Source organism: Salmo salar, chromosome ssa02 (genome assembly GCF_905237065.1).
Source record: "Salmo salar chromosome ssa02, Ssal_v3.1, whole genome shotgun sequence".
NCBI lineage: Eukaryota > Metazoa > Chordata > Actinopteri > Salmoniformes > Salmonidae > Salmo > Salmo salar.
In genome coordinates, this window is record NC_059443.1 from 38,002,760 (window position 1) to 38,061,408 (window position 58,649).

A 58,649-nucleotide genomic window follows, 5' to 3' on the forward strand; every position below is an offset into this window, starting at 1 on the left:
GCGATTTAAAACAATCCACAGCTTATTTATTTCAAAGACGCTAATGATCCTCTGTGGCCAAATCATGCTTTCTGGTGTAGTAGCCTATTTTGAATGATTTTATTTGTTTCTGTATAGACAGGAGTAGGCTAATTAGGCTATATAATTTTGGCAATTTTAATTCAATTTACTTTAGGGGAAGCTTAGCCTATGGGGGACAGTGATCCCTTGAAAACAACTGAATGTTATTGTGATAGATTTGGTATGAAGCATGTTTTTTTAATCTGTGAACAGACTTGAAATACAAGACAAAAAAAAAAAAACTATGCAACAGAGGAAAGATGTAGCAGCAGTAGAGTCATACAGCCTATTATAGCCACCAACTAACTGGCAGGAAATCCACAAACCACACCTAACCTATTGCACGTCACTGTCAACATACTTTGCCAAACTGTTCTGTACATAAAACTAGTATTCTGCTAAAGAGAGTGTGAGCTGTCATTCACCTGCTATCCATCATATCTATCATCAGTATTCATCTTATTCATAGTGATGTGAGGGTGCTTGCATACTATATCAGATGGAGGCAAGGTTTAGAAAACAAATTACTCAGAAGAACACAACATTTCATTTTTGGAGCAATCTCTCAATTCATTTGCATTTGTTGATAACACTTGTCCACAGAAACTTCATTACCCATGAATCACACAAATGTCGCTTGGGTCCTTACGTAGCACGTCACATGATAAGGAATTCAACATGGAGGACATTGGAGTAACTGTTGAAAAAATTCAGGTATGATTCATTTTGACGGTGTACATTTTCACGCCGTTTCACCGTTGTTTTTGATTATACAAAGCTTTAAAAAGTATAGACAACTTAAAACGTACTATCTTTAATCTAAAGTGTTCTTTGCATACATTTAAATCGTACGTCATCCAACTAAATGTGCCAATTCATTCACGGCACTGTAAATGCTCTGTCATGTAAGCTAACATGCTATCTCAACTGGCAAGCTAGGCAATTTTAGCTAGTTAGCTAAACGTTTGTATTTTGGTGTGGCTACGTAGCTATTTATGTTGTGGGGGTAGTATTGGTAAGCTTCAAGCTACAACGTAAACAAAATAACAAGTCAACGGCCGGCGGGTAAGGTTAGATAGCGAAGTTAGTTATTAACAAGTCAGAAAACAACTGAATGTAACGTTAGCGAGCTAGCTAAGTAGCTAGCGCGATAAATTAGATTGCATATGACTGAGCCTAATGTTGAATGTCTTATTAATTATTAGCCAAGACAGAAGAAGTCAGCTACCTACCGCAGTAACGTACTTATCCGTTACGGAATAGCACTGAAACAATCTCGTGGATTGAAATGTCTTCCAATTCGCGTCTCTCACATTTTTTGTCGGTCATCACTCACCCAGCATTAGGCAAGTAAATTAACAAGCTAGCTAGCAACACAACAAACAGTTAGCAAACGTTAGTAGTTAACATTAGCTACAGAGTTTTCACAGATTTGGGGGTATGCTCTCAACGTAGAATTTGTGTAAATGTTTGTATTGTCTTGTGTCTACACAGGACGAAGTGCCTGCCATGCTGAACTCACGACCCCATACGGGGCTTTCTTTCCTGGCCCCAGAACCAGAAGATCTTGAAGACCTTTACAGCAGATACAAGGTCTGTACTGGGAACAGCTTCTGTGTGTCTGTGCTTGACTGTTGAGAACTATTTCTGTCAGCACCACAAGAAAAGCAATTTAAATCATACTGGCCCATTCTGTGATTTCTTCAATCACAGTAAAGATGTTAATTAGTTGCGGTGCCTAGAGAAAGTATTCACACCCCTTGACTATTTCCACAGTTTGTTGTTACTCCCTGAATTTAAAATTGATTAAATCGAGATTTTTGGGGGTCTCTGGCCTACACCCAATACCTCATAATGTCAAAGTGGAATTATATTTTTCTATTTTTTTAAACAAATTAATTAAAAATGAAAAGCCGAAATGTATTGAGTCACGTATTCAACCCCTTTGTATGGCAAGCATAAATAAGCTCTGAAGTAAAAATGTGCATAACCAGTTACATAAGTTGCATGGACTCACTCTGTGCAATAAGTGTTTAACATGAATTCTGAATGACTACCTCATCTCTGTACGCCACACACAATTATCTGTAAGGTCCCTCAGTTGAGCAGTGAATTTCAAACACAGATTCAACCACAAAGACCAGGGAGGATTTACAATGCCTCGCACAGAAGGGCACATATTGGTAGATATATATTTTTTTAAACGAACATTGAATACCCCTTTGAGCATGGTGAAGTTATTAATTACACTTTTGATGGTGCATCAATACACAGAGCGACTACGAAGTTACAGGCTTCCTTCCTAACTCAGTTGTCGGGGAGGAAGGAAACAGCTCAGCGATTTCACCATGAGGCCAATGGTGACATTAAAACAGTTTCAGAGTTTAATGGCTGTGATAGGAGAACTGAGGATGAATCAACAATGGTCTTATTACTCCACAATACTAGCCTAATTGACAGAGCGAAAACGAGAGCCTGTACATAATAACAATATTCCAAAGCAGCATCCTGTTTACAACAAGGCACTGAAGTAATACTGCAAAAATGTGGCAAATCAATTAACTTTTTCCTGAATACAAAGTGTTGTGTTTGGGGCAAATACAACACAGTACCACTCTGTATTTTCAAGTATAGTAGTGGCTGCATCATTTTATGGGTATTTATGTAATCGTGAAGGACTGGGGATGTTTCAGGACAAAAAAAGAAACATAATGAAGCTAAGCACAGGCAAAATCCTAGAGGAAAACCTGGTTCAATCTATTTTCCACCAGACACTGGGAGATGAATTCACCTTTCAGCAGGACAATAACCTAAAACACAAGGCCAAATCTACACTGGAGTTGCTTACCGAGAAGAATGTTCCTGAGTGGCCGAGTTTTGACTTAAATATATGGCAAGACCTGAAACCTGTTGTCTAGCAATGATTTGACAGAGTTTAAAGAATAAAAAAAAATGGCCAAATCTGGAAGATGGGTAGGAGCAAGCCCATGTAATGCTTTGTAGGTTAGCAGTAAAACCTTGAAATAAGCCCTAGCCTTAACAGTAAGCCATTGTAGAGAGGCTAGCACTAGAGTAATATGATCACCATGATTCATCAATAAACATTCATTCTCCATGACACCATTCCCAATCTCCCTTTTACTATTGTAGAAGCTGCAGCAGGAGCTGGAGTTTCTAGAGGTGCAGGAGGAGTACATCAAAGATGAACAGAAGAACCTGAAGAAGGAGTTCCTCCACGCCCAGGAGGAGGTGAAGAGGATACAGAGTATCCCCCTGGTCATTGGCCAGTTCCTGGAAGCTGTGGACCAAAACACAGCCATCGTGGGCTCCACCACAGGTACAGTATTTTTATACTTTTGTCTGTCCTCACATAGATTGTGTAGGTAAGCCTCTGGTTGTTGGATCCAGAGACTGGAGACTTGACTCCGAGCCGATTTCGGTCCGATTATTGGCCCTTTTCTAGTATAGCGGCCCTTCTCTGCCTAGCAATACTGCTGCTATGCCAGCCGCCATTCACTGCCTGAGCCAGGAGCACTGCACAATGCCGATGAATGTCTAGCTGGGAAAATCAGCAGGAGCAGCGGGAAGCTAGCTTATTCTCCAACAGAAAGGTGCAGTATTGAGAAACTGATGAATTGACACAGTGACCAAAATTGCAGATGCGCTTCCCTTAGACGGTTAGTTGACAGTTTGTGCAGAAATTCTTTGGTTGTGTAAGCCCACAGTTTCATCAGCTATCCGGTTGGCTGGTCTCAGACATTCCCGCAGGTGAAGAAGCTGGATGTGGAGGTCCTAGGCTGGCGTGGTTACACGGGGTCTGTGGTTGTGACGCCGGTTGGACATACTGCCAAATTCTCCAAAAATGCCATTCAATGTGGCTTATGGTTGAGAAATTAACATTAAATTATCTGGAAACAGCTCTTGTGGACATTCCTGCAGTCAGCATGCCATTTGCCCGCTCCCTCAAAACTTGAGACATCTGTGACATTCTGTTGTGACAAAACTGCACATTTTAGTGGCTTTTTATTGTCCCCAGCACAAGGTGAACCTGTGTAATGATCATGCTGTTTAATCAGCTTCTTGTTATGCCACACCTGTCAGGTAGATGGATTTATCTTGGCAAAAGATAAATGCTCAACAGGGATATAAACAAATTTGTGCATACATTTGAGAACTTTTTGTGCATATGGAAAATTTCTGGGATCTTTTATTTCATCTCATGAAACATGGGACCAACACTTTACATGTTGCATTTTATATTTTTGTTCATTGTATTTATCGTAGTAGCAGTAAACAGCAGCAAGCGATATGAGCGATGGAGAGATGTGAAAGGGAGCGAAGTTGCAGCCTTGCTCTATCCAAATGTAGATGTAGGATCAAGTTATAACCCGCCCATTTCTTGACAGATGGCTGGAATAGCCAATTGAGTTGTTTCGAATTTTGTCCTTGCAGCTGAGTTGTTTAGAGAGAATATTTTCTCACGATCCCGGGAAATGACATAAAATACTAGTTTCGTAAACATCCGTGTTCACAAATCATAACATTATGTTGGACTCATTTGTGTTAAATAGATATTTTATATTCTCAAACTAACAGCAGTGCCTATATGATTTCATTCCATACAGGCGTGACATGCTGGAGTGATGCTTCTGTGCAAATGTTGTTGATCAGTTGGCTAATATACTGTTAGTCCAAAATGAAGGGCTAACAGATTGTAGTCTGTAGCGCCATAGACTCCATTGATCAGCCAAAACAAGCTCAATAACTCAATGCATGCACACACTTCTATTGAATATGGATTCACCTGTATTGTGAGTATGCCTATGACATCTTCATTTACCCAGTTTATCAAAATATTTACCATTCAAATAAAATGACCATTGTTATTTAGTTTGGTAATAACTAAGTCAAATGTATTGTTCGGTTTTAAAATTGAGTTATTGCATACATGGCTGTCTTTGGGAAATGTTATATTGTTCATCTGCCTAAAATATCGGACAACTTAGACCCCTAAAAAATCTATCGGTCATTCTCTAATAGCCACACACCCATAAGCACCCATATTTTGCACAGTAACACCAATGCCTCATTCTTACTGTGATGCTGAACATTTGGCTCTAATATTCACTAATGACATTTCCCTCTCTTTCCCTGTGCCACCCTCTTTCTCTGCTTCTCTCGCTGTCCACCCCCTTCTCTGTCCACCCCCTTCTCTGTCCACCCCCTTCTCTGTCCACCCCCTTCTCTGTCCACCCCCTTCTCTGTCCACCCCCTTCTCTGTCCACCCCCTTCTCTGTCCACCCCCTTCTCTGTCCACCCCCTTCTCTGTCCACCCTCTTTTCTCCGTGACTCAGGCTCAAACTACTATGTGCGTATCCTAAGCACCATCGACAGAGAGCTGCTGAAACCCAATGCGTCGGTGGCCCTGCACAAGCACAGCAATGCCCTGGTGGACGTGCTCCCCCCAGAGGCTGACAGCAGCATCATGATGCTCACATCAGGTACACATACACACTATTTTACCCCCTGGTATACATATCCCTTTTGTAATATGGGTCAAAGACGTAAAAGGTTTTCATCAAAGTAGCAAAAAAATAAAACATCAATTACAATTCCCTAAAAGGCTTTTGTATGTTGATTGGCATGTCACCTATGCCCTTATAAGCTTTATTTTTCAATATAACTTTATAATTCATTTTTATTGTGATTCATATGACTGTACCCAAGTAAAATGTCTTTCAGAATAACACTAAGTGTTTATGAAAAATTGGCATTTTTTTTATTTTTTTATATCACAACATTTCTGCTTAGACTGGCAGAAATATAACTACCCAGAAAAATGACATTTTATTTTGTGTACCACATTTGATTTGTCACGGGTACAACTGAAATTGTATTTTTGTTTTGTTTTTACAAAAACGTACTGCCTTACACTGGAAAAAATGCAAAAATCTATGAAAATATCTTTCACTTCATCCTTTGAGATTTGTTTTTCTTTCTGAGTCAACAAAACAAAGTTATTGTATTTTAATATAAAATACTGGTGTTAGACTGTATGACAATATTTTGTTACCCTGAACACATCGCTACGGCCCACAAATATTGATTAAATGTGATTCCTTCAGCAATTTTTTAAGTTATAAAACTGCGTAAAAAGACAGGATAAGATGTTTAAAATGTGCAGGCTAGCTGAACTTAGATCGCTTCCATACTAGAGAGAGAGAAATGACCCATACGCCACACACATAAAGAACATGGGTTTTACTATGCAACATAGTTTAATTGACACATGAGGTACAGTTTAATTCATGTAGGATTAAATCAGTATTGAATATTTCAAACAAAGCATTAATTTGAAAACATTCCATAAACATTGCAAAAAATTGTTTTGCTTAAAATTTAACCTAAATTTTTCCCCTCTTTTTTTGAGCATCAGATTGTGTCGTATGGATTGGTGGATGATTAGGATTGACATCCTTCTCTGATAGCTGAAAAACAAAAATGTAATAGTTATGACACTGACACAGAATAAGATTCGCATCCATTAAATGTTATTAGTAGTCTAATAGTAGGCTATACAATGATAACACTTGATCAAAGTTTAAAAGTTAAATCAACTCCCCCTCCCTTTCTCAAACATGTTTTGTTACTATTTCATTGATAATGTTAATAATAATCACTTTACTATAATTTCAGCCTGCGGCAACACTTTACATTGCGTTAGTTTGCATTATTACATGATAGTTAATGTTTTAATTATGCATTGTTACACTATAACTGGTAAATTTCTCTTCAATGCAGGTACATAAATGCAATTTCAAGATACCTACACACATGGCTACATAAAATGGGCCATCAAACTACTTCAATTCATACTTGTACAGTCCCGATTTTTCATAAAGTGACCCAAATGTGAAGCAGCTTATAACTAATAGTTCATAATACATTTTTTATCCATAATTTGTGTGTGTGTAATATTATATTAACCTGTTATGGATAGGGGGCAGTATTTTCACGGCCGGATAAAAAACGTACCCGATTTAATCTATTTATTACTCCTGCCCAGAAACTAGAATATGCATATAATTATTAGCTTTGGATAGAAAACACTCCAAAGTTTCTAAAACTGTTTGAATGGTGTCTGTGAGTATAACAGAACTAATTTGGCAGGCCAAAACCTGAGAAGATTCTGTACAGGAAGTACCCTGTCTGACCATTTCTTGGCCTTCTTGATCATCTCTAACCAAAACAGGGGATCTCTGCTGTAACGTGACACTTCCTATGGCTCTCAGAAGGCGGCAAAAAGCTGAAGGGTGGCTTTGCAGGCCCTGGCTGAAAAACACTAGCGCATTTAGATAGTGGTCGATCAGAGAACAGAGACTGGAGGCGCGTGCCAGAGGCGACCCCATGTTTTTATTCTTTCGTCTTTGAACGAAAACAACAACTCCCGGTCGGAATATTATCGTTTTTTTACGAGAAAAATAGCATAAAAATTGATTTTAAACAGCGGTTGACATGCTTCGAAGTACGGTAATGGAATATTTAGAATTTGTTTTGTCACGAACCCTTGGATAGTGTCTTGAACGCACGAACAAAACGCTGCTATTTGGATATAACTATGGATTATTTTGAACCAAACCAACATTTGTTATTGAAGTAGAAGTCCTGGGAGTGCATTCTGACGAAGAACAGCAAAGGTAATCCAATTTTTCTTATAGTAAATCTGAGTTTGGTGAGGGTCAAACTTGGTGGGTGTCAAAATAGCTAGCCTGTGATGGCGAGCTATCTACTCAGAATATTGCGAAATGTGCTTTCACCGAAAAGCTATTTTAAAATCGGACACCGCGATTGCATAAAGGAGTTCTGTATCAATAATTGTTATGTTTTTTGTGAACGTTTATCGTGAGTAATTTAGTAAATTCGCCGGAAGTGTTCAGTGGGAATGCTAGTTCTGAACGTCACATGCTAATGTAAAAAGCTGGTTTTTGATATAAATATGAACTTGATTGAACAAAACATGCATGTATTGTATAACATAATGTCCTAGGATTGTCGTCTGATGATCATCAAAGGTTAGTGCTGCATTTAGCTGTGGTTTTGTTTTTTGTGACATTATATGCTAGCTTGAAAAATGGGTGTGTGATTATTTCTGGCTGGGTACTCTGCTGACAAAATCTAATGTTTTGCTTTCGCTGTAAAGCCTTTTTGAAATCGGACAGTGTGGTTAGATAAAGGAGAGTCTTGTCTTTAAAATGGTGTAAAATAGTCATATGTTTGAAAAATTGAAGTTTTGGGATTTTTGAGGAATTTGTAATTCGCGCCACGCCTATCATTGGATATTGGAGCAGGTGTTCCGCTAGCGGAACGTCTAGATGTAAGAGGTTAACTAATTTAATCCATCAGTTATACCTTATTAACCTCTCTTGGGTATGTGGGACGTGACCGTCCCACCTGCGGGACACACTATTCAACAGCCAGTGAAATAGCAGGGCGGCAAATTCAAAACAACCAAAATCTCATAATTCAAATTTCTCACACATACAAGTATTATACACCATTTTATAGATAAGACTCTTGTTAATCCAACCACATTGTCCGATTTCAAAAAGGCTTTACGGCGAAAGCAACACATTAGATTATGTTAGGACACCACCTAAACAAGAAAAGCCACACAGCCATTTTCCAAGCAAGAAGAGGCGTCACAAAAAACTGAAATACAGCTAAAATTAAGCACTAACCTTTGATGATCTTCATCAGATGGCACTCATAGGACTTCATGTTACACAATACATGTATGTTTTGCTCGATAAAGTACATATTTATATCCAAAAACCCAATTTTTACATTGGCCCGTAATGTTCAGAAATGTTTTTCCTTAAAAAACTTCCGGTGAATGAGCACATCAATTTATAGAAATACTCATCATAAACGTTGACAAAATATTAAACTGTTATTCAAAGAATTATAGATAAACATCTCCTTAATGCAACCGCTGTGACATTTCAAAAAAGCTTCACGGGGAAAGCACACTTTGCAATAATCTGAGTACGGCGCTCAGAAAACAACAGCAGGCAATACAGATACCTGCCATTTTGGAGTCATCTAAAATCATAAATAGCATTATAAATATTCACTTACCTTTGATCTTCATCAGAATGGAATCCTAGGTCCACAATAAATGTTTTGTTCGATAAAGTCCATAATTTATGTCCAAATACCTCCTTGTTGTTTGCGCGTTCAGTAAGCTACTCCAAATGTAGGAAGCGCGCTGAAATTTCACAACGAAAAGTCAAAAAAAGTTATTTATGTTCATAGAAACATGTCAAACGATGTATAGCATCAATCTTTAGGGCCTTTTTAACATAAAACTTCAATAATATTCCAACCGGACGATTCCAATGTCTTGAAAAATGTAATGGAACACAGCTACCTCTCACGTGAACGTGCGCCATTGAACGTGCGCCTTTCCTGAGTCAGCAACTTCCAACTTCCTCTGTTGCTCTCTGTTCACCATAGAAGCCTCAAACAACTTTCTAAAGACTGTTGACATCTAGTGGAAGCCTTAGGAAGTGCAAAATGAACCCAAAGTCACTGTTAGATAGGCAATCACTTGAAAAAACTACAGCCTCAGATTTCCCACTTCCTGGTTGGATTTTTCTCAGGGTTTTGCCTGCCATATGAGTTCTGTTATACTCACAGACATCATTCAAACAGTTTTATAAACTTCAGAGTGTTTTCTATCCAAATCTACTAATAATATGCATATCCTACCATCTGAGTCTGAGTAGCAGGCAGTTTAATTTGGGCACGCCTTTCATCCGGACGCATTTCTAAGGTATTTGAAAATCGCGCCACGGGATTACACTGGCTGTTGTGTAGGTGGGACGATTTCGTCCCACCTAGCCCAGAGAGGTTAACTACAGTGTAATAGTGCAACTTAATGTTAAGTGTTATCCACCCAGCTTTATATCGTATTCTGTTGCTGACGATAGCATGAAAACAATACCTTGCTTTTCTTCTTGCTAGTCTTTCTGGATCTGCGTTAATCTTTTGTCTGTGCTGTGCAGCACTCTCCTTATTAGATAACGGCATCTACAGTATAAAGATAATGTGCCTTGAAATACCTTAAAATGCCATACAACTGTTTAAAATTATATTCAGTATTCATACAAGTAAATATGAATTGCATAATTAAATGTTGTAAACTAGTGAAAACATGGGATAACAAAGCTACTGTCATTCAGCATAACGAGTGATATAACATGATACTTCTGTTGTGCTGAAGGACCAAAAGCTTGATACTGAAGGACAGATTTCATACATAAACATATTTAACAGGCAGTTCTTTGGCAACCTATATAAAGTAATGATCTTGACCTCCAAAAGATTATCCTTACTTTTCATATTTAATATAGCATTTTATAATATAACATTAAAAGTAAGTTTTCTGTGTTGTACTGAAGGGCATGTGTTTTTGTTACAAAGGTTACTAGAGGGTGAAAAGGTGAAATCATAAAATAATTCAGATTTACTCACCTCATCACATTGATAGAGGGTCTTCTTTGTGATGTCACACGATTACCATCATGTTATACGCTTTAAAATGGCTTTTTGCCTTTGTTCTAATAAATGACATTGATGAAGTGCAAAAGTCCGGACAAAAGTTATTCTCGTTTTAAAATATTTTTTGAGATACAGTATTGTCGCCCATTATTCTATATATTGTTGCAAACACTAACACAATTATGCCATGGGTGTTCATTTCTATTTTTAGGATGAATTTCTACATTTTAAAAACACTTATCATTCAAATTTTAACCCGGACAGTTACACTGAAGGACATTTTAGAGCTCAATAACTACCTTAATTACATCTAGACGTTCCGCTAGCGGAACACCTGCTCCAATATCCAATGATGGGCGTGGCGCGAAATACAAACTCCTCTAAAATCCGAAAACTTCCATTTTTCAAACATATGATTATTTTACAGCATTTTAAAGACAAGACTCTCGTTAATCTAACCACACTGTCCGATTTCAAAAAGGTTTACAGCGAAAGCAAAACATTAGATTATGTCAGCAGAGTACCCAGCCAGAAATTATCAGACACCCATTTTTCAAGCTAGCATATAATGTCACAAAAAACAAAACCACAGCTAAATGCAGCACTAACCTTTGATGATCTTCATCAGATGACAACCCTAGGACATTATGTTATACAATGCATGCATGTTTTGTTCAATCAAGTTCATATTTATATCAAAAACCAGCTTTTTTACATTAGCATGTGACGTTCAGAACTAGCATTCCCCCCGCAAACATCCGGTGAATTTACTAAATTACTCACGATAAACGTTCACAAAAAACATAACAATTATTTTAAGAATTATAGATGCAGAACTCCTCATGCACTCGATATGTCCGATTTTAAAATGGCTTTTTGGTGAAAGCACATTTTGCAATATTCTAAGTACATAGCCCTGCCATCACGGCTAGCCATTTAGACACCGACCAAGTTTAGCCCTGACCAAACTCCGATTTACTATTACAAAAGTTTGATTACCTTTGTTGTCTTTGTCAGAATGCACTCCCAGGACTTCTACTTCAATAACAAATGTTGGTTTGGTCCAAAATAATCCATCGTTATATCCAAATAGTGGTGTTTTGTTCGTGCGTTCAAGACACTATCCGAAGTGTAAATAAGGGTCACGAGCATGGCGCAATTCGTGACAAAAGATTTCTAAATATTCCATTACCGTACTTCGAAGCCATTTTTCTCGTAAAAAGCGATAATATTCCGACCGGGAATCTGCGTTTAGGTAAACAGACGAAAGAAAACAAAGCATTCTGTCGACGCGGGCACGAGCCTGAGTCTCACAGTACTGTAACCAGCCACTACCCAAACGTGCTACTTTTTTTCAACCAGAGCCTGCAAAGCCACGATTCAGCTTTTTGCCGCCTTCTGAGAGCCCATGGGAGCCGTAGGAAGTGTCACGTAACAGCAGAGATCCTCTGTAATGGATAGAGATAATCAAGAAGGGCAAGAAATTGTCAGACAGGCCACTTCCTGCATGGAATCTTCTCAGGTTTTGGCCTGCCAAATGAGTTCTGTTATACTCACAGACACCATTCAAACAGTTTTAGAAACTTTAGGGTGTTTTCTATCCAAATCAAACAATTATATGCATATTCTAGTTTCTGGGCAGGAGTAATAATCAGATTAAATCGGGTACGTTTTTTTATCCGGCTGTGAAAATACTGCCCCCTAGCCATAACAGGTTAATGTAAAAGTTTGCAACACAAATATTTCTGGATCAAAAGAAGGGTAAGAGTGATTTAATATTATATTGATCCATATACACTGCTCAAAAAAATAAAGGGAACACTTAACACAATGTAACTCCAAGTCAATCACACTTCTGTGAAATCAAACTGTCCACTTAGGAAGCAACACTGATTGACAATAAATGTCACATGCTGTTGTGCAAATGGAATAGACAACAGGTGGAAATTATAGGCAATTAGCAAGACACCCCCAATAAAGGAGTGGTTCTGCAGGTGGGCACTTCTCAGTTCCTATGCTTCCTGGCTGATGTTTTGGTCACTTTTGAATGCTGGCGGTGCTTTCACTCTAGTGGTAGCATGAGACGGAGTCTACAACCCACACAAGTGGCTCAGGTAGTGCAGCTCATCCAGGATGGCACATCAATGCGAGCTGTGGCAAGAAGGTCTGCTGTGTCTGTCAGCGTAGTGTCCAGAGCATGGAGGCGCTACCAGGAGACAGGCCAGTACATCAGGAGACGTGGAGGAGGCCGTAGGAGGGCAACAACCCAGCAGCAGGACCGCTACCTCCGCCTTTGTGCAAGGAGGAGCAGGAGAAGCACTGCCAGAGCCCTGCAAAATGACCTCCAGCAGGCCACAAATGTGCATGTGTCTGCTCAAACGGTCAGAAACAGACTCCATGAGGGTGGTATGAGGGCCCGACGTCCACAGGTGGGGGTTGTGCTTACAGCCCAACACCATGCAGGACGTTTGGCATTTGCCAGAGAACCCCAAGATTGTCAAATTCGCCACTGGCGCCCTGTGCTCTTCACAGATGAAAGCAGGTTCACACTGAGCACATGACAGACATGACAGAGTCTGGAGACGCCGTGGAGAACGTTCTGCTGCCTGCAACATCCTCCAGCATGAACGGTTTGGCGGTGGGTCAGTCATGGTGTGGGGTGGCATTTCTTTGGGGGGCCGCACAGCCCTCCATGTGCTCGCCAGAGGTAGCCTGACTGCCATTAGGTACCGAGATGAGATCCTCAGACCCCTTGTGAGACCATATGCTGGTGCGGTTGGCCCTGGGTTCCTCCTAATGCAAGACAATGCTAGACCTCGTGTGTCAGCAGTTCCTGCAAGAGGAAGGCATTGATGCTATGGACTGGCCCGCCCGTTCCCCAGACCTGAATCCAATTGAGCACATCTGGGACATCATGTCTCGCTCCATCCACCAACGCCACGTTGCACCACAGACTGTCCAGGAGTTGGCGGATGCTTTAGTCCAGGTCTGGGAGGAGATCCCTCAGGAGACCATCCGCCACCTCATCAGGAGCATGCCCAGGCATTGTAGGGAGGTCATACAGGCACGTGGAGGCCACACACACACTACTGAGCCTTATTTTGACTTGTTTTAAGGACATTACATCAAAGTTGGATCAGCCTGTAGTGTGGTTTTCCACTTTAATTTTGAGTGTGACTCCAAATCCAGACGTCCATGGGTTATTAAATTGGATTTCCATTGATTATTTTTGAGTGATTTTGTTGTCAGCACATTCAACTATGTAAAGAAAAAAGTATTTAATAAGATTATTTCTTTCATTCAGATCTAGGATGTGTTTAAGTGTTCCCTTTATTTTTTTGAGCAGTATATTTTTATGTTAAATGAATGGCTTTTGGACACCAAATCTACACGTCTTTGACCCATACATATTGCACAGTTGTGAGTGGAACAAACATGCATTCATGCGTGCTTACATGCATATTCCACTCATTGATACCTTATCACTTGTAGTGCAGCTCCTCTACTCTGTTATGTTATATGCATTATTTTCCTGTATCTCTCCTTGCAGACCAAAAGCCAGATGTGATGTATGCTGACATCGGAGGGATGGATATCCAGAAGCAGGAAGTGAGGGAAGCAGTGGAGCTTCCACTCACACACTTTGAACTCTACAAACAGATTGGCATTGACCCGCCCAGGGGGGTTCTGATGTATGGGCCTCCTGGCTGTGGGAAGACCATGCTGGCCAAGGCTGTGGCTCACCACACTACAGGTAGGCCGTTCACCATTATCTATAGGATGCACTGGTGCTAACATGATTAGGCTATGTTGTCATTTTTTTTGTAGCAAATAATTGTCATGTTACCATATCAGTATTTGGTTATTGACCAATAAATTTCATTTGATATCTTGGTCTCTTTCTCTGTCGCTTTCTCTCTCTCAGCGGCCTTCATCCGTGTGGTAGGCTCAGAGTTTGTGCAGAAGTACCTAGGTGAGGGCCCCCGCATGGTGCGTGATGTCTTCCGGCTGGCCAAGGAAAACGCCCCCGCCATCATCTTCATTGATGAGATCGATGCCATTGCTACCAAGCGTTTTGACGCACAGACTGGAGGTATGAGCCATTGTGTACCTTTTTAGAATCAGCTGCACTTCAGAATAGGCTATGGAATGGACTGGTCATTGGCTAATCACTAGCATTGAACATAGCAACCAAATCCAATAAGACAAGCAAAATAGAGCAGATTTACAGATTGGGATTTACTGATATCAAATGTCTCTACCTGTGTTCTTCAGGGTTCTCAAGGTGCTTAAAGTACTTGAATTTGGCACTCTGAAATTCAAGTACTGGAATACCTTGACTCTGACGTTTTTGTCAAGTTGGTACTTGAATGAAAATGAGAGGAGAGGGCCTTCTGAGTAGCGCACAACCGCCCGTGATCGGGAGTCCCATAGGGCTGCGCACAATTGTTCCAGCATTGTCTGTGTTAGGGGAGGGTTTCGCGGGGGGCTTTACTTGTCTCATCGCGCTCTAGTGACTCCTTGTGGCGGGCTGGGCTCCTGCAGGCTGACTGCGGTCGTCAGTTGAACGGTGGATCCTCTGACACATTGGTGCAGCTGGGTTAAGCGCGCAGGTGTTAAGAAGCGCAGTTTGGCGGGTTATGTTTCGGAGGACGCATGACTCGACCTTCGTCTCCCGAGCCCGTTGGGGATCAACATTGGGGAGAAAAAGGTTAAAAAAACCCATATATTGATAGGAGAGGAGAACAAATAATGATCAAATGTGTTTAGGAAAATATTTTTATGTATTGGTCTTGACAATTTAATTTCCAGGCAGACTACAGAGTTTTATTTCCTCACGTGTTTCATGCTGTGGTTGCCAGGGGAGCTTGCTCATTCCATCCACACTGCCAATTATCCAGGCAGGTACTGAACTACAGCCGTCACGTCGATGGCTAAAATTCCAGGAAAATTGATTCAAATCCTGCCTTTTGTGCATATGGAACATTTCTGGGCTCTTTTATTTCAGCTCATGGAACATGGGACCAACACTTTATATTGCGTTTTTTATATTTTTGTTCACCTTTTTATACCACTATATCACTGGACCCAACCAACCGACACCATGTAAGGCGCAAAAAATGTGTCAGACTTTGACATTGCGAGCAAGGGGAAGTCGACTCTGAAGAGCCACATGAAGGGGGAAAGTCACAACGCTGCATCTTGCGCTGGTGCCAGTTCTACGTTGTGTGACTTTTTCTCTGCTACAACCTCTGGCAAAAAAAGCTCTAATCACCTCATTCACAGGGGGCACGCGATATTCCGCTTTATCAAGTGGCATTCGTGCTCCTGCCGTTTTAGTGGCCGTTTACGAGCCGTTTTTCTGACACAGCCCACCCGCCCTTCTCCTGACCAGCGACACTAAAGCTGCTAGTCAGAAGCAGGACGCTTTTTCATAGCTATTAACTAGTAGAATCCCAAAGGCTCAATTAAAAACATTCATTAAGGGCCTGCCGGGTGGCGCAGTGGTCTAAGTCACTGCATCGCAGTGCTAGCTGTGCCACCAGAGACTCTGGGTTCAAGCCGTGACCGGGAGGTCCATGGGGAGACGCACAATTGGCCCAGCGTCGTCCGAGTTAGGGAGGGATATCCTTGTCTCATCGCGCAATGCATGCTGACCAGGTCGCCAGGTGTACGGTGTTTCCTCCGACACATTGGTGCGGCTGGCTTCCGGGTTGGATGTGCGTTGTGTCAAGAAGCAGTGCGGCTAGGTTGGGTTGTGTTTCGGAGGACGCATGGCTCTCGACCTTCGCCTCTCCCGAGTCCGTACGGTGTTTCAGCGATGAGACAAGACTGTAATTACTACCAATTGGAAAACACGAAATTGGGGAGAAAAGAGGTAAACATTTTAAATAATTTTTCATTAAGCTGGAAGTTGGTAGTAATGCGAATAGGAAATGTGTGTTCACCAGTAGACATCTCCCAAAACTCTGCTCATCACTACTCATATTACAAAATCATCAGTACTGACTTATGTATGTCATAAATAAGTAGTGAAACAATGTTTTTGAGTAGAGCTTGTAAGGTAGTGATGGAAACGCCTCACCAATATCCAATGGTAGCGCCAGGCGCGAAATACGAAAAACCTCAAATGCTATAATTTCAATTTCTCAAACGTATGACTATTTTACACCATTTGAAAGATAAGACTCTCCTTTATCTAACCACATTGTCCGATTTCAAAAAGGCTTTACAGCGAAAGCAAAACATTAGATTGTCAGGAGAATACCCAGCCAGAAATAATCCCACACCCATTTTTCAAGCTAGCATATATGTCACAAAAACCAAAACCACAGCTAAATGCAGCACTAACCTTTGATGATCTTCATCAGATGACACTCCTAGGACATTGTGTTATACAATGCATGCATGTTTTGTTCAATCAAGTTCATATTTATATCAAAAACCAGCTTTTTACATTAGCATGTTTTGTTCAGAACTAGCATACCCACCTGAAAACTTCCGGTGAATTTACTAAATTACTCACGATAAACGTTGACAAAAAAACAATTATTTTAAGAATTATAGATACAGAACTCCTTTATGCAATCGCAGTGTCCGATTTTTAAAATAGCTTTTCGGTGAAAGCACATTTTGCAATATTCTGAGTACATAGCCTGGCCATCACGGCTAGCTATTTTGACACCCACCAAGTTTGGCACTCACCAAACTCAGATTTACTATAAGAAAAATTGGATTACCTTTGCTGTTCTTCGTCAGAATGCACTTCCAGGACTTCTACTTCAACAACCAATGTTGTTTTGGTTCGAAATAATCCATAGTTATATCCAAATAGCTCCGTTTTGTTGGTGCGTTCAAGTCACTATCCGAAGGGTGACGCGCATCGTGACAAAATGTCAAAATATTCCATTACCGTACTTCGAAGCATGTCAAACGCTGTTTAAAATCAATTTTTATGTGATTTTTCTCGTAAAATAGCGATAATATTCCAACCGGGAGACGTTGTATCCGTTCAAACACTGAAAGAAAAACATGGAGTCGTCACATGCACACGCGCTCCAGTGACATTGTTCTCAGAAACTTTAGACTGTGTTACTAATTATATGCATATTCTAGTTTCTGGGCAGGAGTAATAACCAGATTAAATCGGGTACGTTTTTTTATCCGGCCGTGAAAATACTGCCTCCTATCCCAAACAGGTTAACAATAAATATTAGTGCTTGGAAAAAGTACTTGAAAGTCCTTGAATTTGACTTGCTACTGTCTATGCGAACCCAGGATCTCACATTTTTAGCTGTTTACATTGCAATATTTCAATCAAATAATGTTCAAATCAGCCTCAACTAAGCAAGTGGAACATGTTTGTGTAAAGGCCCCCTAGTTGCAATGAGTGTTGGCTAGGCTATGGTTTATCCTTGGCCCAGATGGAGACAACAGACCCATGGTCCGTCTGCTTATCTAGAGCATTGGGGAAATAAATAACATTCACATTTTTGTGTGGCGAAGTGATTTGTTTTGACTGCCACCACCATAGTTGGATAAGTTTAAGGACAGGGTAGTTGCAGTTAACATCAGGTTAGAGTTGGGAATCGGAAGTTGCCTACAAAACAGAACTACCTGTAAAGATGTCAGTAAATGTCATTGTTTAAAGCATCCAGGTGAACAGATTCACACATCCACAATAGAGACAAACTTGGTTGTGGCCTTTATTATTTTGAATGGGATTGATTATTAGGACTGAAAATAAGACCAAGCATTTATTGGTGTGGTTGAACCCTGACATTGGTAATCCGTCATTGTATTCTCTCCTTCCCAAACAGCTGACAGGGAGGTGCAGAGGATTCTGCTGGAGCTTCTCAACCAAATGGACGGCTTTGACCAGACAGTCAACGTCAAGGTGAGCCTCTGTGACATACTGTCTCCAGGGTTTATTGTATGTTGTAGTCCCATTAATGCAGCTAACCTGTAACCTTGTGTGTCACATTGAGAATATATATTTTTTTTAAATGTCTGACCCACCTGTTTGTTCCCTTGTCAGGTGATCATGGCCACCAACAGGGCTGACACCCTGGACCCCGCCCTCCTGCGTCCGGGCCGTCTGGACAGAAAGATTGAGTTCCCCCTACCTGACCGCCGACAGAAACGCCTGGTCTTCTCCACCATCACCAGCAAGATGAACCTCTCTGAGGAGGTGGACCTGGAGGACTGTATCCTTATTAGGCCCTACTTACAGCAGTCTCTCATAACGTGTGTGTGTGTGTTAATGGGTGCAGGTGTGTATTGTACTAGCAGCATCATGCAATCTTTTCCTCCTCAGAACAAAGCACAGGAGCACAAATCCAATTCTGTGTCCAGTTCGAGTGTGCTTGTAAGTTTTCATTAAATATTTACCTCCTTGAATACCGCTCTGATCTGGAACAATAGTCTCATTAAAGGTCAAATGAACCATGACTTTAGTACTCTAACTGAATCCCGCCTTTGTAAAGTCTAATGCACTTTCCCATACCTTTCTTTGGTTGCAAGTAACCGAACGAACACTACATTGTTTAGTGTCGTATGAGTTTGTGTTTGCAGTTGTCCTTAACCAGTGTGTAGATGTGGCCAGACCAGACAAGATCTCCGGAGCAGACATCAACTCTATCTGCCAGGAGGTGAGTGGGACCCCGTGCTGTTGGGAGGAATTCTTCCATGGGGGGTCAAACTACTCCAAAAGACTCAATGTCAAAGAGTAGCAAGTTATTGCGCTTGCTAACTCTTGTAACAGAGGATATTTAGTTCTCTTTGAACATCACCTGTTGTCGGTGTGAGAACTGGAAACGCTGTTTTAAATGTTTTAATTCTTTCATTCCTCTCACTCAGGCTGGCATGCTGGCAGTCCGTGAAAATAGGTACATCGTCCTAGCCAAGGACTTTGAGAAGGCCTACAAGACTGTTATCAAGAAGGATGAGCAGGAGCATGAGTTCTACAAATAGAAAGTAACCTCTTCCGCCCTCTCTAAAAAAAGAAAAAGGCATTCACACAATTTTGTGGTTTGTGTGTTTGTCTACTACTGTGTCCATTTGTGGTTTCACAGACTGACTAACATTGACCTTGGACTGAATTTTGCTTAATTTACTAAAGGCCCAATGTCAACTTGGCTGGGATTCCAAACTTGAACACACACACACACATACATAGTGAATGGACTGTCTTTGTGCTCTGCAGGTTCTTAAGTATGTTTTACTTGACTGTAGCTAGTATAATGGCCTAGAGTTTGTACCTGTAATGTACTCACTGATTAAACAGTACTCTAAAAAATATTAAAGAAGTTTTCCATAAAAATGTAAGAAGTATGCACAGTTGGTCTTTAATGTTCATGTGGACTGAAATATACTGGTTTAAAGTCTAGTGATGTAACAAGACACAAACAATAACATGCCCAGGGTCATCTGCAGTGGTAGCCATACATTTGATAGATAAACTGACTGTTGGTCATAGAGCCTCTATTCTTGGCGCTCTGTTCCTAGTCAGTCTAGACAGGCAGGCACCACTGATGCGGGGTCCTCCGTTAGAGGGGACATGGCGGCTTCTCCCTCTTTCCCTCTCTCTCTCTCTCTCTGTGTCTGCCCATGAGTCAAAGCAGTTCAGCCTCAGGTTGAAGTTCAGCCTTACACCACAAGGGGAGAAAGACTTTCTGTTAGTCAGTCAAGCTCTCTGGAGATAGACATTAACTATTAACCTCTTGGGTATGTGGGACGTGACCAGTGAAATAGCAGGGTGCCAAATTCAAAACAACCAAAATCTCATAATTCAAATTTCTCAAACATACAACTATTATATCCCATTTTAAAGATACACTTCTCCTTAATCTAACCACATTGTCCGATTTCAAAAAGGCTTTACGGCGAAAGCATAGCATTAGATTGTTAGTACATCACCTTGACAAGAAAAACCACACAGCCATTTTCCAAGCAAGGAGAGGCGTCACAAAAACCAGAAATACAGCTAAAATTAAGCACTAACCTTTGATCTTCATCAGATGGCACTCATAGGACTTCATGTTACACAATACATGTATGTTTTGCTTGTTAAAGTTCATATTTATATCCAAAAAACCCATTTTACATTGGCGTGTAATGTTCAGAAATGTTTTGCCTCCCAAAACTTTCGGTGAATGAGCACATCAATTTATAGAAATACTCATAATCGTTGATAAAATATTAAACAGTAATTCAAAGAATTATAGATACCTCTCCTTATTAATGCAACCGCTGTGTCAGATTTCAAAAAAACTTTGCAGCGAAAGCACACTTTGAAATAATCTGAGTACAGCGTTCAGACACGAAACCAAACCTGCCATTTTGTGGCGTCAATAAAACTCAGAAATAATATTAGAAATATTTACTTACCTTTGATCTTCATCAGAATGCACTCCCAGGAATCCCAGCTCCACAATAAATGTTTGTTTTGTTCGATAAAGTCCATTTATGTCCAAATACCTTTTTTGTTCGCGCGTTCAGTCCACTACTCCAAATGCAGGAAGCGCGCAAAAATTTTACATTTACATTTAAGTCATTTAGCAGACGCTCTTATCCAGAGCGACTTACAAATTGGTGCATTCACCTTATGATATCCAGTGGAACAACCACTTTACAATAGTGCATCTAAATCTTTTAAGGGGGGGGTTAGAAGGATTACTTTATCCTATCCTAGGTATTCCTTAAAGAGGTGGGGTTTCAGGTGTCTCCGGAAGGTGGTGATTGACTCCGCTGTCCTGGCGTCGTGAGGGAGCTTGTTCCACCATTGGGGTGCCAGAGCAGCGAACAGTTTTGACTGGGCTGAGCGGGAACTGTGCTTCCTCAGAGGTAGGGGGGCCAGCAGGCCAGAGGTGGATGAACGCAGTGCCCTTGTTTGGGTGTAGGGCCTGATCAGAGCCTGAAGGTATGGAGGTGCCGTTCCCTTCACAGCTCCGTAGGCAATCATCATGGTCTTGTAGCGGATGCGAGCTTCAACTGGAAGCCAGTGGAGAGAGCGGAGGAGCGGGGTGACGTGAGAGAACTTGGGAAGGTTGAACACCAGACGGTATATAAATATCAGCAGCTCAAGCAGGGTCATTGTCTAAGATGGCAAGTTCTTCAGTTCCTGTGCAAGCTCTCTGCCATCCAAGTTTGAGTGTTCTTTATAGTGCAGTGTCATACTAAGGGCCTCACATTGTTCTGTCAGCTCATTTGAGAGACTTTGGAAGGTTGACAGCACTCAACTTCTCTCCCACATTTTCCAATGTGGAAAATCTTTCCTGAAGGGCTGAGGTTGCAGCATCAACAACGACATTGAAAAATGTCACATCCAGCTTCTTCAGATCATCACTCAAAGGCTCATCAAATGATTTGTATGAAAAGTGCCACTTTGTGGATCTCAGACTTTTTTGTTGTAGAACGGCCTCTACGTTCATAGCCTCGCAAATATCCTTGGCTGATGTTTGTGCAGTCATAAAGCCTGTTGCCCTGTAGTTGCTGAGACCTCTGTCTTTATGAGAAGACTGACTGCACCATGCATACTGGGAGACTACATCAGCTTGCTCACATGCTGGATCTGGCTCAAGATGTCATACCACACCACTGTACAGATGCTGAAGTGGTATGATCCCACCTCTGGCAAGGACTGGGCCTCAATCTTTATCACAGGGTCTTTGGTTTGATCCCTCAACTCAATCAGTGACTCTCTCACCTCTGCTGCCTGATACCTCAGTGGCTCGACACTCTTAACTTTACACTCCCACAGCCTCCCGAGTGGCTCTGTGGTCTAAGGCAGTGCTAGCTATGCCACTAGAGAACCTGGTTCGAGTCCAGGCTCTGTTGCAGCCGGCCGCGACCAGGAGACCCATGGGGCGGTGCACAATTGGTCCAGCATCGTCCGGGTTAGGGGAGGGTTTGGCCGGCAGGGATGTTCCTATCCCATCGCGCACTAGCGACTCCTGTGGCGGACCGGTCGCAATGCACGCTGACACGGACGCCAGGTGTACGGTGTTTCCTCCGACACGTTGGTGCTTCCGGGTTAAGCAGGCGTTGTCAAGAAGCAGTGCGGCTTGGCTGGTTTGTGTTTCGGAGGACGCACAGCTCTCGACCTTCGCCTGTCCTGAGTCCGTACGAGAGTTGCAGCGATGGGACAGGAGTGTAACTACCAATTGGATACCATGAAATTGGGGAGAAAAAGGGGTAAAAAAAAAATGTATATACTTTACTCTCCCACCTTGTCTCAGTCCATGACTTCAAAGTGATGTCCACATGTTTTTTCAGGATGGCCCATTGCTGTGTTGAGGCTGAGAACAAGGTGTACAGTTTGTGTAAGATGCCAAAGTAACCTGTGGCATCAGCCACAACCAGGTTCAATGTGTGAGCCCCACATGGCACAAATAGAGCTCTTGGATTCATTTCCAGGAGTCTGGCTTGGACACCTTTGTTTTTGCCTCTCATGTTGGCCCCATTATCATGACTGTCCTCTGAATTTTTATCTCTAATCTTTTGAGAATCAGGGATGCCAAATGTTGACCCGTGGACTTGTCTGCCTCTCAAAACCCCATAAATGTTCCTTTATGTGGGGCTCCTTCAGTGACACAATTATAATCACAACTGACAACTGTTCAGTGTGGCTGACGTCTGAGGTGCATTCTAGAATGATAGAGAAGAATTTTGCCAGCTTGATGTCACTCACCATTATTGAAATGACCTTGCTGCTCAACAAATCAATGAGTTCATTCTGTATTTGGTGGCCAAGGTCCCTTTTTGGACACGGTTAAGGTGCTCTTTCATGACTGGATCAAATTGTGCCATCAGTTCAACCTCTTTGAGGAAATTTCCATTTGATGGAGAGTACAGTGTTTCTGTGTGTCCCCTTAGTGACAGATTTCTAATTGCCAGAGACTGCACAATAGCAGTCAGACGTGTCAACACCTCTCTCCATCTTATCCTCTCAGCCTCCATAAGTGCCATCTCATGCTTAGAATTTGTTTACCCTTTTTTTAGCCTTGCCAGTTCTTTCCATGTTTTGGTGTTCTGGACTGCTGTCGTGTGAAGTAAGCAAAGTTCTTGTATGTTTCCAGTCTTGTCAGTCCTGAGTTTGCTAAAGTAATTTTCTTCTTAGAAAAGTTTGCAGCAGAAGTGGCTGTTTCTTTCAGAATACACCAACCAACTTCTAGGGTTTTTTTTTCACCACTCACCAAGGTCTTCCTGAAATACTGGTGGTGGCAACTTCTTCCATCACTCCCATTCCTTGGGAAAATAAAGTTAGGTGGTACCTCACTTGGTCCTCTGCAGACTAGGTGTGTCTGAATTCTTTCAGTCAGAACTGAAGGCCAGTCAACCACTGTAGACAGTGGTTCATCCTCAGCAGCAGGGTTTGGTGGGGATGCTGCTACAGGCATTTATAATGGAGAGCACATGGGCATTAGTTTACACATGTTATTCACAGCATTTATAGTGGTGGAACATCCCACATACAAACCCAGTAATAATAAAATCATTGTTACCTACAATATGGAAACTTAACTTTGCAAAAGGGAAATTGTGTTTTGTTTATGTTATGCAGGGATACAAACACATGTGCGTGTACCCATACACACATGCGCGTGTTCACAAACATACCTGAAGAATCCTGGTGGGGAGAAGTGGAAGCAAATGGGTCTTCATCCTCAGGCTCAGACAACATTTGTTAAGACACCTGTGTGGCTGAGGAGGTAGATGGCTCCTCATCCTGGCTAGTGCCAGAGGGTGCTCCAAAATATTTCAGAAGTGCCCCTGAATTTACATTGAAATACAGTATATGAGTCTGACACCCTAAATACTTTTGTTGCACAATTAAATATACGTCATTATGCACAATATATCAAACTTTCAGAATAGGAACCAAATGAAATAAGACACCCCAAAAGACTCAATATATCACAAAAGATACAACATATCAGCATAATATAGACATATTTTAAGTTAGCTTACAGCATTGGAAATTCCCCTTACTGAGCTCGGGAACTAATCAATACAATCACAGAAAACATTTATGATGTCACCTCAATGAACGTTAACCAAATCAATAATGTGCTAGTTAGGTTGTAATCGTTTTGCTGCAGGCTACACACATTATCATGATGAAACTGTGTGAAATTATATCCAATGTTATGTAAGCTAGTTGGACAGAAAACGGAATATAGTCGCCCTATGTGTAATAGCATAGCAAGCAACATAGGCTAACAAACATGAGTGTTAAACTAGCCTATTTCATCACATGCATAATATTATAATCATAAAGAGATGACATAGCTGCTTACCTTTATCTTCTGCGCATTTCTCCTCTTCTTTCCTCTTTTTCCTAAACTGGGCACTTGATGGCTTAGACCTTATCTTATCCATTTGTGTTGATTTGGCACTCGAGCATCAATACATTACCCATCCCCCAACACTCAACCAAGAGTCAAGACTAAACCAATTCAATTTGGTGGTGTGCAGACTGGATTTATATTATTGTTAACGATTTTACAGAAACCAGAAAAAAATGCAACAATATGTCTGTGAAACAATATATTCACAGTATTATGAATGAATTGTGGTTTATTTGGTAGCATTTCGTAGTGTGACTGATTTTACTAATTGCATTAGTACTGTACAAAGTTAAGAGGTGTGCTATTTGATAGATTCCCCCACTCCCCCTACCTCGGGCTTCCAGTTGGTAGACCTGAGGTCAACATACCCTCGCCCCCCTCCCCATCTCATACTTCTGAGTGAGAGACCTTCCCAGGCAGTAGCCTGCCTAGCTCACAAACTAGAATCAGGGCGCCCACTCCGACAAGGTTAATTGACCCACAGTGACATGAAATCATTGACGTGACGTGCAAATATCACCATTCCCAACAAAATGTTGTGCGGGCGCCCCGTGCCGCCCCTAGCAAGATGCTGCCCATGTCGCCCATACCTAAATCCGCCACTGGGTAGCATTCTTTGACCAGGGCAGAAACTGCACCACATTGCTGACACTACAGCATCCAAGGTGGACTGGGGCTTCCAGGGGTGGAACTGAGGAAGGTGAGGTGGGAAGCTTGGGCATTCTGAAGAAAGGTTTGGACAACCAAATTCAAATGTGTGTGCGATCACAAACGGCCATAACTATTTGTCCATAACTACAGTTTCAGAGGATCAATCCATCACCTTAAAGTGGCATGTAGTTATTTGTCAGATTATAGAAATATATTTAGTTTAGATATGTTAGTGATCATGAAAATGCTATTCATTTTGGTAACCACTTCATTGCCTTTGTTTAACTCCTGCCAGTGGACCAGTAACTTAATCTACATGTAACAACTACCCAGTCCCATAACGTTGAATACTGAAGTATTGAGTGGATTCCTTACCTTTTAAATAAGCTGTTTTGTGTTGAAATATGGCAAAAAGTCAGTACTTTGGCTTTGACCACAATTGGTTTACACTTGATTTTCAACTAAGAGATAAGTGATGCACCATTCCAGAATCTAGAACACATCTATTACAATAGAATACTTTATTTTCTCCCATCTGACATTTGGTATAAAATCGATATTTTATTAGAAAGTACAATTTCTACATAAAAGCACAGCTCAGAACGTGTACGAAAGATACAGTAGTAGGTCTAAATAAACACATGTAATTTATATTACACAATTTCTGTAATTTATCTTTACCATGTCTCATCGAGTCAAGCATATGGTGTTTTCCTCGTTCTATAGTCAGTAAGCCATAACACAAAAGGGTCGTTATGTCACTGTGTACTACCCAACGTCACCCCATTCAATTGTATTGTCAGTGCATTCATTTAATTATTGTGAAACCAAAACAGCAAGTAGTGGTGAAAATCAGGACATGCATACAGCACGAAAAGGTTCGAGAAGGTGCGCTAAACTAACTCTTAAAAAGTCTCTACCGACGTTACCATTCATTACTACAAGCAACACCAAACAGCTGTGTACATCACTTCCTGTACTGGTCTACATGTGAAGTGTGGCTGAAGAAGCTGCATTTCAACTTCGAAACGCAGCCCCGGAGCAACTCGAATTGTGAAAGTGATGTTTAGCAATTCTGTTGCCTGGAATAAATTAGAAAAGGAACTATTGAGCTATCCACGAACAAGAGGAGTGGAATGGTAAACACCGTCTCGTGCGTTTAGTTGGTAAGCTGGCTACAGTTTATTTATTTTTATCTAGCTAACTAGCTAATAATGCTAACTGGATAACAAATCATGACCGTGTATGAAATAAGTTAGCTAGTCGTTAGCAAGCTAGCAAAGCAGAAGGAAATGGAGTCAGTGACGTTAGTTTGCCGGCTTTTATAGCTTGTTTCTCCGTCACATTTGCTAGTTAGCCAACGTTAGCTACGGACTATCTAAAATGTTAAATATTTATTTATTTATTGTGGCCGCTTTAAGAGTTGTTGAGGCAAGGCTCGAGCCCAGGTAAATTAGCTACGCCAGAAATGGTGGAATCTTTGGTTACATCATCAAGACTCTCGTACAAGATCTAAAGACTTGAATGGTCTAATAATGTAAAAACACAAAACGAAATAGTTTACTGAACACCATAGAGTGTGTGTATGTCTGTCTGTAGGCAGGCTACATGATATTGTTGCATCTGTTCATGTCTGTGACCAAGCAAAAAAATCTTATTCCGATGGAATAGCTGGGTGATTTTGGTTTATTTCATCTTTATTTAACCAGACAAGTCAGTTAAGAACAAATTCTTATTTACAATGACGGATTTAGGAAATACGTTCGATTTTAAAGAGAAAATGCGAAATTAGATTTTTTTTTTCACAACCTTTAAGACTAAAATAACCGTAAACTTTTGGGTTAACAGTCATGTTCAGGGACAGAATGACTTTTTATTTTTTATTTTTACGTTGTCAGCTGTGGGATTCGATACAGCAACCTTTCCGTTACTGTCCCAACACTCTTAACTACTAGGCTACCTGCATATTAGATGTGCATAAGCCATTTGTTACTTAAAAAAAAATATATACAAACAATACGGTCTTCTCTAAGTATTTTGTCATTACCACCACGACAAGCAAATGTATATTATAATAACGTTTTTTTCAGATGTGTGTACTTTGTTACCATGTATATGAATAGTGACAGCTGAGCACATGGAGGAAATTCACATTTTGATGCCGGGAAATGTTTTTAAAAATAAAGGTAAATATAATATTTTTATTGAATGTCATTACCAAGTAGGTTATAATTAAAACAACTTGTTACATTTTTTTTTTTTTTTTAATGATTTATTTAGGATACATTGTATGCTAGCTGTTCAATTGGAGTTAGCATGTCATTCTCATCCCACGTGATTACCACCACATAATGAACTGTGATGGTAAGGAAAGAATGTGGTAATGACGAAATGTATTAGTTCATACATTTTTACTAACCTTAAGACCTGAAAAAACAAATTACATATGATCATGATTAAGTTGAAATTGAACACTTATTTGCTATTACATTTTGTATTGTGTTTGGATGATGGAGTGATTGTGATGTCTATTTATGTGACTGACTATGGTTATTAATGACTTTAATTATTTTCTATGAGATGTCGCCGAGGAGAGAACAAGGACATACACTATATATACACAAAAGTATGTGGACACCCCTTCAAAATAGTGGATTTTGCTATTTCAGCCACACCCGTTGCTGAAAGGTGAATACAATCGAGCACACAGCCATGCCTTCACCACAGACAAACATTGACAGTAGAATGGCCTTTACTGAAGAGTGCAGCGACTTTCAATGTGGCACAGTCATAGGATGCCATCATTTCCAACAAGTCAGTTCATAAAATTTAAGCCCTGCTATAGCAGCGCTGGTCAACTGTAAGTGCTGTTATTGTGAAGAGGAAACGTCTAGGAGCAACAACGGCTCAACCACAAGTGGTAGGCCACACAAGCTCACAGAACGGGACTGCCGGGCGCTGACGCTCGTAAAAATCGTCTGTCCTCAGTTGCAACATTCGCTACCGAATTCCACACTGGCTCTGGAAGCAACTTCAGCAAAAAAAACTTTTGTCGGGATCTTCATGAAATGGGTTTCCATTTACGAGCAGCCCCGCCCAAGCATAAGATCACCATGCACAATGCCAAGCGTCGGCTGGAGTGGCGTAAAGGTCTCTGCCATTGGACTCTGGAGCAGTGGAAACGCGTTCTCTAGAGTGATGAATCATGCTTCACTATCTGACAGTCCAACGGGCGACTCTGGATTTGGCAGATGCCTTGAAAACGATACCTGCCCCATGCATAGTGCCAACCTTACGTTTGGTGGAGGACGAATAATGGTCATGGGCTATTTTTAATGGGCTAGGCCCCTTAGTTCCGATGACGGGAAATGTTAACTCTCCAGCATACAACGACATACAACTCTGCCTAGAAGGCCAGCATCCCGGAGTCGCCTCTTCACTGTTGACGTTGAGACTGGTGTTTTGCGGGTACTATTTAATGAAGCTGCCAGTTGAGGACTTGTAAGGCGTCTGTTTCTCAAACTAGACACTCTAATGTACTTGTCCTCTTGCTCAGTTGTGCACCAGGGCCTCCCACTCTTTCTATTCTGGTTAGGGCCAGTTTGTGCTGTTCTGTGAAGGGAGTAGTACACAGCGTTGTACGAGATCTTCAGTTTCTTGGCAATTTCTCGCATGGAATAGCCTTCATTTCTCAGAACAAGAATAGACTGATGAGTTTCAGAAGAAAGTTATTTGTTTCTGGCCATTTTGAGCCTGTAATCGAACCCACAAATGCTGATGCTCTAGATACTCAACTAGTCTAAAGAAGGCCAGTTTATTTGCTTCTTTAATTAGCACAACAGTTTTCAGCGGTGCTAACATAATTGCAAAAGGGTTTTCTAATGATCAATTAGCCTTTTAAAATGATAAACTTGGATTAGCTAGCACAACGTGCCATTGGAACACAGGAGGGATGGTTGCTGATAATGGGCCTCTGTACACCTATGTAGATATTTCATTAAAAACCTGCCGTTTCCACCTACAATAGTCATTTACAACCATTAACAATGTCTAAACTGTATTTCTTATCAATTTGATGTTATTTTAATGAACCAAAAATGTGCTTTTCTTTCTAAAACAAGGACATTGTTTTAGAAAGAGGTGTACATACAATGTGTTACTTGGAGGAGTTTCTCCATTTGTGGAAGAGACTGCAATGACATGCTTTGATGCCTACAGTTTGATGCTGAATATGCAAAAACAGGATTTTAACAACATACTTACAACAGTTAGTGAACTACTGTTTACACAATCAGCCAACCAGTGCTGTGTGACCATTCATTTTCTACCCTTCAACAGGTATTGGACATTTTAAAGGGACACTAGGATTTTGGCAACAAAGCCCTGTATCTACTTCCCCAGAGTCAGATGAACTCATGGATACCAGTTTTATGTCTCTGCGTCCAGTATGAAGGAAGTTGGAGGTAGTTTGTGCGCTAATGCTAACTAGCGTTAGCGCAATGACAGTCTATGGTATCTACTAGTATGCTCACAGTTACCATAGACTTCCAGTCATTGCACTAACGCTAGTTAGCAATTTCTTTCCAACTGCACACAGAGACATAGAAATGGTATCCACAAGTTCATTGGACTCTGGGGAAGTAGATAAAGGGCTTGGTTGCCAAAATCTTGAAGTATCCCTTTTAAGGTCTGAAGTGCACTTGCCCATTAGCCAAGTAAGGAGTAGGCTTTTGGTTGCCTGTCAGATATGATAACTTGCATTCAGAAATGCAATATTCTGTCTTTTTATATGAACGTAGTGAATGAACCACACATTTTTATGTTGTGTGGTTGTTTCCAGTGTAAACTGTCACCTGCCCAATGGAACAACCACAGAGCAGGCTCAATTTGCACGACTGCTCAGTTCACTTGCCCTAGGTGACAAGGCAACTTGTTATGCCAATCCCTGTTGATACTTGTGGTTATTTCATTAGTGTTAGCCTTCCTATTTGTCGGGTCCATTGCTGACCCTGCTCCCTTTCTGTCCAATCAGGGCAAGACATTACATTTTCCCCCAACACAATCTATCAATGATGTTGAACCTGTCCCGGGCTGCCATCTATATGTTTTCTGGCCAGTACTCTGGAATGATAGTAGCGGTGGATAGGCAACACATTCGCCGTTCATGTCTGTGTGACTCTTAGTGACCTTTTTGTTATGTTTACGTGGTTATCCTCAGTTTTTCTGGTTGGTCCCTATGGTTGTCATTGCTTAGCTACTGAGCCGTGCAGCTTGTCATCATGGTTGCAATGAGGGCTGTTCCAGAGGTGTGTGTGGGTGCTCAAGCCACAAATGAACTTTGCGCTATGGAAACTACTCAGACTAGTTACTACCCAAGCAGCAGCAGAGAGTAAAGGAGAAGCTGTGGAGAATTTTTCTTTTTTTCTCTTCAGCAGTGAGCCTGTCCCAGTGGACTCAGAACTGAGGGAGCGGCTAAAGAGACATGTACCAGCTGCACTGACAATGAATGGCCAGTGTGTTGCCATGGGTTGCTATGACAAGGGCGTTAGCCCTCATTAACATGTGTGTGTGTGTGTGTGTGTGTGTGTGTGTATATTACACTTTTTTCACACTGTATGCTAATGTTTTAATTGCCTGGACTTGTTTAGTTGGAAGAGCTATCTACTGTATCTTTGTAGGCTATTTTTCTTTTCTTTTTTAGAATGTAGGGTTGTCCTTATAGCCAGTGGTTATCCAAATATGAACAGTTTTCCCTTGTCTTGGCAGTCAAGTAAAGGTAATGCTCTTGTCACAAAGCACATTTTCTGGTGCATATTGATGCTCAGGGCAGTGCAAACTGAGCTGGTCTCTGGCTCAAGCCTCTTCCTCCGTTGATACCACAGACTGGAAAGGAGCCTACGTTTTCTCAAGTTCTAGGCTAGCCTATATGACAATGGTCATTTCACATCCTCAGGAGTCAGGAACCGTCCTCAAGGATTTCAGTTGTTCTGTTTAGTAATTGAATATGGATAGCTTTTTTTTTTCTCCACCTTTTATTTAACCAGGTAGGCAAGTTGAGAACAAGTTCTCATTTACAACTGCGACCTGGCCAAGATAAAGCAAAGCAGTTCGACACATACAACAACACAGAGTTACACATGGAATAAACAAACATACAATAGAAAAAGTATATATATCGTGTGTGAAAATGAGGTAAGATAAGGGAGGTAAGGCAATAAATAGGCCATGGTTGCGAAGTAATTACAATATAGCCATTAAACACTGGAGTGATAGATGTGCAGAAGATGAATGTGCAAGTAGAGATACTGGGGTGCAAAGGAGCAAGATAAATAAATACAGTATGGGGATGAGGTAGTTGGATGGGCTATGTGCAGTGATCTGTGAGCTGCTCTGACAGCTGGTGCTTAAAGTTAGTGAGGGAGATATGAGTCTCCAGCTTCAGTGATGTTTGCAGTTCGTTCCAGTCATAGGCAGCAGATAACTGGAAGGAAAGGTGGCCAAAGGAGGAATTGGCTTTGGGGATGACCAGTGAAAAATACCTGCTGGAGTGCGTGCTACGGGTGGGTGCTGCTATGGTGACCAGTGAGCTGAGATAAGGCAGGGTTTTACCTAGCAAAGTCTTGTAGATGACCTGGAGCCAGTGGGTTTGGCGACGAGTATGAAGCGAGGGCCAGCCAACAAGAGCGTACAGGTCGCAGTGGTGGGTAGTATATGGGGCTTTGGTGACAAAATGGATGGCACTGTGAAAGACTGCATCCAATTTGTTGAGTAGAGTGTTGGAGGCTATTTTGTAAATGACATCGCCGAAGTCGAGGATCGGTAGGATGGTATGTTTGGCAGCATGAGGATGCTTTGTTGCGAAATAGGAAGCCGATTCTTCTAGATTTAATTTTGGATTGGAGATGCTTAATGCGAGTCTGGAAGGAGAGTTTACAGTCTAACCAGACACCTAGGTATTTGTAGTTATCCACGTATTCTAAGTCAGAACCGTCCAGAGTAGTGATGCTGGACGGCAGGGCAGGTGCGAGCAGCGATCGGTTGAAGAGCATGCATTTAGTTTTACTTGCATTTAAGAGCAGTTGAAGGCCACGGAAGGAGAGTTGTATGGCATTGAAGCTCGTCTGGAGGTTAGTTAATACAGTGTCCAAAGAAGGGCCAGAAGTATACAGAATGGTGTAGTCTGCGTAGAGGTGGATCAGAGAATCACCAGCAGCAAGAGCGACATCATTGATGTATACAGAGAAGAGGGTCAGCCTGAAAATTGAACCCTGTGGCACCCCCATAGACTGCCAGTGGTCTGGACAGCAGGCCCTCGGATTTGACCCACTGAACTCTATCAGAGAAGTAGTTGGTGAACCAGGTGAGGCAGTCATTTGAGAAACCAAGGCTGTTGAGTCTGCTGCTAAGAATGTGGTGATTGACAGAGTCGAAAGCCTTGGCCAGGTCGACGAATACAGCTGCACAGTATTGTCTCTTATCGATGGCGGTTATGATATCGTTTAGGACCTTGAGCGTGGCTGAGGTGCACCCATGACCAGCTCTGAAACCAGATTGCATAGCGGAGAAGGTACGGTGGGATTCGAAATGGTCGGTAATCTATTTTAACTAGAGGTCGACCGATTAGGATTTTTCCACGCCGATACCGATTATTGGAGGACCCAAAAAACCGCCGATACCGATTGATCGGCCGATTCAATTTTTTGGCAATTTTATGTTTTTTGAATTTATTTATTTTTATTTATTTTTTTATTTTAAAAATGTAGATTATTTTTTTTTTATAAAAAAATATATATATATATATATATATATATTTATTTATTTGTAATAATGACAATTACAACAATACTGAATGAACACTTATTTTAACTTAATATAATACATCAATAAAATCAATTTAGCCTCAAATAAATAATGAAACATGTTCAATTTGGTTTAAATAATGCAAAAACAAAGTGTTGGAGAAGAAAGTAAAAGTGCATTATGTGCCATCTAAGAAAGCTAACGTTTAAGTTCCTTGCTCAGAACATGAGAACATATGAAAGCTGGTGGTTCCTTTTAACATGAGTCTTCAATATTCCCAGGTAAGAAGTTTTAGGTTGTAGTTATTATAAGAATTATAGGACTATTTCTCTCTATACGATTTGTATTTCATATACCTTTGACTATTGGATGTTCTTATAGGCACTTTAGTATTGCCAGTGTAACAGTATAGCTTCCGTCCCTCTCCTCGCTCCTACCTGGGCTTGAACCAGGAACACATCGACAACAGCCACCCTCGAAGCAGCGTTACCCATGTAGAGCTAGGGGAAACAACTACTCCAAGTCTCAGAGCGAGTGACGTTTGAAACGCTATTAGCGTGCACCCGGCTAACTAGCTAGCCATTTCACATCGGTTACACCAGCCTAATCTTGGGAGTTGACAGGCTTGAAGTCATAAACAGTGCAATGCATTGTGAAGGGCTGTTTGAATGAATGCTTACGAGCCTGCTGCTGCCTACCATCGCTCAGTCAGACTGCTCTATCAAATCATAGACTTAATTATAACATAATAACACACAGAAATATGATCCTTAGGTCATTAATATGGTCGATTCCGGAAACTATCATTTCGAAAACAAAACATTATTCCTGTTACATTGCACAACCTTCAATGTTATGTCATAATTACGTAAAATTCTGGCAAATTAGTTCGCAACGAGCCAGGCGGCCCAAACTGTTGCATAAACCCTGACTGCGTGCAATGAACACAAAATTACACAATTTCACCTGGTTTATATTGCCTGCTAACCTGGATTTCTTTTAGCTAAATATGCAGGTTTAAATATATATACTTCTGTGTATTGATTTTAAGAAAGGCATTGATGTTTATGGTTAGGTACAGTCGTGCAACGATTGTGCTTTTTTCGCAAATGCGCTTTTGTTAAATCATCCCCCGTTTGGCGAAGTCGGTTGTCTTTGTTAGGAAGAAATAGTCTTCACAGTTCACAACGAGCCAGGCGGCCAAAACTGCTGCATATACCCTGACTGTTTGCAAGAGAAGTGACACATGTTCCCTAGTTAAAAGAAATTCATGTTAGCAGGCAATATTAACTAAATATGCAGGTTTAAAAATATATACTTGTGTATTGATTTTAAGAAAGGCATTGATGTTTATGGTTGGAGCAACGTGTACCTAAGCGATTATATGCAACACAGGACAGGCTAGATAAACTAGTAATATCATCAACCATGTGTAGTTAACTAGTGATTATGATTGATTGTTTTTTTATAAGTTTAATGCTAGCTAGCAACTTACCTTGGCTTCTTACTGCATTCGCGTAACAGGCAGGCTCCTCGTGGAGTGCAATGTTAACCTGTTGGGGGTAGGGGGCAGTATTGACACGGCCGGATAAAAAACGTACCCGATTTAATCTGGTTACTACTCCTGCCCAGTAACTAGAATATGCATATAATTATTGGCTTTGGATAGAAAACACCCTAAAGTTTCTAAAACTGTTTGAATGGTGTCTGTGAGTATAACAGAACTCATATGGCAGGCAAAAACCTGAGAAGATTCCTTACAGGAAGTGCCCTCTTTGACAAGATCTTGTTCTTCTTGTCTCTGTTTATTGAAGACTGAGGATCTTTGCTGTAACGTGACACTTCCTATGGCTCCCATAGGCTCTCAGAGCCCGGGAAAAAGCTGAATGATATCGAGGCAGCCCCAGGCTGAAACACATTATCGCTTTTGGCAAGTGGCCAATCAGAGGACAATGGGCTTAGGCGCATGCACGAGTCGACCGCGTGCTTTATTTTCTTTCGTCTTTTTTACCTAAACGCAGATTCCCGGTCAGAATATTATCGCTTTTTTACGAGAAAAATGGCATAAAAATTGATTTTAAACAGCGGTTGACATGCTTCGAAGTACGGTAATGGAATATTTCGAATTTTTTGGTCACGAAATGCGCCGTGCTCGTCACCCTTCTTTACCCTTTCGGATAGTGTCTTGAACGCACGAACAAAACGCCGCTGTTTGGATATAACTATGGATTATTTGGGACCAAACCAACATTTGTTATTGAAGGAGAAGTCCTGGGAGTGCATTCTGACGAAGAACACCAAAGGTAATCAAACTTTTCTAATAGTAAATCGGAGTTTGGTGAAGGCTAAACTTGCTGGGTGTCTAAATAGCTAGCCCTCTGATGCCGGGCTATCTACTTAGAATATTGCAAAATGTGCTTTCACCGAAAAGCTATTTTAAAATCGGACATATCGAGTGCATAGAGGAGTTCTGTATCTATAATTCTTAAAATAATTATGCTTTTTGTGAACGTTTATCGTGAGTAATTTAGTAAATTCACCGGAGGTATGCTAGTTCTGAACATCACATGCTAATGTAAAAAGCTGTTTTTTGATATAAATATGAACTTGATTGAACAAAACATGCATGTATTGTATAACATAATGTCCTAGGGTTGTCATCTGATGAAGATCATCAAAGGTTAGTGCTGCATTTAGCTGTCCTCTGGGTTTTTGTGACATTATATGCTAGCCTCAAAAATGGGTGTCTGATTATTTCTGGCTGGGTACTCTGCTGACATAATCTAATGTTTTGCTTTCGTTGTAAAGCCTTTTTGAAATCGGACAGTGTGGTTAGATTAACGAGAGTCTTGTCTTTAAAATGGTGTAAAATAGTTACATGTTTGAGAAATTGAAGTAATAGCATTTCTAAGGTATTTGAATAACGCGCCACGGGATTTCACTGGCTGTTACGTAGGTGGGACGAAATCGTCCCACTGGCCCTAGAGAAGTTAACCTCTCTAGGGGAGGTGGGACGAAATCGTCCCACACTATTCAACAGCCAGTGAAAAATCAGAGCGCCAGATTTAAAACCACAAAATGTCATAATTCAAAGTTCTCAAACACAGGACTATTTTACACCATTTTATAGATACACTTCTCCTGAATCTAACTGCGTTGTCCGATTTCCAAAAGGCTTTACAGCGAAAGCAAAACATTAGATTATGTTAGGAGAGTTCATCGACACAATAACCACCCAGCCATTTTCTAAGCAAGTAGCATGCATCACAAATACCCATAACACAGCTAAATGCAGCACTAACCTTTGACGATCTTCATCAGATGACACTCCTAGGACATTATGTTACACAATGCATGCATTTTTTTGTTCGATAAAGTTCATATTTATATATAAAAACAGCATTTTACATTGGCGCGTGATGTTAGGAAAATATTTTGCCTCCAATACTTTCGGTGAATCAGCACCACAATCTACAAAAATACTCGTCATAACATTGATAAAATTTTAAACGTCATTCAAAGAATTATAGATTAACATCTCCTGAATGCAACCGCATTGGCAGATTTCAAAATAACTTTACTGGGAATTCACACTTTGCAATAATCTGAGTACTGTGCTCAGAAAAAAACACTAGGCGATACAGATAGCCGCCATGTTGGAGTCATCTAAATTAATAAATAGTATTAGAAATATTCACTTACCTTTGATGATCATCAGAAGGCACTTCCAGGAATCCCAGGTACTCAACAAATGTTGTTATGTTCGATAAAATCCATAATTTATGTGCAAATAGCTTATTGTTGTTCGCGCGTTCAGTTCAGCTACTCCAAATGTGCGAGCGGAAAATGTTACGACAAAGTAAAAAAAATTGTATTTATGTTCATTGAAACATGTCAAACGTTGTAAAACATCAATCTTTAGGGCCTTTAGAACGTGAAGATTCAGTAATATTTCAACTGGACGGTTCCTGTGTCTTGAAAAAGGTTTTGGAACGGAGGATCCACCCTCATGAACGCGCCCCAATGAAGTAATGTCATTCTCTGGCTGACCAAGTTCCCAGCCTTCTCATTTGGTCTCTGTTCATCGTAGACGCTTCAAACAGACTGTTGAAGACTCCTAAAGACTGTTGACATCTAGTGGAAGCCTTAGGAAGTGCAAAATGAACCCTAACTCACCGTGTGTTCGATTGGCAATGACTTGAAAGGACTACAAGCACCAGAATTCTCACTTCCTGCTTAGAATTTTCTCAGGTTTTTGCCTGCCATATGAGTTCTGTTATACTCACAGACATCATTCAAACAGTTTTAGAAACTTCAGAGTGTTTTCTATCCAAACTAATAATATGTATATTCCAGTTCCTGGGCCCGAGTAGTAGGCCGTTTAATTTGGGTACGTTTTTCATCCGGCCGTGAAAATACTGCCCCCTACCCTAGAGGTTAAATAAAGGTCTAAAAAAAATTATAAATAAAAAATCACCGTCCAAAAATACAGATTTCCGATTGTTATGAAAACTTGAAATCGGCCCTAATTAATCGGCCATTCCGATTTTAATCGGTCGACCTCTAGTTTTAACTTGGCTTTTTAAAACCTTAGAAAGGCAGGGTAGGATAGATATAGGTCTGTAGCAGTTTCGGTCTGGAGTGTCTCCCTATTGTGTATTGTCGCCTTACACTGGGAGTGGTAGTGAGCCGAGGGGGAAGAGCTGTTTAGTCTACTCTTTCCCCTCACATGGTTTCTGTTAGCTTTGTTCATACCGTATCTTCTTTCCTCCTATACACTCCCACAGGGTGATAACGGGTTTGTTGAGCAAGAGGTGACACATGGAGTCATCTTGTGACTCATGGCAATAGATAGAATGAGCTAGTGACACTAGATAATGCAGTGGATATGACAGTTTGCTTCGTAATGGAACACTGGCGGCAGGTGATATGTTGGTAAAGTTCTTTTGCCAATCTGAGGTGAAATGTAGCAGAAGTCTGCATGATTCTCAGTGGAGCCTATCTTCAGTGTGTAGAACTGAATGGTTCTGAATAGAGTGCAAGGATTTGAGGGCCTTTTCCGCCCAAGCTCCAAAGCTGTTTTGGAGCAGATTTGCAGACTACAGAGATCACAAGGTTAAAGCTAGAAAGCACAGTCGTCCACAGCTGACAGATGCTGACGGATGGATATAGTACGCGTTCCTCTTATCAGCCGAACATGGCATCACTCCAGTCCCTCACCCTTCTCTTCGTGTCTGGCATCCCGCTCTGCTCCGGCAGGTTAAGGCTTTGATTCACAGGCAGGCCTTGCGTTAGTCTGCTATCAACTGCTTCTACCCCATCCTCCCACTCCTGCACCCCTACTGCTGCTCTGCAGCTCTCCTTTGGGACAGACACACACCAGATGTTTTCAAGTACTTGGCTACATATTTCCACTTTCCGCCACTCTTTTCTTCTCTTCTATTGCGTCGTCCTATATTTCCCAGCAGTCTGTTGAGCTGGCTGGCTGACTGCTCCCCTCTCACGGGACTGCGGGTCTCTTAGTGGGTCCCCTGTGCCTGGCCGACAGGCTGGCTGGCTGCCTGGCTATGGGCTGCGCATGCGTGGGATCCTGAATAACCAGCCACGCTAACAGAGATCCTTAGATAATGATTCATATATACATTTTGCATACTTCTCGCTCTCTCTGCTCCCCTTCCATCCCTCCCCACCTCATTTCTCTCTTTCCTCGGCCCCCTCGCTGACTACTATTATCTCATCCATTCCAGTGTGTGCAAGTATGCATGTGTACATACAGTATACATATAATATTGATGGCTCCAGGCAGAAAAGGATTGTCCCATATCTTGCCTGTAATCTTCCATAGCTGCCATCACTCGGTCTGAAGTGTGTGCTGCTTTACAGTCTGAGGAGGAGGGGGTGACGTGAGGAGGTGGAAGAACACTGGAGGGAAGATGTTTGTTTTGGCTGACTCGGGCCTGCATGAGCTAGTCATGCCAGTTCTACCTCTTTGACTTTCAAATGTCGAGACTCGAGAGAGGGAATGTAGCCTAGTTTGAATGCTGGTGAGACAACTAAACTAGCCACTTGCATTGGGCCTACTCTCTGCTTTCTCTCCCTCTCCTTTGTCATTCTCAGATTCCCTCACATAGCATCACATAGCCTGAGGAACAGGGGCATCTAAATCAAGTCACTGGCTCTTTTTATGTGTGCTGAGAAGGCAAGGCCCTGGCTTTGTCAAGGGAGTTGCAAGCTGCCAAGTTGTCCTGCTACACTATATCCCAGGCAGCAATCCTATATCCCATTTTAAGTCAATACGGCCCCTGAGCGCTTAACCGGGCTGGGATGATACTATACACACCCTGTTGATCAGCCGACTATTCCTGTAAACACCTGTGAAACTGCAGTGGACATTGGACATACGGTAGTATAGTGTGCATTTAAACCGTAGTAAATGAAGGTTATCATGTTTGCTCTAAGGATTTAGCCACAATGCCTATATGGTTGCTGTGTATATGATGTTGCTGGCCACGTTCATTTGAGAGGACTGCCTGAGAAGTTCCACATTGCATCTGCTCATATTTAAAGTTGTAAAAAAAAAAGTTATTTTCCTTTTTCCTCTCTTCACTCCCTCCCTCTTTCTAGCTCTCTCCTTCCTGTTCCAGTATCTCCACATTTTGCTGACTCATGTCATGCTCTCACCCTCTTGTCTTTCCATTTCTCTGTCTCTCTGTGTGTTTAATGAACTTGTTTCCTCATTGTCTGGGGATTAAGGAGTATTGAAGCTGAAAAGGCGGGGTAAGGGAGATTTCTGTTGGAACTGATGTGCTCACAGTTGCAGATCACACACGCATATCAGGGTTTCTGTTATGAAAATGTGGCGCCGGACATTTGACCAGCAACACTATAATTTACCAGACATTTGAGAAATGTACCGAACCCATGTGCATTGGGTGCATAACTTGAATAGGGCAACCACCCACGGTGCTCAGAATGACAATCACATTTGGAATATGGTAATTCATCTTAACAGAAAATGTAAGTTGAGGATGCAAGGACGTGTGTCCTTACTGTGTACTTTGAAGATGTTAAAATAACTGTCCACATTTACTTTCCCTCAGCCAACAAGATGAGAAACGAACCCAATCACTAGCATATGTATAGGCCAAGCATGAGTTTCAAGTTTGGGGAAGCACATTTTCACCATCAAAATGCACCATTATAATATAGCATTCCATGCATCATCACATTTGCAGATTTATGTAAGATAGCCTACTATTTGTAATGTGATGAGTAGATTGGATAGTCAGTTAGGCTAATAATAATACTCAGACTGCTCAATGCATGGCTGAGCGCATGCAGTGTAGAGGCCTTGGCTATAGTCTGTCGGATAAGTTTCTTACTTTGCATGGGAAAAACCCATTTCATACAATTCTACTGCACTTGATATGACTCGAGACATTGGCTGTGTGTGTATAAAATACAAAAAAAATAAAAATGTAATAAACAACAAATTACAGGGTAGCCTACTCTGCTGACACTGACAAACAATCAATAACTACATTATCCATATAATAGGCTTATGAGAAGGGGAGACACAAATACAATATGACATCCATCTAAACTGGAGGAGGACATTTTAGAAAAACAACATTTTAAGTGACAGTGAGCCAACAATGATAGAGTGAATATGCACAGTCACCAGCGATGGGGCTGATGCCCCCCGCTCGTCCCAATAAGATAGGCTATGGGTCTACTGTTGTTCGCTCAACTGAAAGACAGATTAGTCTTTTCATTGTCTTTACAGCAATAGCCATTTTCTTTCCACACTGTCTTCCCATGATTTGTATTTTGAAATATTGCAATATCCCTGGCTGGGCCTCTTTTCGCTGACGGTCGCAACTCCACAATCATATTTTTCCTTTTGTTTATTTAGCACCATTTTTTTGGTACTTTTTTTGAAACACCGCATTGTTGCTTAAGGGCACGTAAGTAATCATTTCACGGTGAAGTCTACAGCTGTTGTATTTGGCGCATATGACAAAACATTTGACTTTAAATTATCTATTTGGTATTTGCAGCACGCGCTGACCAAATTGCACGGAGGTTAAGGTCAGCTAATGATCCTCTGTGGCCAAATCATGCTTTTAGTAGCCTATTTTGAATTATTTTATTTCTGGAGAGGAGTATGCTAATAAGGCTACATAATTTTGGCAATTTAGTTAAGGAAAGCTTAGCTTCCCCTAGCCTTATTGATGCGCTGCCTGTGAGCCTATATCAATCTACCATACACTATAGTAAAGTTTACCTAATTTTTATTGGTCAGCTTGTCGAGAAGGAAATGGCTCAGACTCAGGGACAGTCGTGGGATGATGGATCCTAAATTCATACAACCAGTAGGCCTAGGCTACATAGAACAACGTTAAAAAGCAATGAATCTGATGCGACGGATAAGAACGTTTTAGTTTAAAATGTTGATAAACCTATTTTGTTCTTAACAATATTAGTGCAGCAATGCACACAAGGCAACGTGTGCATTTGGCTACCGGACAATGAAACAAAGTTGACGACCAATGGCACATGAGAGAAATAGGCTACTAGTGTCAATGACATGAATGTCTGTATAAAATAATTGCCTCCACGGATATGGTCAGATTTTGTCTAGGCTACTTTGAAGCAAGGTAAATCATGCCTCTTAATATGTAGTAAAACTTTCAGGTTTCAAGCAATTACAGTCCATTCGGAAAGAATTCAGACCCATTTTTACAAATTACAGCCTTATTCTAAAATGTATGAAATATATATTTTTTCCCCTCAATCTATACACAATGCCCCATAATGACAAAGCAAAAACTGGTTTTTAGAATTTTTGTGCAAATTTGTATTTTTTAATATTTTTTTTACTTGATGACATCTACATCAGACCCTTTACTCAGTCCTTTGTTGAAGCACCTTTTGGCAGCGGTTAGTCTCGAGTCTTCTTGGGTATGACACTACAAGCTTGGCACACCTGTATTTAGTGAGTTTCTCCCATTCTTCTCTGCAGATCCTTTCAAGCTCTGTCAGGTTGGATGGGGAGCGTCGCTGTACAGTTACATTATTTTCAGGTTTCTCCAGAGATTGGGCTCTGGCTGGGCCACTCAAGGACATTCAGAGACTTGTCCCAAAGCCATGCCTGCGTTGTCTTGACTGTGCTTAGGGTCGTTGTCCTGTTTTGAAGGTCAACCGTCCTGAGCGCTCTGGAGCAGGTTTTCATCAAGGATCTCTGTACTTTGCTCCGTTCATCTTTCCCTCGATCCTGACTAGTCTCCCTGCACCTGAAAAACATCCCCACAGCATGATGCTGCCAACACCATGCTTCACCGTAGGGATGGTGCCAGGTTTCATCCAAACATGATACCTGGCATTCAGACCAATCTTGGTTTCATCAGACCAGAGAATCTTGCTTCTCATGGTCTGCGAGTCCTTTAGGTACCTTTTGGCAAACTCAAAACGTGCTGTCGTGCCTTTTACTGAGGAGTGGCTTCCGTCTGGCCGCTCTACCATAAAGGCCTGATTGGTGGCGTGCTGCAGAGGAACTCCGGAGCTCTGTGTGTGACCATCGGGTTCTTGGTCACCTCCCTGACCAAGGCCCTTCTCCCTCGATTGCTCAGTTTGGCCTGGCGGCCAGCTCTCGGGAGAGTCTTGGTGGTTCCGAACTTCTTCCATTTAAGAATGATGGAGGCCACTGTGTTCTTGGGGACCTTCAATGCGGCAGACATTTTTTGGTACCCTTCCCCAGATCTGTGCCTTGACACAATCCTGTCTCGGGAACTCTACGAACAAATCCTTCACCCTCATGGTTTAGTTTTTGCTCTGACATGCACTGTCAACTGTGGGACCTTTTTATATAAAAAGTGTGTGTGCCTTTCCAAATCACCTGTGGTAAATTCAGTTGATTGGACATGGAGTCCAATCAAGTTGTAGAAACAGTTCAAGGATGATCAATGGAAACCGGATGCACCGGAGCTTAATTTCCAGTCTCATGGTAAAGGGTCTGAATAATGATGTAATTTTTTTCTCGCTTTGTCATTTATGGGGTATTGTGTGTACATTGAGGGATAAAAAAAATTAAAATAAAATGTATCCATTAAATAATGCTGTAACATAACAAAATGTGGAAAGTCAAGGGGTCTGAATACTTTCCGAATGCACTGTAAAGTAGCTAAATCAAATTGTATTGGTCACATACACATGGTTAGCATACATTTTCAAAATGCATACTGCCTCCAGCTCATTGCAATGTGGTGTGTGATGCGTTGATGAAGCCTGCCTTACGTTGCCTATGCATTTGAATGGGAAGCGCACTTCAATTACCAGTTGATTAAAAAAAAGTTGTGTGTTTATTAATATGCTCTCTTTTTAATCGTGGCCCTAAAACTATTTTTAACAGATCGCATTAAGAATTTTTGTGCTATGATTTGGCCTTATAAAAGTGCTAGCTGACAAATTTTCCACAAAAAGGCTGTATTGTGCGTGTGATGCATAAGGAATATACGTGCCAATTTAATTCTACAAAATTATGCAAATGAACCCATAGACTGATAAGCATGACTGGTCAAATGTATTTCCATCAATGAGTAGGCTAAAAAGCATTATTTCGCAAATTTTTTTTTGAGGGGGGGACAATTGGCCGGTGCCAATTTCATTTATCGGCGTTTCAATTTTTTTATGGCCAAAAGCCGGCTATTACTGGCTAACAGAAACCCTGATACATATCATTATTATACATGCACACACCCTCGCCCATTGACTCTCATCCTGTTTTCTGCAACTCTGTATCTCTACCATTCTGCCAATCCCTGGGCTCTCCATGTGGGATTAGGATTAGAGTTAGTCTGAGGCTGGCGTCTTTAATGTGCACTAATTGATTCGGGAGTGCCGACGTGTCGGGTATTCTCCAACAGATAGCCATAGCAAGGAAGGAGGATTACGCGAGCACAAGTAGCAGGACTGTTTTAACGACCCATGATCGTTCTATGGTCTGTCTGAGGGGTAGTGGTAGTAGTAGGACCTTTTCCTAGAGCTAGAACGTCCACTGCTTTCTATCTTGATTCTCTGAATCGCTTCAGCTTCTCTGAGCTTGTTTCTTTCTGCTTCTCGGTTGCTGCCAGCGGTCTGTTCTCTTCGAAGGCGTCCGTATTGGAGCTCCTGTTATGCCTGATTCCTCCTGGCTCTCTCCAGCTGGGCTGTTTGGCTGAAAACAAACAAGCTGTTTGTTCCTGCTGTGCATCATTTATGTGGTAAACAGTTAGTCTAATTGGGAAAGATGCTAGCAGCAACAATAGATTATTATAGGATGTCAATCGTAACAACTTCTTAACCACCTACCTCTCTCTCGTTGTCTTTCAGAGCACCATTCTCGTGATTGGTCCGAGCCCCTGTCCGCCACGCCTGGTGAACCCCTCCCCCTTGGATGCGTCTCTCAGCCCAGAGTGTCAGTCAGAATGGAACAATAGCCGCAGTCGCCATCGGACCTTCCCCTTTCTCTCTTTGCTCTCTGTCTGCCCCGTCCCCACACCCTTCCCCTAACACACACACACAGCCAGCCCCTGACTACTCCTCCTTCCACTGTACAGGTTTCGGTCCACTTCCTCTTCCTACCTCTCTAGCCAGCCTTGTCAAGCCAAATGAAACCATAATCCTCTGTAAAAGATAGGGGCCTATACAGCTGCCTGTGCTCCCTTTTGTTGTTGGTGGCTGTTTATTTAGAGGGCCCCCATGAGAGTAGCAGCTAGAGAACACAAGGCAGCACAACAGCACCCAGTCAGCCGTTTTACTGGAAACAAACGAGCTGTGGTGGTGGTTTGGACACTGATGGAATTTTAGTAGCATGATGTTGGGCTGGTATCGCCACCACACGCCATCGATGAACCAGAGGGCCACCAGCAGACTTTGGAGATTGACACATCTCAACTTGTGGTGGGACAAGAGATTGAAATAAAGACATCAATCTTTTTTCAGGATAATTTTTTTACCTTCTTTTTTGCTTCTCCAGTGATCAGCTAAACCAAAGTGCCTTTCTTGGTTTCTCACTGTCGTTTACTATAAACTTGATCTAACTTCATATCACACTCCAATATCTGAAAATAGATTTAAAAGAAACATTTCAACATCTCAAGGATTTTGCACTTTTCATTGATGCACCTCCATACCATTGCCTGTTGCACATGTCATATCATACACAATACTGACAGTGCACACTTGTTTACTGAAAAAACATACACCTCCATTCCGACTGTTGACAATCCCACCCCGTATTTCACCCAGCCACAAAGTAAGCATTCTCTCACAGCGTTCTTCTAGTGTAGGTTGCTAGGACTAACGAAGCCAAACCTATCACCAAACCGCTCTCCAAGTTCCTTGTGACGCAGAGCCAGCGACATGGCGACGTGGCTACAGTCAAAATGGCGCTACCTGTTCATGTTCCTGGGTGTCCAGCTGGTTGTCATGGCTCTGCTGTCCCGCGAGGGCTACCACAAGCGAGTGTCGTACTTCATCAGGATTTTCCGCAAGCCGGAGACCACTGCGTTGGGGACGTCCGGTGCCGGCTCGCCCCACTTGCGCAATCACACGGGCAGTGACGTCTACGCCAACTTGTCCCTCCTGACCAAGGCCCACGGCCGGGGCGAGGACATGCCCTACTGCCCCAAGACGTCTCCCCTGATAGGTGAGTTCACACACAGAAATAGAAGTCCTAGAACTGGCAGCCCCATTATATTTCTGAGTTCACCAGCCGCCGTCTTCAGTTATCCAGCGCTCCCCGTACCTCTTACTTCATTCCCTCTCCAGACTGAAACTGAAGAGGGAATGTTTTTTACAATGTACGCCAGAAAAATACTTTCTCGTAAAAAGAAAGTGGCTCAGATACTTGATTAGTGGGCCAGAAAACGTAATGTGAAATGTGGCCAGTCAGAAAGCCTCGGTTGGTTTGTTGTGGAAGGGAATTTCCAAATAATTCCACACATGCAACCGTCCTTGCTTGTTAGTTGGCTACTAATTTCGGTAGGAGAAATCCTGTTTGGAGAATTCTGTATTTCCTGCTTTTTCTGTTCTGATTCCTGGAGTCCTTCACCCAGGATTTCTGGGAAAGTTACCAGAATTGAGTAGACATGATATGGTGGAACCTTGGCTTCACCTATACAGTCAGGAACTGATCAATGTTCAATGATGGCCCCTAGTAAGGGAAGGAAGGATATGTTTTGACTTTGAGATCATTCAAACTGAGCCAAGACTTGGTGGCGGCTGACCCAACAGGAGTGTTTGTTGTACGCTTCGACTAGAGGGTCTGAATATACTTGTGTTCAAATGGTCAGTTTAGCTTGTTTCCAACTTCCTACTTTTTTGCATTCAAATTTGGATATACACACTGAAACCAAGAGATTTGCCTACAGCAAAGGCTTCTACAATGTTTTGCTGTGCCCTTTTATGTTTGTATCTTTTTACCTTTATTTAACTAGGCAAGTCAGTTAAGAACAAAGTCTTATTTTCAATGATGGCCCAGGAACACTGCCTTGTTCAGGGGCAGAATGACATATTACCTTGATAGCACGGGGATTCGATCTTGCAACCTTTCGGTTACAAGTCCAACGCTCTAACCACTAGACTACCTGCCTCCCCAATCAGTTGGTTGTCCATGCTAGCATGCTCGTTCCAACAGGGTTTTTGGGATTGGAGATAGGTTTTATATGAGACGACCGAGCAGAATGGATTAAAGGGGGCACACTGTCGTCTCATGTAAAACATTTGATCTAAAACCCCAAAAACCCTATTAGAACGAGCATGCTAGCATGGACAACCTACTGATTTTTAATTAATTGGTGTGTTACGATATAGGTCTAGCAATAAAATGCTGTTATGACATCTAGCTTCTTCTCACCCCGTTTCTCTTATCAGGTGGACCGATCCACGTCAGCTTTCCTTCCGGGTTGACACTGGCCCAAGTTGCGCGGAAGAATCCATTGGTGGTCCTCGGGGGGCGCTACAGGCCGCCTGACTGTGAGGCGCGGCACCGCACCGCCATAATCATTCCCCACAGAAACCGGGAGCACCACCTGAAGTTCTTCCTCTATTACCTTCACCCATTCTTACAGCGACAGCAGCTCAACTACGGCATCTACGTCATCCACCAGGTGAAATGCATACGTGTATATATACACACACACACATTGTTTCAAAATGTTCATTTTAAAGGGGCAGTTGCTATATACCTTTTTGGATGTATAAATTAATGATATGTACCCATTTGATTCTTGAAGAATATAACTTATAAATGCCTCATGAGTTTAGTTCAACTGTCACACTCCATGAGAACCCAACATATACGTTTGTTTTTCTCCAATGTTTGTAAATGTAAACAAACACTGTCTAGCCTCAAAACATGGTTAAAACTGTCATGAATGGTCAGTCCTTGCATCCATAGCTCTATGAATTGGAGTGTTTACACATTTCTCCATCCCTCAGCCTTTTACTGAAACGGGGTTGTGAAAAACACGTTGTTTCAACTGTTGATTGCTGTTTTAAAGACAACATTAATGTTATCAATTGATTGTGCAATCTGTAACACAGCCTATCAGTATGAATATGTGCTTTACACTTCCTACAATTGACCAAAAGATATATTCATTTGGACTACGTTCTAGCTGTAGTGGTGAGGCCAAGTATACATTCAGCCTAGATCAAAACCACCCTCTGGTGTCCTAACCATGGAATCACACACAGCCTTATGGTTGAAAGATGCTTACCGGAAGGTTTAACCGAGTTGAATCTTCTTAACAACTTGTAGCAATCCCTTTGTTTACACTTTGAACAAGCACTTTGTCTTACCCTCACACTGTTTGTCAAGTTGTCACTGCCTGCTTGTTGTTTACCTGCAACATATGAACGCCAAGCCAACCTCTACCAAGTTAGCATCTCAAAATGAAACTGGCTCTAAGGCACTTATCATTAGATAGATGTTACAGCATCATGTCTAAAGCATTTATTCATAACTCTGCATGTGTGCAGTATTTTTGCGTAACCAGTGCCAGATTGCACTCAACTCAAACAAGATAATGCAGGCTAGCAGCAGTTCAAGCATTTGCATGTCTTCAGCTGTGGTTGGTTGTCATAGTTACACACACACTGAACCACAGGAACAAATACTACTCATGCTATTGACCTCAGTAACACTCATCTTGCCAGGTGTAATCCTCCTGAGATGTTTTTTTAGTTTAGTGAATATTATTAGACCCTTTGAGTGTATGCTGTAATATTTTTTGAATGTATTTAACCTTTATTTAACCAGGAAGGGCTCATTGAGATTTGATGTCTCTTTTTCAAGAGCGTCCTGGCCAATTTACAGATGATCAGTTGTACTGTAAATAATCAGACTATTGATTTCATTATGTAGACTAGACAATTAATTTCCATGTTGAATAGTTGCAGGTGACTAGGGTCTGGTTTCAATGATGGACTCTTCTGGTATAGAGGAACTAGTAATTCAATACCTATGTCGATAAGGGAAAAAATATATTTCCGAACACTCGCCCAACAAATCACGAGACAGACATGCCAGAACGCTGTATGTCATTAGAGGATACTTTCACTGCTCTCAGGGCAGGTCTTCCAGCTTTGACTAGAGTAAGTGACTTTTCATAGCCGGTTAGGAGAATTAGGTTAAGGATAGGAAAAGGGCTAGGGTTAGCTAAAACGCAAAAATTGTCCCCGACTCAAATATGTAGCTGCAACCAGCCCTGAGAACAGTCTTGGTTTCCACTGATGTGATCCACGTTGCTATTCAAAGCCAAAGTTTACAGGCAAAAGCTTTTGCAGTGGTTTTAATAATGGTAGTTGATGCAAACTAGCCACTTGTGAAATGCACTCATTAAAAAGAACCTCTGGGATCTCCATCTTGCTAGCTACTATGTAGTATTTATTCAAGCAGATAAAGTAGTGACCTAGGCAGTGACGTAGTTCCTCTATGCCCACAGAGTCCATCATTGAAACCAGACCCGTGTTGCCTACGGTCGGCTTTGAGACTACTAACGGAGAATAAACAGTATAAAAATGAAGTCGCACACTCCATATATTTAATGGGTTAACCCCATTACCCGTTATTGTTGTATGGAACCAACGTCAGTGTTTACCCTCTATTCATTTAGCAACGGGGGCCCAAATATGATATATGCACTACATGGTCAAAAGTATGTGGACACCCCTTCAAATTAGTGGTTTTGGCTATTTCAACCACACCGTTGCTGACAGGTGTGTAAAATCGAGCACACAGCCATGCAATCTCCATAGACAAACATTGGCAGTAGAATGGCCCGTACTGAAGAGCACAGTGACTTTCAACACGGCACCGTCATAGGATGCCACCTTTCCAACAAGTCAGTTCGTCAAATTTCTTCCCTGCTTGAACTGCCCCGCTCAACTGTAAATGCTGTTATTGTGACGTGGAAACGTGTAAGTGCAACATCGTCTCAGCCGCGAAGTGGTAGGCCACACAAGCTCACAGAACGGGACCGCCAAGTGCTGAAGCACGTTGTGCGTAAAAATCGTCTGTCCTCAGGTTGCAACACTCACTACTGAGTTCCAAACTGCCTCTGGAAGCAACGTCAGCACAAGAACTGTTTGTCGGGAGCTTCATGAAATTGGTTTCAATGGCCGAGCAGCTGCATACGAGCCTAAGATCACAATGCGCTATGCCAAGCGTCGGCTGGAGTGGTGTAAAGCTCGCCACCATTTGACTCTAGAGCAGGGGAAACGCGTTCTCTGGAGTGATGAATCACTCTTCACCATCTGGCAGTCCGACGGACGAATCTGGGTTTGGCGGATGCCAGGAGAATGCTACCTGCCCTAATGCATAGTGCCAACTGTAAAGTTTGGTGGAGGAGGAATAATGGTTGGGGGCTATTGTTCATGTTTCGGGGAAATCTTAACTTGGTGGCAACAGTTTGGGGAAGGCACTTTCCTGTTTCAGCATAACAATGTCCCCGTGCACAAAGCGAGGTCCATACAGAGATGGTTTGTTGAGATCAGTGTGGAAGAACTTGACTGGCCTGCACCCTGACCACAAACCCATCAAACACTTTTTGGGTGAATTGGAACGCCGACTGCGAGCCAGGCCTAATCGCCCAACATCAGTGCCCGACCTCACTAATGCTTTTGTGGCTGAATGGAAGCCCCCGCAGCAATGTTCCAACATCTAGTGGAAAGCCTTCCCAGAAGAGTGGAGGCTGTTATAGCAGCAAAGGGATGACCAACCCCATATTAATGCGCATGATTTTGGAATGATGTTTGACAAGCAGGTGTCCACATACTTTTTGCCATGTAGTGTATCTTTATCTCCTGTCTATCGTTCTGCTGAGACGCGCTTTTAAATGGATAGTCATTAACTCGATGACTGGAAGTCTATGGGAACAGCTAGCATGTCATTGCACTACCGCTTGCAGCAATGCACCGTTACCCTTGCCACCACTGAATTCTTTTTTTTTAAATCCTAAGGGAAATAGTGAACCTTCATATTGAATAACCTATTATTATTGTTATAATTTGTATAGAGACCATGTCAATATTGAATATTTGCAGGTTGTTGCTGACATAAGGGTCTCTAAAGGCCAAATAAAACATGTCTTACTTGTCCCTCTTTAGGCTGGTAACTACACGTTTAACCGGGCCAAGCTGATGAACGTTGGGTTCCGAGAGGCCATGCGGGAGGAGGACTGGGACTGCCTGTTCTTCCATGATGTGGACCTCATCCCTGAGGACGACCGCAACACCTACATGTGCGACGCCAACCCCAAGCACGCTGCCATCGCCATGGACAAGTTTGGATATAAGTCAGTCTATTCTCTTTTTTTGAATTTTTTTTTTGCTTCTTTTTCCCCTTATGGTTATTAGTTCTTCTTTTCACCGTAAGTCTCATTGATTTTCACAAGTTTATTCAACACAAAATGTATTATATTTTAGTTGTCATTTAGTTCTTTCATTATGCGTGGCTTCACTCATTTCTGATTTCACTTGTTCCCTATCTGATCCTTCATTTTTATTTTAATCCTGTCATTCTCCTAGGCTGCCATACAAGATGTATTTCGGAGGGGTGTCAGCGTTGTCTCCACTGCACTACCTGAAGATGAACGGCTTCCCCAACAACTATTGGGGCTGGGGAGGAGAGGACGATGATATTGGAGTCAGGTGAGAGGGGTCCTTGGGAGTTTTGGAGGTGGAACATTGAGCCAATTCATTGAGCTATGGACCCATTGTGGTTTGTTCTGTCTAACAAATGATACAATTTAAAGACACGGAATAATCCTATTATTTATAATAGATAATAACCCAATTAAAATTCTTTCTCTTTCCTTCCCTCTCTCCCATTCTCAGAGTATCCCTAGGAGGGATGTTCATCTCTCGTCCATCGGTGAAGGTGGGCCGATACAAGATGATCAAACACAAGCTGGACAAGGGAAATGATGTGAATCCCAGGAGGTATGGTACAGGACTGACACATGTTTGTGTATGGCTGGGGTACATTCAGTAGGGTGACACGTTCAGATTCTTTCAAATAGGCAGCACATTGTATCTGTACATTTATTTATTTCCATCTGCTACCTCTGAATGTTGCCCTCTATCGAATAAGACTGTCTGTTGAATAAACCCACAGACATCACTAAAATCCCCTCTCCCTGCCTCCCCCTAGGTTCAACATGCTGGCCAAGACGCGTCAGACATGGAAGCTGGACGGCATGAACACTGTGGAGTATGAGGTGCTGTCACGTGAACACTTCCCCCTCTACACCAACATCACTGTGCACATCGGCACCGAGGCCGGCCTGCATGCCATGGCGCCGTCCCCCAAGATCCCTGCCAAAGCCGCAGCAAAGCCACCAGTCGAAGCCCCCACCAAACCTCCAGCCAAGCTCCAACAGGAACAAAAACAGAACCAACCCATGAACCACTGACTTGGACCACCTTTACCCACTCCACTCCCATCCACCACCGACTCTCCCCTCCTAACTTATGCCTGGGAGCAGGGATGTGAGAGGGAGCCCTGGACCCTTAAGTCGCTCCTTTCTTTGCCTTCACACCTCATATCAACTCCTACAGTGGGGAGAGGTAGGTGGCTCCCCCTATTGGACTAGAGGCCATTATACGCACATGCCTTTTCCTTCTGTTCCTTCCTCTGGTCTGATCAACATTATCAACTGAGACTTTAACAATAGCATAGCAGAGACTGAACCGAAGACCAATGCTCTCCACTGCCTAGATATAATCTGTGGGCTGAGGCTTTGTCTGTCTGAATGAATTACTGTCGCATTCTCGACCCTAGTTGTGATTCTCGAGCTTCTCCAGCTATGTCCCACCACTCCACTGACTGACTCTATGAAAGGGACTTATGGTAGAGGAGAGGAAAAAAGACTGACTCTATGAGTTTATATCGCTGCCGAAAACCCCCGTTGCCTTAGAAAAACCTGTCTTGTTCTATTTGTCCTTTTAGTAGAACTTCAGGTCGAGAGTTATGAATGGAACCCGTTTCTAGTGATAGCAAGATTAAGGGATAGAATAAATAAATGAAAAACCATTTTATGCTACTGATATTGCAATAGCATATGGGTCTTTCTGCTGATTAGGTGGCTTTTGAGTAGTGTAACTTGGTGAGAACTTGATTTCACCCAATTTTAACATTCTGCCATAAAGAGCACATGTTCAAAACACGGTTTCCCATCTCGAGGTGAAATTAAAGAAATGACCATAGCAGGTGCCAAATAAACTAACAGGGTTGACCGTAACCGGGTTAAGTCAGCCATAAATCCCCTTGTGACAGAGGGAATGGAAGCTTGTTGTATGCAACAAGGAGGGGCAGTTGAATGCAAATTAAATTGTTCAAACATTTCTAGCCTATTTATGGGTAACAGGGTAGACGTGTTATGTTCGAGCTGCTCCGTTTTCCATCAAAAAACACCAGACAATGGCCAAAAAGAGTAAAACCAGCTCACCTGCTTGTACACTATGATTTGACTATTATATGTTCAATCTTTCTTTTGAAAGAAATATTTAAAGAGGAATTTCACCATATTAAAACGAGAGTTCAGTTCACTTTTTTTTTTTCTTTAAAATGATTCACTAATCACATGAAATAATTAAGTCTTCAGAAATTATTTTGTCAAAGCAACAAAATAACTAGGGCTTTCAAATAATGCTGAGGTTAAGTGGGTTAAAATCTTCCTTGAAGTCACAGGATGCTTAGAGGGATATGTCAAAATTCGGAATTTTGGCAGTTTAAAAGTCTTTTTTTCCCCCATGTGGTCAGTATTAAAGGGCACTTCATTTAAAGAACAGGCTTTTAATATTGAATTTCTACTTAATATATCAAAGGGATGAAAAGGCACTAATTTCAGAACGACCCATATGTAACTGATTTTACAGTTTAATATACAAAGTGAAGCCGCTACCCTGATCTTGACATGGGTAAGTGCTGTTTGCAATTAGCATGGTAGTCACCCCCTGGGCCTGTCTTCATAAAGCATCTGAGTAGGAGTGCTGATCTAGGATGAGGTCCTCCGTGTTCATATCAAATTCATTATGGCAAAGGCAACAATGATCCTATATCAGAACACCTAGTCTGAGGGACATGCACAATACAGGCCCTGAATATCAGGCTGATTATTGAAGGATTCTCTCATAGTAGGTTCACAGTTCTGGCACAGCTTTTTGGTATGGTTGGGTTTTATCACTACAATCAGAATGTGTCTTTTCTCCAGTTATCTCCTTCAATCTCTAGATTGCGTTGACGTGGGGTTAAATTTTGCCTTGTCAAATAGAATAGGTGCGGGTGAAATGATCAATGCACTGCCTTCAGGTGGGCTGGCTATATTCACATCAGAATGGTGGTTTGTCATTTGTGTTTTATCGTATTGTTTGTTACCTTATGGAGCTTTTATGTTGGTTTCCTATGATCAGCTTAAAACTGAGGGATTGAAGTCCTAGTGGGCTCTCCATAGTCAGAGACTTGGGCTCCATCTCCATACTCTAAATTGGCTGAATGGTTTGAAAACCAGGAGAGCTGAAAACCAGGAATTTTGTCCATGGATGACCAGAAACCACTATAATTAATTAGGTCTTTAAACGGAATCAGGCACTGGTAAGTGACGTGGAAACTAGTGCCAGTTGACTGTGTGTAGTACACTCATTGGTTGTACTGATTCTGCTGAAGCACTGATTAAAGATTGATATAGGTATACTGGGTTAGCATTTACAGCATTTCCCCACTAGCCATTCTTTCAACATATTACATTTTTTATTTTGTGCTATCTAAAATCTGTCACCCCTAGAATTCCCCAGTGCAATGTCCTCCTCACTGCATGGCTTGTCCCCTGACTTTCCTCTTTGCACGCTGTCTGGACCCCCTGACCAATATGATTGTTTACACTAGATCCCTACTGGGAATTGAACCTCTGTGTGTGCATCACATAGAGGACTCAGGCCTCTTGGCTGAAACCAAAGATGGCTTCGAGAGAAAGCATTGGACGCCTGATAGTTGTGCTGGCGGTTGCATGCTGACATGGGAATAGATGGGATTCCACTGACGGATGCTGAGGTTTGTGTGTGTGTGCTACTATCTGATCTAGGAATCTCTTAGTCTATATAGTGAAGCAGGTCACCTATGTCTTGACCTTTTCTACTCCATATGAAGCCTGATTATGCATGATACACAGACCCTGTATTAGATGAGTGGAATGTACAGAAAACCATACACAGACCACTATCACATGAATTCACATTTGAGTTTCTAGAAGCATGCTAAAGTGTATGCTTGTGTAGTGATTCGTAAGACGTATGCTATATGTACCTTTTAACACTTCATGTAGTGGTTTATTATATATCATGCTATTGTATTATCATGTCTATTTGTGCTCTGCAGTTTGCTTCAGTTGATGTATAGCTTGACTTTCACTCCATTATGATGTGGATCTGCTGTCCAGGGTGACTGCGCCTGAAGATGGAGCTCACCGCAGGGCATTGAAAATGTAACAAGGACAATGTGATACTATATTTCTGATTTTTAATTCCTCTCTCAATGAAGTCTGCACAGTCCAGAGTGGCCTTATACAATGATTAATAAACAAAGATTAGTCAAACACCTGTGAAGTTCCTTCTGACTGGATGAACTGTGTGGGTTACCCTTTCTGTAGCTGAACATGGCTCTGGTTGACAGTCTTGCAAGAGGCCATTTTCTTACACTGTTGTAAAGTAGTCTGGCTGACAGCTCTTGGTCACAGCTCTTTGCTGTGTAGTCACGTGAGTTGCGTCAGCCAGGCTAGTTGTAAAGAGGATAGAACACAATCTATTTGTGAAAAGGGACTTAAGATTCTTAATTGTAAGAAATAATGAACAGCTTCTTGTCATAAATGATACAAAACAAATGCTTTTTACTAGGTACACCAGGGCTCTCCAATCCTGTTCCCGGAGAGCTACCCTTCTGTAGGTTTTCACTCCAACCCCAGTTGTAACTAACCTGATTTCAGCTTATCAACTAGCTAATTAGTAGAATCGGGTGTGCTAGAAAAGGGTTGGAGTGAAAATCTACAGGAAGGTAGCTCTCCAGGAACAGGGTTGGAGAGCCCTGATGTACAGAGTCAATTGTATGATACAGTGCTAAAGATGCAACTGATTTACAAGAGGAATAAGATTCCCAGAACCGATACTTTTTTGACTCTAATTGCCTCTGTGAACTTGCACCTAACCAGATGTGCAACATTGTAGCCATACTGTAGCATTAGAAGAAGTGATAGTACATTCAAGATCATCCCTAAATCCTTACTCAACCTTAACTCACTCCAAGGTGTCCTTCTTACCAATGCAAGAAAACATTTATTGTTGATTTAGTTAAAAAAAATTGGGTCTACTGTAGTGGGAAATATTCACTGTTAGATACGTTTTACTGGACATTTAGAATTATTCCATTCGTTAATCCCGTCTCCCAAATATAATATTCCCTCTCCATAAACATGTCAGACTTTTCCAATGAAGGATGTAAGGGGAGTGGCCCACCCTCTGGAGAAGCAGTCAAATCATCTATTTCACCAACACTCCATAACCTTAACTTGTTAAACATCACATCCTCAAACTTCACTACCCTCCCTCCTTTAGTTGTCACCTTGTTCAGCTCTAACTGAACAGTATATATCCTCCTGATTCCTGCTTACAAGCAAAAACTCAGAGGAAATACCAGTGACGCGCTCAATACGGATGTGGTCCGATGATGTTTTGGCAAGTTGGTTGAGGCATCTAAGGCATGACACAAGTAATTTTTCCAACAATTTTTTACAGACAGATTATTTCACTTATAATTCACTGTATCACAATTCCAGTGGGTCGGAGGTTTACATACACTAAGTTGACAGCTTGGAAAATTCCAGAAAATTATGTGATGGCTTTAGAAGCTTCTGATAGTCTAATTGAGATCATTTGCATCAATTGGAGGTGTACCTGTGGATGTATTTCAAGGCCGACCTTCAAACTCAGTGCCTCTTTGCTTGACATGGGAAAATCAAAAGAAATCAGCCAAGACCTCAGAAAAAAAATGTAGAGCTCCACAAGTCTGGTTCATACTTGGGAGCAATTTCCAAACGCCTGAAGGTACCACGTTCACCTGTACAAACAATAGTAGGCAAGTATAAACACCATGGGACCACACAGCCGTCACACCGTTCAGGAAGGAGACGCGTTCTGTCTCCTAGAGATGAATGTACTTTGGTGCCAAAAGTGCAAATCCATCCAAGAACAACAGCAAAGGACCTTGTGAAGATGCTGGAGGAAACAGGCACAAAAGTATCTATATCCACAGTAAAACGAGTCCTATATCGACATAACCTGAAAGGCCGCTCAGTGAGGAAGAGGCCACTGCTCCAAAACTGCCATAAAAAAGCCAGACTATGGTTTGCAACTGCACATGGGGACAAAGATCATACTTTTTGGAGAAATGTCCTCTGGTCTGACGAAACAAAAATATCACTTTTTGGCCATAATGACCATCGTTATGTTTGGAGGAAAAAGGGGGAGGCTTGCGAGCCGAAGGACACCATCCCAACCGTGAAACACGGGGGTGGCAGCATCATGTTTTGGGGGTGCTTTGCTGCAGGAGGGACTGGTGCACTTCACAAATTAGATGGCATCATGAGGAAAGAAAATTATGTGGATATATTGAAGCAACATCTCAAGACATCAGTCAGGAAGTTAAAGCTTGGTCGCAAATGGGTCTTCTAAATGGACAATGACCCCAAGCATACTTTAAGTTGTGGCAAAATGGTTTAAGGACAACAAAGTCAAGGTATTGGAGTGGCCATCACAAAGCCCTGACCTCAATCCTATAGAAAAATTGTGGGCAGAACTGAAAAAGTGTGTGCGAGCAAGGAGGCCTACAAACCTGACTCAGTTACACCAGCTCTGTCAGAAGGAATATTATTGTGGGAAGCTTGTGGAAGCCTACGTGAAACATTTGACCCAAGTTAATAAATTTAAAGGCAATGCTACCAAATACTAATTGAGTGTATGTAAACTTCTGACCCTCTGAGAATGTGATGAAAGAAGTAAAGGCTGAAATAAATCATTCTCTCTACTATTATTCTGACATTTCACATTCTTAAAATAAAGTGGTGATCCTAACTGACCTAAGGCAGGGAATTTTTACTTGGATTAAATGTCAGGAATTGTGAGAAACTGAGTTTAAATGTAATTGTCTAAAGTGTATGTACCAAACCCTTATTACTCCCTTCAGGGGACCTGTCCTCACCTCCTGACCTCAACCACCCTTCACCTAATCCACAGATGTCCATCTGTCTCACCTGTATCAACACGTTGCTCTCCTCTTGTCCACCCAACACATTCCACAGCTATCTGTCTTTCTACAGAGACCCAGTCTCTTTCACTCCTTAATATACTATGCGTCTGATCTATCATGTCTTTAATATCTCAATGTTCAAAATGTTGAATCCAACACAGGCAACATCCGCATTGAGCTAAAGGCTAGAGTTGCTGCTTTCAAAGAGCGGAAACACTAATCCAGACGCTTATAAGAAATCCCGCTACGCCCCCTGACAAACCATCATACAGGCAAAGCGTCAATACAGAACTAAGATCGAATCCTACTACACAGACTCTGACACTCGTCGGATGTGGCAGGACTTGCAAACTATCACGAATTACAAAGGGAAATCCAGCTGAGAG

The 58,649-nt window shown here is 41.8% G+C and overlaps 2 protein-coding genes across 5 annotated transcripts; both read left to right on the forward strand.

The window, feature by feature from the left end:
* Positions 1 to 728: 728 nt before the first annotated feature.
* On the forward strand, positions 729 to 19,950 carry prs6b (26S protease regulatory subunit 6B). Of its 2 annotated transcripts, none has more exon segments than NM_001146666.1 (10): positions 729 to 774; positions 1,555 to 1,653; positions 3,211 to 3,397; positions 5,415 to 5,561; positions 14,174 to 14,377; positions 14,549 to 14,716; positions 18,444 to 18,520; positions 18,662 to 18,830; positions 19,219 to 19,274; positions 19,483 to 19,940. In NM_001146666.1, coding segments are annotated over 10 exon segments (1,257 nt in total). In that variant the 5' UTR covers positions 729 to 738; the 3' UTR covers positions 19,597 to 19,940.
* Positions 19,951 to 26,497: 6,547 nt separating this feature from the next.
* On the forward strand, positions 26,498 to 55,561 carry LOC106582539 (beta-1,4-galactosyltransferase 3). Of its 3 annotated transcripts, none has more exons than XM_014165743.2 (8): positions 26,568 to 26,791; positions 27,716 to 27,811; positions 44,796 to 46,113; positions 47,340 to 47,575; positions 51,078 to 51,265; positions 51,498 to 51,620; positions 51,807 to 51,911; positions 52,123 to 55,561. In XM_014165743.2, the coding sequence occupies exons 3-8, from the start codon at positions 45,828 to 45,830 to the stop codon at positions 52,382 to 52,384; spliced, it is 1,200 nt and encodes a 399-aa protein (XP_014021218.1). In that variant the 5' UTR covers positions 26,568 to 26,791; positions 27,716 to 27,811; positions 44,796 to 45,827; the 3' UTR covers positions 52,385 to 55,561. The 3 variants fall into 3 exon arrangements, with proteins under 3 accessions (XP_014021203.1, XP_014021218.1, XP_014021209.1); XM_014165734.2 differs by lacking the exon at positions 27,716 to 27,811 and adding an exon at positions 44,558 to 44,686 and having other exon boundaries at positions 26,571 to 26,791; XM_014165728.2 differs by lacking the exon at positions 27,716 to 27,811 and having other exon boundaries at positions 26,498 to 26,791.
* The last annotated feature ends 3,088 nt before the right edge of the window (positions 55,562 to 58,649 follow it).

Excerpts from the sequence above, each read along its gene's own strand:
- prs6b (XM_045696142.1), top strand. Across the intron at positions 14,717-18,443 it reads TTTTGACGCACAGACTGGAG|CTGACAGGGAGGTGCAGAGG; the intron begins GTATGAGCCATT and ends CTTCCCAAACAG. Across the intron at positions 19,275-19,482 it reads TCAACTCTATCTGCCAGGAG|GCTGGCATGCTGGCAGTCCG; the intron begins GTGAGTGGGACC and ends CCTCTCACTCAG.
- LOC106582539 (XM_014165728.2), top strand. The coding sequence starts at position 45,828 with ATGGCGACGTGGCTACAGTCAAAATGGCGCTACCTGTTCATGTTCCTG. Across the intron at positions 46,114-47,339 it reads CAAGACGTCTCCCCTGATAG|GTGGACCGATCCACGTCAGC; the intron begins GTGAGTTCACAC and ends TTCTCTTATCAG. Across the intron at positions 47,576-51,077 it reads GCATCTACGTCATCCACCAG|GCTGGTAACTACACGTTTAA; the intron begins GTGAAATGCATA and ends GTCCCTCTTTAG.